We start from the raw sequence: 72,089 nt of genomic DNA on the forward strand, positions 1-72,089 counted from the left end.
TGAAAAACAGCTTCTTCCCCCGCTGGAAGGCATTTCACACACTCCTGCACCACATTTCAAACACCGCAAGGTTTAATAAAAAATATTGTCTGTTTGTATATCCCATATTCTACAGTGTGGATTCTTCATCCTCTATAACGTTTGTGCTCTATTAAACTTGTATTATTATTGTTTGCTTGTTATTACCTATTTGTTGTTACAACCCTGTGAGTGGGAGGATTTAAACAGAATTTTATTGTATCGCAATATGTAATGACAATAAACAAACAAACAAACAAACAAATAAATAATGAAAAGTTTATGAGCTTCATTTGTATTTAAACACTTTGTCAAATATGATTTCTTATTTCCTTTAACGGCTCCTCCAGTTTTTGTTTTGATAATTGTGTTGCTGAATGTAAAAAATAGTTTTTTTTTTCATGTAAGAGGACTTGACACATCTTACAACATACAATTCCTCCTCCGTCTACCTCTATAAATACTTAAACTTTTTACATTCTTGTAAACTGATTCATGTAAGTACTCCGTTTTAGCTCCATTTATAAAACTCTTCTAGTAGAAGAGCTGTAGAAGATCAAAATGGCCTTGATATGCACATGCATTTTTTCATTGTGGTTCGAACACAGACTTTTTTTTTTTTTTGAGATTAACACTCCCCTCTAATTTGAACCAACTTCTCTTTCCATGAACACAGTTTGTATAATTTGTGGCATGAGGTTGCATCAGGCTTTGCACATGAGTTCATTTAAAGACTAGAGGTCACTCTGCTGTCTATTGATAACTTCATACTTAATACTGACTGCTTCCTTGTGCTTCTTAACTGAAGACTACCCATTGTCTAAACCGCTTTGTCTTTAATCAAGTCCTCACATTATCAGTCGTCCATATCAGTGAGAAACGAAATCAGAGCCAGGGAGGTATTCATCAGCAGAGATGGAAAACAATTTTTAAATCTGTGTTTCCTCATTTCTGTGTTGACTATTACAGAGGCTTTACTTACATGTAGGAACATGACACTGTTTCAACATAGAGTCTGTACATCATCATGATTATTTCTCAGACTTAGATAAATGGATAGCTGACAGATTTTCTATTTTTGCCCTATTTGTTCTCCTCTTCATCCAACTTAGGTCACCAGTCCATCACAGGACAAACACAGAGAGACAGATAACCACACATAGGACAGTTTACAGTTGACAATTAACATCAAATTCATGTTTTAAAACTGTGGGAGGAAACTGGACCTTGAAAAGACAAGATAATAGTCCTTTATTTGTCACACAATTAGGGAAATTTGCATTGTTGCAGCAAACAAATGTGAACAACGATAATAACTATGAAAAACAATATAGGAGACTCAAAGTGTTTTTTGTTTGTCTAATTGTGTTTTGTTTTGTCTCAAGAAATATAACTAATATAAGCATATATAACGGCTTTGTAGGCCTCTTGGACGTTACAATCAATTTGTTTGTTTCTCATTTTCTGTTTCCTTTAAATATTGAATGGAAAATTATTAACTTTGAAAGGACTTTAAAAAGGACTTTGTTCTGTATTGTACTATAAGCTTTCGTTCTGTAATGTATTGCATTTCACATTGATACATAAATAAACAAGCTAATAATTATGGTATGATTTTACATTCTTGCATGATAACGTTGTTAGTGATTTGAAATATAGCATAAATGCTGATACCCAGAGAAAACCCTCAAATACTCAGGAAGAACACGCAAACTCAGCAAACAAAAGCAGACTCTCCCCTTTAAGATGACGTGAGAGTGCTCGCCACTTACAACCACTGTGTCATTTTGCTGCCTTTCTTTGCCACCACACATTTTAAGCTTAAAGTCAGATTATTAGGTAAATCACGGTTTGGTTTTGAGTTAAGGAATTAACTGTATATCAGTAAAATGCACCCGAGAGGCACTAAAGCGCGCGCGCGTGTGTGTGTCAGGGTTCATGTAGTGGCCATGATAAAATTTCGTCAGTACTACTGTCACAGCAGTGTGCCAGGAAATGATGGAGGAAAAATTCTGTGTGTGCGCGCGCGCGTGTGTGTGTGTGTGTGTGTGTGTGTGTGTGTGTGTGTGTGTGTGTGTGTGTGTGTGTGTGTGTGTGTGTGTGTGTGTGTGTGTGTGTGTGTGTGAGACAGTGGGATTACTGAGTGGAGGGCAGGCCCTTGTCGTCACTCGGCTCATGTATAATTAATGAGGAGGCAGCGTCCAGGGCGAAACTGGCTGCTTCTGGTTTCCAGGCATAAATACAAAGCGGAACCGGTCTGAGGGAAAGAAACGGCACAAAGGAAAGCGGAGCTTTTTCAAAACTGAAGACCAAGAGAGTCAGGTAAACAGCTCCTCTGTTAGAAACAGGCAGAGAAGGAATGGCATTGATCGCTCCGCGGCCGCTCGGTGATGTTGTGATTAGAACCAAAACAAACGGCTGTTATTTATTAGCGCACATCGCAGGGATACTCTGACAGAGCGCAATATCTACTGGAGTTGTTGTGTGGCTACACGTATTATCAAATGTCACATAGTTGTTTTTGTTGATAAAAACGATGAGCCGAAAGGAGCCCGTGTGTCTGTGTGTGCGCGCGCGCGCGTGCGTGCGTGAGTGAGTGCGTGTGTGCGTGTGTATTGGATTTAACGGGACAAACTGATCCGGACCACAATATTACTATTACATTTACCTTAATACGTCCAAGGCTTTGTTTTGTTGCCTCCACGTGTTTTTATATAATTTTTTTTTTTTTTTTATACCCAAAGACAATTCCTGAGAGTGAGTAAAGTTTGCTTTGTTCGAAAGCCGCTTTGACATCACGGTTTCTACGTGGCAGTGAGCGACTACACAGCTGTTCACGTCAAACTGTAAACTGCTTTGTTTCCACTGCTCCTGCCTCTGTCATCTGATGCTCAAACTTTCACTTGTTTCCTCTGTTGTTTTGCTTTTTTCAAATACAAGGAAAGTTTTTTTCTTTAAATCACATGTATTTTAATATTTTGATACTGAAAGCTCAGCAAAGATCAGGATTGTTCACAGAAAAAAGCTCGTTTCTGTTTCTTTGGTCTATGCTTTCGAATACACTGATAATGTCATTGAAGAACAAATTGTTACTTCTTCATCTCTCAACAAAGTGGTTGGAATGCTGGAGATCCTAACAGCTAAAAATCATTTTAAAGGCATAATGCATAATATCATTTCAACCTTAATGGTGCCCTTTCTGCTGTGGTAAGGGTTTTAACTTGTGGTATCTTCACCTGAAGTCACCTTTAGAGCAAGTCAGAGCAACTTGCCCTATGGCCTGCAATACTTGTTTGTACCACAAAACTGTGGGCGACTTAAAGAAGCCACTGAAACAATAGGTTACACAAGGGCGAAACTTTTGGCTACTCCACCCACCCACTGGATTTAACTTGGACCCCTGTGACTGCCACCCATAAAAGAAAAGCCAGAACTCTGTCAGCCAGGCAAAGGACAGAATGGCTCAAAAGCGACTTGACACTGGGTTGTACAATAGTATGACTTGGATTGTTCAAAGTGCCCAAAGGTGCACGGGAGGCTGTTCACCTTGATGGCAACTTGTGAGAAAAGAGTATTTTCTTCTTTGCTGTATAAAAATCTCAGTATATTTCAAAAAAGACATAAGATCCAGCTTTTCTTTCGTTAGTACAGCGAAGTCGCCGAACTTGAATTCTTCTATCGAGCCATTCCAGTAAGGATAGTACCTGAGTCATGAACCCGTGGAGACACAATGAAGTCTCATGCTGTGTATTGGAAATAAATTAGTTTCTGTTTCACTGCACAACAAACACTATAAAAGTGATAAGACACAATATCTTGCTTGCATTTCATGTTCATGGATGCTGACACTGACTTCCCTTCATATTAATCTATTCCGTAAAGGTTGCTTGTATCCTGGGTTGTGCAAAATTTATATGAAGTCCTGTGAAGCTGATTCAACCATTGCGTCTTGATTAAGCAAACAAAACCACTTGTTTGGTGATCATTTGGCCACAGTTAGGATTGTTGTTGTCACAGTTGGTGGTGTGAAGCGGTCAGACTAAAAGCTGAAAGCAGGAGAGGAAACATTGACCACTACAAAATGTTGTTCTGACTACTCCGTGGAGCCTGTTAAAGCCATGTTGATTAAGAATTGTTGCATTTTGGAGACGCCAAGCATCTCGGAACAATCTTATACTTCAGTTGAGCAACCTGCACAAGAGCACAGCGGTGTGTCTGTCCATGTGGTGCTTCCACTACATCATCCCAGTTTGGGAAAATTAGAGCTCGGAGAGAAGTGGGGAATGTTTAACCGTTGGCACGAAGCACTCAAGCTGCACTTCAAGTTTTTTCATGTGGGAATATAGAAGTGTTTTTCTATGCTCGTACTCACACGGGGCTGGATAGAGGAAATGCAGACGGGAGTGTGGACACAGCTGGAAGGAGACGTGTCCTCAGTCAAAGGAGGGAAGGAAAGGGGAGCTGGGAAGGATGCGAGAACGAGGAGCTCGGTTACGGTTGTGTCAGACATTCTTTCTCAAGTCGACTGGCTCTTCGCTTGTGAGGTCCACCAGCAGAGACTCTGTACTGTAGATTGTAGATTTCTAGGTCAATGGCAGCCCCCACTCTCCTCCCTCTCTTTCTCCCTTCACCCCACCCATGGCTGCCTCTCCACCCCACATATTAATCTGCAGTGGTGGCATAAAGTGTGGAGTGGTGACATGTGGTGGCTAAATTAACCAACTGTGGAATTACAAGCAACCAAGGAGAGATGCACAATCTGTCAGAGAGTCTAATGTGTTAGAGTGATCAAACGCTTTAATCAAATTCATCATTCCTCAGCAATGACAAGGAGACAACGTTTTTGGTTTGTTAGCTTGTCTATGGAGAATAAGAGGCTTGAACTCAGAAAGTCAACAACATATTTGAGGCCATTCGTATCGCAGAAAAGTAAGGCTCCTTGCTGTGGTGGCGCTGTTTATATTTTCACAAAATAAGCTGAGTTTGGTGATGAAATGGGCTTTATTTTTTTTAGGTCAGGTCAGCATTAAAAGCGTAATTCTGTGTGGAAGGACATGTGAAGCTTTGATCCGGAGTTTTCCACATGATGGGACAAGAAGGCATTACAGTTGAAATGATTTAGAGTCAGCATTATTTCCCAGAGAAAAAAACACAGGATGAAGTTATACAATCTGTACATCGTGTACATCGTGTACCTTAATATTGTACACCCCTGAGAGTGAAATGTAAATACAGGTCTGGTAACATGTCAGTGGGAGTAGGTGGTGTGAAGCGGTAAGACTGAAAGCTGAAAGATGGAGAGACAACACAGATTACTACAAAATGTTGTTCTGACTACCCCATGTAGCCTGGTAAATCCATGTTGATTCAGAATTGTTGCATATTGTGGGTATCAGAGTTGTTTTTTCTTCTTGTACTTATGGGAGTGTGCAGAGGCCTTAAATTCCCCTCTTTGAGATTTTTCAGACTAAAGTCAGAATGAGGTCAGACTTGTAGTTGAAAGAGCAGGTTTACAAAATCTTTGATGAAGGCAGGAAGATTTATTTCATCGAAACTGTATAAGACATCAGATTTCATCATCGACATATCAAAGTTTCAACACACACACGAAGAGTCATTTGTGAAAATATCTTTTCAACATGATTGTGAAACTCTACAGACTTGGATGACTCGTGGTGGCCTAGAAGTTAGAGAAGCACAATTGGGATCAAGAGTTTGCATGTTTGAATCCCACAACTGACAGGTCCTGAGCAAGACATTACGGCGTAATATGATGTAATGTGGCCGCTGCCTCGTCCTAGAAATATAATGGGTCAAAGTGGGGGCTGGGCGGGGGAATTCCCCCAAGGGGATTGATAAAGAATGATTAGTTTAGACTGTTATTAGCTTCATGTGGAAAATTGGGCAATTGAAAACTTCCTTTTTCTTTTCAAGTTAGATAGATAATGCTTTATTGTCATTCAACACATACGCCCATAGGCGCATACAAGAACGAAATGTTCCTCTGACAATGTTTTTAGATCACGACAGTCCATGTTTGGCCCTCAGGTCTTTCATGGAAGGAAGAGATGTCCCAATGATCTTCTCTGCAGACCTCACCACTCTCTGGAGGCCCTTCCAGTCTGCAGCTGAGCAGCTGCCGCACCACAGAGAGATGCCGTTGGTCAGTCCACTCTCTGTGGTGCGTCGATAGAAAGTGGTGAGGATGCTGCCGGGCAGATGACTCCTCATCCTGCGAAGGAAGTGCAAACGCTGCTGCTCTGTCAGAGACAAGGTGTTCAGGGACCAGGAGAGATTGTTGGTTTAAGCGCACTACCAGGAACTTTGCGCTTTCCACCACCTCCACTGCCGTGTTGTTAATGATCAGTAGGGAGTGGCAGAGTGAGCTCCTCCTGAAGTCAACAGTGAGTTCTTGTGTTTTGTTTAATCAAATCAATATTATCTTGTAGAAAAAAATAGCTGCTTATTGTGTATAATAGATGCTTTTGTTTGTCATCTGAGGTGGATGGCTGTAAAAAATAAGTCACCATTTTAATCTAAACTACTAACATTTTGAGGAAAAACTTTAAACAACTACGATACCAAATGTGATATTGCCCAGTAAACAACACCAATATCTACACTGAACAAAAACATAAATGCAACACTTTTGTTTTTGCTCCCATTTTTTCATGAGCTGAACTCAAAGAGCCAAGACTTTTCCTTTGCCGAGATAATCCATCCCACCTCATGGGTGTGGCATATCAAGATGCTGAGTAGACAGCATGAATATTACACAGGTGTGCCTTAGGGTGGCCACAATGAAAGGCCACTCTGAAATGGGCAGTTTTGTATTTAACAAACTAGATAAAAGCTGAAAAAGAAACAGACTTGCTTGTTACTTAACCAACCAACATGTGCCAACAAACAAGTACAGAAAGACCCCTTTTACATCTTTAACTAACATTTTTAGCTTATTAGTTTATCAATATAATATTGTTCCAGAAATAAATACAGAGGAGCAGCACCACCCTTCACTGTTCTTTGAAGTCCAATAATGAGTCCATTCATGTTGATGTTGTGTTTTAACTTCAGACTTTGAGAATACAACTGATTACTCTGTGTACAGAGAGTTTAAATGCATAAATCCTTCATGGCTACGATTAACTTCAGAGAAAAAGACAGAAGTGGAACTGAGGCTGGGTTTCATTTGGTACCACAAGGATGCAGCTCAGTAAGTCGCAATGTGTTTACATCTGCAGAATGAAGCTCCATGTGAGTCAGAACATTCATTTCTCAAGGCAATGTATATGAATGAGTGACGGTTATACATTTTGTCATACTCATTAGAATCATAGTGCTTTATTTTAAAAAGAGTAAGTAAAGTGTTAAACATTCAGAGGAACTGGGCTTGTGTTTCAGTCGATGTTCTGACAAGTTGAAGAAAATTTTTTAACACTGATCAATTCATAGGAAAATCTGGCATTGCTGCTAAACAGTCTTGCTCATTGATGAACAAGATCGCACTCGACATCTGAAAACAGCCCACAAACTCCTAGACAGCACATCTGTGTTGGAATATTATAACTTTTCCTGTTATGACAGTTTCCCACATTTCAAACGATGGTCCCCTCAGTAAATTGTGTCCGACCCACATACAGGATAAAGGTTGTTCAGTCGGGTGAGATGTCACGTGTCGACCAGTGCAGATTAGTACGTTCATCTCTCCTCTTGAGCTGGAGGTCAGAGGTCATCTCCAACTCTGGCAGGGTTTAAACAGTAGGTTATTCAGATTTACAGAAAGCTTTGTGTGCGACATCCATGTTGACGTCACAGTTTCTTACGTACTGATTTTCTGTTGAAGTGCTGGTTTGTGGTTTCCTCCCTGACAAGCTGCTTGCTGAACACTTTCCTGAATGCCAAAGTTTAAATAAAGTTCAAAACATCAGTTAAGGGAAATTTGTTTTGTGACAGTAATCTGGATTTGTAGAATTTATACGCTTCACTTTTGTCCATATAACCACATAGTTTTTCATTTACAGAGTGCTGCTCTTGTTTGACACAATTTAAGATTCATTAAATCATATCTGCAACATGACCTCAATCTGAGGTAAACGTCATGTGTATTTTCTGCATAGTATAACGGGTATTGCCATCTCTTTGGCGTTGCTGTGGTAACAAAGCCGCGCGTACGTGCATGTGTGTGCATGAATTGTGTAACAGCAGTATCTGGGTTACCTCAAAACAGTTGATACAGTTGCTCATGCATGTTGGTATATAGGGGAAAACGTGTTAAAAGGCAATAGGATTACTGTGACCCTGATGTTTTCTATCAATATACTACAAATACAACTACTACATGATGTTGGTGCTCAATAAATGTCTCTATTGGGTTAACAGAAATGTGCTCTGTTCAAACTCCCACTTTGTTATTGTCACACACAGCTGTCCATACATTCACTGCAAGCAGTTTTGTCAGTAACAAGATCTCCCGTGTTTTCAAATGCTGGTGTCACCAAGCAGTATCAGTATAATTAAAGAGTCTGTGATAGGGATGTTGTTTTTTTTATTGTGTGTGTGTGTATAGTCTGTTCTCTGTTGGAAATAACAGGGCTGTCTCTGGTCCTCTAATTTGCTCCCATGCTCAATAAACAGTGATACACAGCAAGTAGAGAGAACAATGTAAACATGCCATGGAAAACAGAGAGACTATATTAAGTTAATCACACTTCTAAAAACGGCAGTAACTATAGGTCATTTCAGAGTTGATACCAATGAGCTGCACTTAGCTATAAAAGAGGTTTTTGTGGATGGCACTTAATTAGCAACACAAAAGACAGGAGGACTCCAGAGAGCTTCACTTGCACTGCAGGTGCACTGGTATAAGGGGAACCTTTTTTTTTTTAAACAGTTTAATTTTGTGGGTCAAAGCAACAGTGGTTTGCTTTGTGGCTCCCTCGGAAGTCTTGTATGCACAAGAGTGTTCTTAACTTGCGTGCAATACACCATGTACAAAGGATTAACTTGACAAACATTTATTGAATAAATGTTTTGAGATATAGTGACATTTTAACAGTGCTCCTGGAAGTAAGGTTAATAATAAGATGAAAACATCCACCTGGATTATAATAAAAGATTGTATGCATGGGGTCCTGTTTGATGTGCAGCGCAGCGCGACACACTAAACCAGTCGAGGTTTAATTCAAAAGCATATTTCTGCATAGGTATACTCTCCCATCAAATTTGAGAGGGGTAGTTTAACTATCAAACCTTTTCAATTTCTTTCAGTCACTTTGTTGCAGCTTGCTCTAACTGAGGTCTTTTCTTCACTTCTTCCTCAGACTTCATCGAAGAGGAGCTTGGACGGCATGCAAAGTTGTGAAATTTCATCAGACAGCACTGATGATCCTCTTAGTAGCGGCCTTCGTATTCATCGGCAGCCTCGAATAGTAGTGATCGGTGCCGGCTTGGCTGGCCTTTCTGCAACTAAGGTCCTACTGGAAAACGGCTTCAGGGATGTCACTGTCCTAGAGGCGTCGGACCACGTCGGAGGGAGAGTTCAGAGTGTTCAGCACGGTGAGGCCGTCTTTCTCTCCTCTTTTACCTTGAACTTCTCTCTTCCCATAAAGAGGAATAATTGTGTCTACAAGACATGCGTTCGTGCATGCTTGCAGATTTTCTTATCTAAATCGCCTGAGCAGCAGACTTTGTTACAGAGAAATCAATCTCCCTCAGACTTCCATCCTGATAAATGCTTTTTATCAGCAAGACCAATCAAGTGGAGGAAGAGCACGTGTTTGTGGTTTTGTACACATTAAGAACATGCTCATTTGGCTCGGTTAAATCTAAACCTATATTCCTGGACTAACTGTTACGTAAATGCATGTTTTCATGCTTGTTACATAATTGTACAACGTAAAGTCTGTTTTCATTATATAAATCAGACGATACAGTATGTATGTATTCTAAAACAATACAGTATGCAATGGTATTATTCTAAAATTAATCTTAAGTTAATGCTATTTCAGTTGACTTCTTTTATTGCTGTATTTCAACCTGCTTTTTAAATTTCCTTTTATTTATGTTTTTTCGCCAATCTCACATGGACCTCTGCCACTTCTGTTTTGTAGGAAGAACTACTTTGGAACTCGGAGCCACCTGGATCCATGGCGCCAGTGGGAACCCAGTGTACCACCTGGCTGAGGATAACGGGCTGCTCGAGCACACCACAGGCGGCGAGCGGAATGTGGAGCGCATCAGCCTGTACACCACGAACGGTGTGGCTCACTACCAGACCAACAATGGGAAGAGGATCCCCAAGGACCTGGTGGAGGAGTTCAGTGACCTGTACAACGAGGTGAGGGGACACATGTGCACAAACCCGCGAGGTGATGCACACATAAGTTCAGTTTTTCTGCTCAAAAGCACACCGGTGCAACACCAGAGCATCCAAATTGAATTATGTCACATAATGGGGACATCAAGCACATTGCTTTCTCACTGTAATGTCAGACATTCTTAAGACTGTTAGTTTTGCAGAGTTAAACTTACAATGAAGGTACAAAGGTCTCCACGGAAGCTGAATGTCTCAGAGAAATGTGAATAAAGCGATTCACACCAGTGTAGTACACTCTCACCTCATGGTGAGAATATCCGAGGTCCGAGTCCAGGTGGAGCTTGGGGGTGTTTCTGGATGGAGTTTTAATGTTCTCCCTGTGCATGCATCCAAAACATTCATTTGAAGCCAATTGGTGTTTTTAAATGTGTGAATGTTTGTCTGGGGACCTGTCTAGGGTGTACCTTGACTCAGACCATAGTCAGCTGGGACTAACTCCAGTCCACACAACCCTGAATTACACTAACGGGTAGGAAAGATGCACACGTCGTGCAGCCATTAATAAATGCAAGACTATTCATTATACTGTCTACCAATGAGTAATGAGAGTTTTCCAATCATTTGTCTGCATAAGGGATCAGAAAAGTTCATCTGTATATTAGTGGAACCAGATATGATGCTCCAACTAAATCTAAATACCATCTGGTGAAGTTTTCTCTGACATAACCTATGTAGATTTTAGTTTTTAACTTTATTTTAAAGCATGAATGCACACAATACTCTGTGTTGGTAATAGTTGTGATTCTGCAGGCCAAGAGAACAACTACCATCTTAACTTATGCTCCACGTTATGAAACACGCAACATTGTACCTTTACTGATTCTTGTGCAACTTGTTCTGAGAGCAGGAATCTGTTGTTTGAAGTCCAACTTCAGTTATTTCACCAAGATTCACCTCTCTTTGGTTTAATGGTTTCACTTGTCATGTTGATGCATAACTGGCCTGTCATGACGCTTGGTGATCATTTGCTGGAACACAAAGTAAATGATCAACTTAATAAGGATACAGTCCGACATGCTGTTGAATCTTGGCCGTGACGCAATATATGCAGCTTGAGTTCTGTTAGGTTGTGTAAATGCTTTACTAGATGAGGAGTCTGAATCCCTCTCTACGGGTCTGGGTCAGACCTACAAAATTAACTAAATAAAGGATGTGACAGGTGTTTTTATTTAGCAGGTCTTTGTTGTCTTGTACAATAGATGAATCAATAAGATATCCTCTTACATTTAACAAGCTCCTTGTGTGTTCGTATCTTTGTGAAAATACCATTATATCAATTCCGGAAACACATTTACCTGAACAAAATAGCTATTGTATAATGAATAAAAGTCTGGCATCGTCCAACACAACTGTTGTCTGTACAAACTATGAAACAATATCAAGAGTCATTCAACTGGATAAGTAAAGTATGATCTGCCCTAAAGTAATCCACCATGAACCGAACCAAACTGGTTTTCTTCTTCTTCCCGTTTTCACCATTGTCTGCTTTTTTTTTTCCTTCCTCCTTCTTCTCCCCACCAATGACCCTTTCCAATGTTGCTCTTCTTTAGGTGTACGAGCTGACTCAGGAGTTCTTCCAGAACGGGAAGCCAGTTTGTGCTGAGAGCCAGAACAGTGTTGGCGTTTTCACTCGAGACGTGGTGTGCAAGAGGATCATGTTGGATCCTGATGATTGTGAGAGCACCAAGAAGCTCAAACTGTCCATGCTTCAACAGTACCTCAAGGTGTGTGTGTGTGTGTGCGTGTGTAAGTGCAGTTTTTGCACTCAGACATGTGTGAAAACCATTACACCCACCTACTGATATATATTAAATAAGAATTAAGTCTAAAGTTCAGAAAATGTGACTTTACAAACATTGATCTCATCTGATCAATTGTCCTACTATAATTACAATCGTCCAGCAGCAATTTGTTGAGGATTTCAAACAGTGTCGTGGTGCATTGTACTACTTGCTACTATGATCAGTGTGAAACTATGATTAAATTCAGGTTTGGGCTTTTGGATATATCAAGATCGAAGCAATTTGTTTGTGTCGGATCTAATTGTAACAGCAGCCTTTACCTGTAAAAACACAAGTCATCACTGTAGCTCATAAGTCTTTTATCATTTAAATAAATTAGGCATGGTATGTTTCTCCTAATACTACCACGCACACTAATACACAAATCAAATTTCTTAAGTCACTCGTCCACACCTGGTATACTAAAGTGTTCCATCCATTCATCCATCTTCTCTACACCAACACTATGTTGTAAAAAGTAACATACAAGAAGGAGGTACCATCGTGTTAACTGAATGTTGGCCATATTGAACCTGGTAATGTTAATGCGACCTGTAGTTATGTAGATGATATGTTATGATACGCAGCCTGGTTCAATGGCGTTATTGACATGCTGACGTTTCATTGGCTTGGATCTCTGTGTTCTCATTTTTCAGGTGGAAAGTTGTGAAAGCAGTTCTCCCAGTATGGACGAAGTGTCTCTGAGTGAGTTCGGAGAGTGGACAGAAATCCCCGGTGCACATTATGTCATTCCTAAAGGCTTCATGAAGATTGTGGAGCTCCTAGCCCGGGACATCCCCACCAAAACCATCTGCCTGAGCAAACCAGTCCGCTGCATCCACTGGAACTACTCGGCCCAGCATCAGGAGGCGAACGCCAGGAGCAGCGACATGCAACAGGACAACAACCACAACAGAAACAACCACGGCTGCCAACCTCACGAACACCCTCTGATCCTGGGTCACCCCATCTGCTTGGAGTGCGAGGACGAGGAGTGGATCACGGCTGACCACGTGATCGTGACGACCTCTCTGGGCGTGCTGAAGGAGAATCATGAGGCCATGTTCTCCCCCACATTGCCCAGGGACAAGGTGTTCGCCATTGAGAAGCTGGGCATCAGCACCACCGATAAGATATTCTTGGAGTACGAAGAGCCCTTTTGGACCCCAGAGTGCAACAGCATCCACTTCGTGTGGGAGGACGAGGCTCAGCTGGAACCCCTGGCCTACCCCGAGGAGCTGTGGTACAAGAAGATCTGCAGCTTTGACGTCCTCCATCCGCCAGAGCGCTACGGTTACATGCTGAGCGGCTGGATCTGCGGGCAGGAGGCGCTGCACATGGAGCGCTGCGATGATGAAACAGTCGCCGAAATCTGCACTGAGCTGCTGAGGCGCTTTACAGGTCAGAGCATGTATACAGAAGCAAAGATGCTTTATTGTCTTGTCAGGGAAACTAGTTAAAACCTAGACAGCATACATAATCTATATCAACACAACTGTGTTGATACACTGCTGATATCTAATCTGGTAATGAAAACTGAACATACTATTACCTATTATTACTATTTTAAAGATTCTATTTATATAGTCTTGATTTTTGTATCATTTTACAGAAAAGAACCAACAAATGAACTTCCTTTCATCAGTCAGAGAAAACTAGTACTGACAATATCCTTGGAGTCTGTCAGCTTAGTGACTCATACAGACTGTGACTCGGGTCGGGTCTTTGTGTTTTATAGAAAGGATGTGACATAAGCTCTTCAGCTGTGACGTGGTCTGCCTTTTCAGGGGGGAAAAGGTTGTGAGATAAAACAGCCAAATGACTCAGGTCTGTTTTTATTTGGTCCCATCCACAAATGAAACACTGCAAAAAAAAGAGTCACGTGTCAGATGATATAGAAAGTCCGCTCCTTTACCACACACACACACACACACACACACACACACACACACACACACACACACACACACACACACACACACACACACACACACACACACACACACACACACACACACACACACACACACACACACACACACACACACACACACACACACACACACACACACACACACACTTGTGTTTGAACTTGTTGACTTATTGATGGAAGAACTTATCAAAATATATCGCCAACTCCTCCCAATATTTTACACCCGATAATCGATATTCATGAAGGTAAAAGCTCTAAAATAGATTGTGTTTGATATTTTACCCTGTAGATCGGGCCAAAAATTAGCGCTAAAGCGAGGGCTTGATCAATTGGTTGATGTTTGGCTCGAGATTAGCGTGACAGAATAGTCTCCGATTATCATTCTACCGCTTCAGAAATAGGTCACAGTAACGGCACAGCGACTTTCCCTTTATCATCAGGTCAGTGGACTTCGTGTAGCCGCAGAATGTAAATTACACAGAGAAACTCAACATGCATGTCTCATTGAAGTCAGTGAGGTTAAATCCCTTCAGCTGTTGCTTAATTACATATAGACTCACTGGCGTCTCTCCGATCTTTAGTGGGACACGTGTTGATTAATGGTGGCAGATCACACGCCCCAACAAACTGCTTTCACTGACAGCCGTCACAATCTCAAGTTGAACTGGTTTCTCTAATGATTCAGCTGCCGCAGTACTGATCTGGAGATGCCATCTTGCTCCAGAAACAACGGGTCCTGATGACTCGGAAGTACGAAACTAACTAAAGACGTTTTTTGGTTTCAGTGAAACTTCACCCTGGTAAATATTTAAGTCCTTCTCTTCAGAAATAAACTGTAATAACTTTGATCCTCTATCTTGAAGAGGAAGTCTAAGTTTTCTCACTGCCTGCCCTCTTTTCAAAATCCTGAAGCCATTAGACGGGTTCCACTGTTTGGAATGCTGACACTCTGGAAAAAGAGCTGCTACCATGGCTGTAAATAGCCTTTTTTGTTTATACACCACACTCTCTGTGAGTGTCATTGTTTTCAAGCAGCATGTATGTACTGACACTTTTCCCGGTCCATACATCCACAGGTAAACCTGACATTCCTAAACCTCGTCGCATCCTACGCTCTTCATGGGGCAGTAACCCGTACATCCGAGGCTCCTACTCCTTCACCAGGGTGGGATCCAGCGGTGCAGACTGTGAGAGGCTGGCCATGCCGCTGCCTTATGCCAACTGCACCAAGGCTCAAGTAAGTACACAGCAACAAATTAGTTTTCTATTCATACGCCTCACAAGTTGCAAACCCGGAGTCTAAAAATATTGACATCAAGTTCACCTTTGCTTGGTTAAATGTAGTAATTTGGGGCTTTTTTCGCTTATTTAGACACATGATGTGCACTGGAAAGTGTTGCTGACAAGTTTATAAATAAATACTGTGGAACTAACCAAGTTTGTTTTGATATATGTATCGGACTACACCCTAGCCAAAATATATGAGAAGTCTCTTTCTACATGTTTTTATTTACTTAAAAGATTTCGAAAAGAATTCAATGAAAATAATGTTTCTAAGTCAAAACATTTATTTTCCTCATTCAATATTGACTTTTAGTATGTTAGTATTGCAAAAAAAGTAAAAACTGGTCTATATTTTCCCCAAGTATTTTGATTTTAATTTCTGTTTAAAAACCTTTTACCAAATATCACTAGTTTCATCTTTAGGTGCTTTTAATAATAACAGTTGAATCATTATTCTGGTAAATAAAGTGGGATTTACCCACAGCACCTCTCTGGCTGTACTCTCACTGTCTGTACATGTTTGTTTGCCTCCACTGGGAGTGATTGAGGTCAGAGCAGCAGTGTCATCTACACTGTGTGTCAGGAAGGTTATGAATGTGGATTCTTGGCCAGAAGTCTAGACCTCGAAACCTGATGCATTGTGGGTGACGGAGAGAAAGGGTGTGGGGGTGGGAGGCTGTGAGCACTCACTTGACACTGCAGAAGGAACAGTGTGACCTGTCCACTGACGTCCTGAACTGAAACAAGAGGCCCCCGGAAAAACTGCTGCAGCTTGTACCCGCGGAGTGCTAACAAGGCAATTGCAAATAGAAAACGGCGCTGCGGGTGGAGTCCATAAATATGCCACAATGACACTGAGGGGTCTTGATTTGAATCCGCTTTTGCTCACTCCGATCTCTCCTCCTTCCCCCTTCTGCCTCAGCCCCTACAGGTCCTGTTTGCTGGAGAAGCGACCCACAGAAAATACTATTCCACTGCCCATGGTGCGTTGTTGTCAGGACAGAGAGAGGCCACTCGCCTGACAGAGATGTACCGGGACTTGCACAGGGCACAAACCATAAAGCCTAATATATAAGAATATAACAAACCTCTGACTAGTGAAAAACATGTACAAAACTGTTGAGTTGGTCGTTTTTTTTTTTTATCTTGGTGATTAAGTTATACTTTAAGTTGATAGCTTGGGCATTATGACACTGATAACAAATAAGTATTGTTCATATTGTACTGTAGCTTTGAATCAATTCTTTTGGGGATGTACTGTTCAAGGATTGCCAATGGTGCTGTCATTACTTGTCTTTATCATTCAGTTTTTTTTAATCAGTAATTTAATGTTTTTTAATAACAGAATCTTTAATTTCACTTGTTTTTGTAAGTGCCTTCTGTACGTAATGCCATGTGGTTTCAGAGATACTAAACACAAATCAAGAGGGTTTAACAAAATAAATATCTAATCAAATGATTTTCTTTTTTGCAATTCATTAATATCTTATATACACATTTGGTAGATGTCAAATATGTCATTTCTTTTTTTGGTCTAGGAAAGTACAGCCATATGCAAAAGCTGTTTCTGTACAATTTTCATTTTGGGGACGAGTAACATTAATGAGAGGAAACCGAAAGCGGGAGTATGTGGAAAGAGAAGACTGCAGAGCCGCTGCATAATACTGCACCAGATGGAGTCAGAACAGACCTCAACCCAGCCGTCACGTCTGTTGAACAACATTATCAACCCTCTTCATCAGTGAGAGGCAAAGAAGTATTAATCTGTGATAGAAATAAAAGAAAACAAGTTTTAAATCTGGATTTTTTTTTTCCTGTTTTGTGTTAATCTATGCAATTCCAAACTACTTCAAAGTTATTGATTAAAAATGTTTTATTGAGTCACATGTTTAACACTTGAGGACTTGCAGGGACATTGGACCCGACTGAAGATAATATAAACGGACGCCTTGGAAAACCCAAAACTCCAAAATGTTGAATTATAAAGACAGCCAAACCTCACCAGGAAAAATGTGGCTTCAAAGTTTAATGGAACAGATGCAATGACTGAAAACTGTCTGATTCTTGGTTTATTCTTTGGTGATTTGTTGATAATGGTTAAAATCAAAGGCAGCAGGGCAATCAATCAATAATTGAATGTATCTGCTCTCTTGAGTTTTAGTGACTGAGTGCAATAGATTCTTCAGCTGCTGGTTATTGTCATGGTTTGCTGAGATTTCTGCTGAGAAAACACTGTTAGATAAGTTTGACTCTACTATATCAATGTAATGTTTCCATTTAATTGGTTTAAAAAAACAAAAACACGATCATGACAGTCCTTCAGCTGCGGTGACATATTTTTACTTTATGCCTGTTTTAAACCCTTTAAAATCACTATTTACAGTGAGCTTTTGATGCCGTCTCAGAGCCTAGTCCAAGTTGATTGCCTCTACATTGGACTGTCAGAAAAAAGATAGAGTCCAGGTTCATGACAGGAGAGGAAAACCAGGTTTGTACCTATTGAGGATCAATATCTGACTGTATATATACAGCAGTGATTTTACAAGATTCAAAACGGACATCAATTAGGAAGATCAACACAACGCTCTGTTAGGGGCTAAATCGTGGTCATCTGATTGGATTAAGACTTAATACAACTTTATAATGATATAACGTTGCTTTAGCTGAGTTAAACCATTTATTAACAATGTCTTATATAACCATCAAACTTTGCTTTGAGATGATAATTCCAGACTATCTGGGCAAATGAAAAAATATGTATAGACCAACCTACAGCTCATTTTTACAGGAAATTACTTAGAGTGTTGAATGTGGGTAGCTATATAGCTCAAACACTAAAACTTCCTTTTCACAGTTTAAGGCAAAGTAACTTGACATATGAAAAAACAAATGCTTCACTAATATTAATATCTCTTGTAAAAACCACGCTTGAACTAATTATACAAAGTCAATACATACATCTTTGCCATGATGCATGACAGACAGACAGACAGACAGACAGACAGACAGACAGACAGACAGACAGACAGACAGACAGACAGACAGACAGACAGACAGACAGACAGACAGACAGACAGACAGACAGACAGACAGACAGACAGACAGACAGACAGACAGACAGACAGACAGACAGACAGACAGACACCATGACTCCATGACTGCATGACTGCATGACTGCATGACTGCATCTGTTGGATTATCAGAGGTGAAGCGAGTGAGAGGCTTAACCCTTTAGTATATGGAACAAGTTGTTAACTATTCATACTATAGTCACTTTTCAATTGATGCTGAGAAGGACAAAAAGATCGAGGAAGTGTTGTGTGATAATGTTTCTTGCTTTCAGTTTTTATAATTTCTTCTTAACTGACATGGGACAAAAATAATATAACATGACCACATTTTGACATGAAGCCAAATAAACTGGACACCCGTTGCACCTTTGAGGGTATTCTTCAACACTGAAGAAGTCCTGAGCATTGTTCCACGTCTCGCATACCTCACTGGAATGATGCGCTATCCACACGGCTCGATCACGACCATTTGTTGGTGTCTACAGTCATTTGAGATGAACCAACACGTTTCAAAAACACTCCCACAGCAGCCAGCGCCATTAATCAGGTATAGCTGCAGGACAGCTCTTTGTTGTTTGATAGTCTGAGCCGAGGTCCTCCAGAAGCAGGAGGGGAAAAAAATAAAAAGCGTCTGAGCTTTCGGAAGTAGCAAGAATTAAACTAGGAGTTTAAAGGTCTGAAAGACATTAGCATGTATGTGATTATATTGTCAAGTATCGGGATGATACTTGGGATGAATAAACAACAGAGGATCTGAAGTTTCTGTCAATAGGTTTTAGGGTTTGTGTTTCCAAATCATAGCGCTATTTCTCTTATCGAACCCAATTTGAATGAGAAGCAATTTTACCTCGTTTGTCACATATGTGTGCAGTTCCCAGAAGCAGCTTCTCGCAACTTTGTGGTATTTAATGTGGTTTTTTTTTTTTTAGCCTTTCTTACTTGTTCTCTACTAACTACTGGCCTTTTGCCACCAGATATGATGTAATGGCCAAAATTTATAACATTTTCTTCAGAAGTATGGGTCCATCTGATGTGGTAATTATTTTGAAGTGAATGCAGTGGTGCTCGAAAACATTAAGTTAATCAATCTTGTGTGATTATAAATATTGCTAACAATACATTTGCAATATATCACGCAGCTCCAGTCAGTACCAGTCGAAGGTCAGTCAGATTTAATGAGAGAACACGGTCTCATTAAATCAAGTTGAAAAAAACAACACGATCCTGAGACCCAAATGACCTTATTTTGCTGTGTACATATACGATGTCAATAAGCCAAAGTTACAAGAAAGAAATCTCACACAGATTATTCAGCCAGAGTTCAATCACTGATCCCTCTACCATGAAACTGCCAGTATAAACACAATCTGCATTTGAACTCTCGCATTGCGAAAGTTACACCAGCAGCCTATAATTCACAGATATTTTCAAGAACAGAGACACTTAAAGGCAACATATTTTGATTTGAGGATCGAGAACGTGTACCATACGTGCAGTTTGAACCCTGACAGAAAACAGCTGAAGAGCCGCCTAATGACAAAATGATCTAAATCCAAATACCCAGCAAGGACACCGAACCGGGAGATCTTCTGTGCATCGGGTTTGTTGCCAGATTTAAAAATGAAGAAGCACCAGATGGTGGATGAGAGGGAACACAAGACCCAAGATCCAAACTTCCAAGGAGGTAACGTGCCAATACTGACACACATCGAGAGCCAACAAAGTTCTTATCTTTCAGACACTCGTACACCAGTTCCTTTTAAGAAACAGATTCCTCAATGTTATCTATGAAACTGTTGAGGAAAATAAAGCCTCCGCACACATTCGTGCTCATGTTCCGCCCACACGGGTGCTCTCACTTTCTGTGTCTGATTGGACTTTTTCTCAGACTGCGTGGGCTCATAAAGACTGATTGATTGAAGTATCCGCCAGTCTCCTGTTAATTGCTCTATTTAAGGTGCAGGTCGCACAAAAAGATGCCTTCACTCAGGGCTCTGAACACATCAGTACAACGCGCAAAAGTGTCGAAATCGGGCCGACAATATAACTTGGAACGCTGAGAAAAAGGCTCCAAATATTTCAGGGAATAATGGATTTTAAAAAAACATTATTTTTAACAGGGGAGAGGTATATCTAAAAATGGGCTGTAGTATTATGCAGTATACGGTATACTGACTGGGACAGGCTATCAACCAGTTAAGCATGTATTTAGAAAAAAAGAAAAAGCAAAGGCAGGGTAGAACCTTGGCAGGTCACTATATGATAAACACAGAGAGACAAGAATCCCCATATATCCTAAATGCATGTTTGTGTAATTTGGGAGGAAACAGGGAAACTTGCACATGAGAAGAGAGATCATGCGAACTCATAGAAAGGCCCCAAGTTTTTCTCTGGGGATAGCCTTGCTAGGAGGTAAGTGTTCGAACTACTACTCCACTGTGCCGCCCTCAGGAATTGTGCCATTAAAAGGAAATAAATTGAAAAGCTGAACATAAGAGAGTTGATTCCCAGCAGTCAATACATTTCAAAATAAGTTTCAGTCAACTTGATGCAGTGTTGAGACATGATTTTATATATGAGGTCCAACACAGATTATCTAAAGTTGCCTGAGGCGATGGATCTGCTCTAGTGGTCCTAACTATTTTAAATGTTTTGTCGAGGGGTGCACAATCTGATATCTGGTGTCTCGCCTGAGTGACAAACCAGTGTTCAACATAGCATGAGCTGTTCTCCACTCTCACAGGTTATCATTTGCTTTTTGTGATTAAAGGTAAATAAAAAAGGAGAAAAAAAAAGACCTTGGGTTTCATGTCTGAGGACTGTGTGTGATGGTCACTATCATCAGTGTTGTCTCTAGATGTCACATCTGTGGTTTAAGCATTTTGCACTGGTTGGCTGATCACTTTCTGAAATCTTACAATTAGTCCAAAGTGACAAAAAATTAAGTAATTGTACTTAGTTGTGATATTTTTATCTCAGGATATAAATGACTGAATTGAACATTAATCTGCACACTTTTTACTTTGTCTCCCTACATTTGAAAACAAATGTATTTTCTGCTCAAAACATTTTAAAAAGTGGCTTTATTTAGGCATTTATTTGAAAGCTATGGATTGTAACTCAGAGTTAAAGGGAAATAAACAAATCAGCTTAGAGTTATTGACACTGAAGCGGCAAAAGTTCACAATCTTACATTTATCAGTCAAATGTCTAATCAAAGCAAAATTAAGTTCAATATCATGATGCAAGCAAAACAGTGACCTGACTGTGCAAGTAAAGTATTGCAATAGTGAAAGTTAAGAGTGTGCACATGTGCTTACTTGTAAACGGCAATACCAACAGAAAAAAGTTCAAAAGGTCTTAAAGAGGAAAAAGTACCATTACTTAATAGTAAAAAACTAAACAATGTTCCCTTATTACCTTTGTACTTGAATACATTTCAGAACCTGTACATTTTCTTTTGTAAAGAAGTTGAATTTGTTGTTTACTTTCTCATGTTGCATGGTAGTTTAACCGTTGCCTCATGGGGACAGCAGTGGGTTGGAATCTGGGCCCTGGCCAAATTTGCATGTTCTCCCTGTGTGCATTTTCCTTCCCGTCACGGACACCGATTCCCTTCCACAGTCGAAAAACATGCATTGCGTTGGGATGCATTGGGATGGACTCTCATCTAACTTGTAGTAAAAAGGTTCAAGAAGGTCGAAAAAATCCTCTGTGGGATTTGTTCGACTGCTTTGGATTTGTGAAGCTCAAACTGTTCTTACATACAAAGCTGTGAAATCAGCTGGACTGAGAGGATTGCTGTGTGCCGAGAGAGTGTGTGCAAGGCTGTAAGACTAAAACCTTGTTTTCTGTGGGCAGTGTACTCAGCGTACTCACCCTCCTCCTCCTCCTCCTCCATTCAGACAGTAAGAAAGCACAGAGGGAAACGTAGGGGACAAAGTTCTGGCAGGGATCCCGTTCCAGCAGGGAAACACGTGAGGCCGAAGAGGACTAACCATTGAGCTGCAGCAGCGTTTCCTGGAGCTCGTGTCCTGCATATTTTAAACAGCTCTCTGCTCCAAAACACCACAGTCTGCGTGTCCTTTACAGACTCAAACAGGTCTTGCTCAGATTACACTGCATTTGGCTCCATCCATCAACCCTGCCCGGCCTCACCGCATGATGCTGCCACCACCATGCTTCACAGTGGCGGTGATGTGTTCAGGGTGCCATGCGGTGCTGGTGTTCCACCACACATAGCATGTTGCACTTAATCAAAAATGTTCAATCTTGGTTTTATCCGACCGGAGCAGCTTCCTTCACATTTGCCATTTTCCCCAACATGACGTGTGGCAAACTGCAAACAGGATTTCTTATGGCTTTTTATGACAATGGCTTTGTTATTGCCACTCTCGGGATATTTTTATGTTGATAACTTATCCCTGCTTTAAACTCCACAGCTTTATCCCTGACCTGTCTGGTGTGTTCCTTAGTCTTCATGATGCTGTTTGTTCGCAAATGTCCTCGAATGAACGCCTGAGGCCTTCGTAGAACAGCTGGATTTATACCGAGATTAGATTGCACACAGGTGGACGCCGTTTGCTTAATGGGTGACTTCTGAAGACACTTGGATTGACTGGTTTTTATTTAGGGGGTAACAGAGTAAAGGGGGCGGAATGCTTTTGCATGTCACTCTACAAAAGTGGATCTTTAAGAAAAATTTGAAAACCATTTATTATTTTCCTTCCACTTCACAATTATATGGCACCTTGTGTTGGTCTTTCACATAGAATCAAATTAAAATACATTCACATTAGTAACCCCCCTCCCTCCCAAAAAAAAAACTAAACAAAAAAAAACCCAAGCACGTACAATTTAAAGCAATTTTATTGATGACAACAAATGAGTGAAAATGAGTAGTAAAACATTTCCATCTATTGCAGTCATCGTAGAAGGTCGATCATCTTTTGGGAAGGTGTTAGTCGGCAACAGATTTCATTTTGTCGCAGGAGCAAAATGGATGAAGTTCATGGACTTGACCGTTGATGGCAGTCAAAAACAGAGAGTACAAAGACAAACTGTACACTTAATTGCCCAGTTAAGTGTTGAGGTAATGTATAAAATACTGTTCGGATGAATGGGCAGAGTACAATCATTCAGACATAAAATATGTTCATATAGGTACATAAATGCTCAGACAATGTTTTTCTATTGCACACTATGACTCATTGTAACAGCAACAGAGGACAATTGATCTGAAACGAAATGGTATCATGGAATAAACGAGAATGAGGAAGCACCTTGATTCACAGGCGATGCTTCAGACTTTAAATCAACAACCTTGTCAGATAAACTACTCGGAGGCGCACACAGTGAAGATATGAGCCAAAAAAAATATATACTTGGCACCTCTAATCTGCAGCTCCAGAGCTTCAAATGCTCTGTAACACCCTCAGCAGGTCAATGTGCTTTAGAAAGCAAAAATACTGTCGGTACAAGTGCAACATTTACAGAGTAATGCAAAAGTAAAACGACAAATGCAGAATGCTGGGTCTAAGGTCATTCTTGGCAACCTAAAAAGCACTTGAAAGCAGTTGAATCAGTTTTAACTTCCCAACTGATGATATGAGACATGGCGGAAGAGGAAGGAGGCAAACTGTACGTTGGTTCGTTCGTAGAAGTTCGTAAGTTATCACCAAAATCCTCTTCCCATCAAACCCAACATCAAAGTGACGAGTTTTTCTTTCTTTCTTTTTTTTTAAATGCCAGAAGACGTCAGCAGGCCTCTTACGGATAAAAAAACCCAGCATCGTTTCCGACTGAACCGACGACCTGCGGGCCTTGTCAAAGTGTTGAGGAACAAAAGTGCATCATATTTTGTGAAATACTTAGAAATAGCTCAACATTAAAAACAACACTCTTAATATAATAAACATCTGAAATATCTTTTTTTTTCTCCTTTTTTTTTAATATCTCACTAGTGCAACAACAGACTTGTTCAAATAAAGAGAAACGGTATTAACCTGCAGGCAATCAAAGCTTTTTAAACATCTAATAATTTTCTTGCCACAGTAGCAGAACAGTTAAGAAGGCAACTTAATGATTGATGCGTGAACACAAACATGCCAACATTATACACATCGCTCTTTTTTTTTTTTAAAGAAATAAATAATTGAAGTATCATCTTTATCCTCTTCTTAAATAATTTCCATCTCTATATGACTCTGATGCACATTTAATATAAAGTATCTAATACACAACTGCAATTTCAACACTACTGTTATACATAATATAGTTCTCTATGTTTATCTTTCATTCAACTTTGGAGATAAAATGCTTACAGAATGAAGACCTGTAAACGTCACCTTTTCCACTCGTAACTATATGACCTTAATATTGTAGAACATCAAATGTTGGTCATTTTATTTCTTGCTTTTCCTTACTCTTTTTTTTTTTTTTTTTTTAAACAAACGTTATGTACAGAGTAGCTGATAACGAAGGCAGGATTGTCTAAAACTGAAAATCAACAAGTGCTTGGTGTTTTTTTTCTCTTATTGTGTCAGAAAAGTTTTTACACGTTTCCCCTCAAACATTTCCTCCAATTATAACCGAGCGAACAAACAGTACCAGTGTAGAATAATATTAATAATATAATGCGATACTGGAAGAACATGAGGATATGGACATCCATGACCGGCCGTTCTCACGCATTTACCTGACACATCATCACTATACGATGCTGTTTACACGGCTCCCCGTAAAGATTGATTACGATGCAGAGACCAAAGCGGCAGCTTTTGTTTTTCAGCCCACAAGGCAAACACCTCACCCTGCTGCACGTTTCGCCCACTGGCGAGAAGATCTGTGGTGCAGGCTTCTGGTCTGGCGACAAGTTGTGCAAGGTAAGCAACCTACTTAGGTCTGTCCCAAAAGCTTGAATGATTGCATTCTGCCTGTCATACATTTGATTTTCAAACCTGTTTCAACGCTTTGTGCCTATTTGTGAGCGGATAATGAGAGCTCTGTTATCAAGGGGTGCTTCAGCAATTCAGTATTGCACTTTCGTAAAGCTGTGAAGTTCGTCAGAGAGACAATTAAAAATCAACGCAGCAGAGAAAATCCTGACGTTTGGTCCATAGTGAGGGTTAGGTTCGAACAATGCCTCTCCATGAATATGTTTGGCCCTGTATGCCTGAAAACCCCCCACACATTTTCTCAACTCACACCAACGACTTCTAACTTTTAATCACAAATGTGATGAAGGCTGAGATAGCCAACGGATCACAAAGGGTGTTTTCTCAGACTTGACGAAGCTCCTCTGGGGACACACAACAGGTCAAGTCCCCATCTTGAGAAGCTGAGAGGTGCTGTGTGTGAGTTACAAACTGATCTGTATAAAATCAATAGGATTCAGTGCAGAAGCGTGCACAGCAAGTGACACTACTGTACATATTGCTACTCATACAGTCAACTGAACTGTAGCCAAATCAGTTACCTAATTTGAAGGTGATGCTGAGGACCTGATCCCTTGGTATTGAGCTCTGCAAAACAGTTATGGTGATACTTGTTCCGTGCAGCAAAAGGGTACAAGTGTCATGTCTCACCAGCTGGCCGTCAGCCATGTAGCTGCATGGAAACACCAGCAGAGGGAGGCAGAGGATGTCAGCGAAGGAATATAAATTAGGATCGTACAAGAGCTTAACCGTGGCCAGCTCTCTAAATAGAATTGGCACTGTTTAGTAGGTATGAAACTCAGATGATATACAAACACTACAACACCTTTACACACCCGAAGACTTTGTTCTATATGGAACACAACACCTTATGGTCAGTAAGAGTTAATCACACACAAGTGCAGCCTCAATGATGTGATTAACTTTTGACTGAAGAGAATGAATATCTGCCTCACGTGGTCCCTCCATCCTCCTTAATGGCACATCGGAGAAAATGCTCACTGCAATGAGGACACACACGGTCACAAATGGCACCTGTAACAACCGGTCCAACTGTGTGACACACGAAAAGGTCTGCTGATACAACAATGATCCCAAAAACACTGAATCCAAATTATTGTTGGGAGTAATTGTCCATACGAGTAAGCAGGAAGTGGTATAAGAGACATGAATGCATCGCAGCCAATGCAGAAGACTGTCATGGTTTGTGTGTTACAGGGGGTTGATGTAGGGAGGCTGTCCTTGCTCTTTCCTCAGTGCCGGGAGAAGATGCAGCACAATATGTGTCCAAAGAGGAAGCAGTAAGAGTTCAAAGCTGCTCAATGTTCGGCCTTGAGGTACAACAGTGCAGGACAGGCTGGACCAAATACAGCGAGTCAATCTTTTATCAGTCTATTTAGGCATTTGCTCATCTGCACGCACACCAACACAAAGCTCCTGCTGACTGTCGGTTAAAACACATATATTCTGAGCCGCCTGTTTATGCACTTCTGTAGAAGGTTTGTATTCTCGCACGTAAGCTGTTGGCGTTGAAGGTAGTCCGAGGTCTGCATGTCGATGCAGAAGGTTGAATTACACGCTGTCACTTGGATCCAGGCAGTTCGAGAAATGCATCTGACTCTCCGCGGCAACACAAACCAGTTTAAAGGTGCAACCAAAATATAACCAACCGAAAAAAAGAGGACTGGTCTGTACTTGAGGTCTGACCATTAATATGGAGATATACTGTATATTTCAAATTTCATCGGAGTTTGTACTTGTTTTGGATTTGTACTTCTGAGATATACACACCAGGCCTGGATCCTAGTCCCATATTGTCACCTTCTTGGAGCTGCTGATGCAGTCAATCCCATGAAGTGGGCTCAGAACAGCAGGGTCTTTTTTTGATCAATGGGAGCCCTGATGACGCCTCTCTAACTCCTCTTGCACAAAAGACGTTAGCAGAGACTGTCCGCTTTCACATGGAGGATTTTGGAGAAGCCGGGTCGCTTCTTCAGAGCCTGAAAGGTGAAAAACAAGGACCGATATCAGGATACCCACATGAGCTTTGCTGCTTATCCAACAAATGCATATTCCTCACAAACGTAGCACCAGGGGAAATAAAGTTAATGTTGAGTTAATATCGTTTGCAACTGTGTCGGCCAACTATTTGCGCCACAATCAGTTGTGTGCAGGCAGGGGTGGAAGTAAAATCCAAGGGCATTGATGAAATGAGAGCAAAAAAAAAGGAGAAAGATTAAACATTATTCAGAATTTCAGTGTTTGTTATCCTCAACCATCGGCCATTACATTCACACAATCAAATCTGTAATGACTGAAATAATAACCGAAGCGTAGCTTGGGTTTGATGTTAATGAAAGGAATTCTCACAAACCCAAAGCCCGACTTTGATGGAAAATCTCAAGTTTGTTGAATTTAGTTTGTTAGCAGTGGTTTGTGCTCCTTTGTTTTGTGCACGTTGTTGGTTCAGGCCACTTTATTTTTCACATGGAAAGATTTGTTAAATAATCACATTTATTTTCAAAAGATGAGAAATGCTGCAAAGCTTCATTAATCCACCTGTGATTTTGGGCAATTTTTTTTATCTGTTTTAGACACGTGTTCAGAAAGTATCTAAAACAAATCAAATAATGGCAGAATAAAATGCAGTCAAAATGGTTCAATCAATGTGAAGGTGCGAGAGTTTCCAAAAGCAATAAAAATGCTGATGAGCTTCAAAGTAAAATTTTGAATTAATGAGAATTTGAAGCTGACCAGCTGTACTGTCTTTCTGGAATTACTTATAGAATAGAATAGAATAGAATAGAATAGAATAGAATAGAATAGTTAAGGGATTGAGGGGGTTAAGGGGTGTTGTTATCCTGGGTTGGTGAAGCCATATAAATATAAGAGAATCTTGTTCATGATGTGGGCTGGCACCCTTTGGCTAAATGATAATAATCAACACGTGACGTGGGTTTGTTTGTTTGTTTGTTTGTTTGTTTCCCCCTTGAAAATGGATGTTTTTTATCTTTGGTTTTCAAAACGTAAAGTTGAAGATACGACCTGTAAAATTCACCAATCAGTGGGTTGTGGCTGTTCTTGTGTTCCTGAAGCTGCCAGTCAAGCTGTAAGATGTTTAAGTGTGATTATAGGATGTGATTCAGAGAAACTGTTACCTGCAGCTTGTTGACCATCTCATCAAACAATTTTCTTGCTTCCGGGCTGTTGGGATCTTCAAAGTAGTCTTCGATTCCAATCTGGACCACGATGGACTTGAGGTTACGACAAACACCTGCGAGATTGGAGGGAAGAATCAAGGAAGAGCCAATTTTTAAATTTGGTTTGAAAAGTCATTAAAATACAATAACAGTTGTGCAGTTTTATTTGAAATGTTTTGTTTTTGTTGTTTAGAATTTTTCAAAGTCACTGTAACTGAATGAAGAAAATAACCGCAGCAGTGGAACAGCCGCTTTCAATATCAGGTTACTGATGAATTTCTCAAATGAGGGAATCGGCCCTACGAGGATTACTTTAAAGTACAACAGGAGATACACAAGATTGAACATTTTAACTTCTTAAGTAAAATAAAATCATACATGCATAATACATACAATTATAATAGCCTACCAAAATGTACTCAATTGGAAGGTATGATGTAAATGTAGATTCAGGAAACCACATTTTACTCTCATTCGTCAAACTTTCAATGCAATCGTAAACAAACAAAATCAATTGTGAAGGCACACTCAGTTCATCATTAACTTGAGATTCATTGTGGGACGATTTAAAATGACAAACGTGGTGTTTCATTAAGTCCTGCATTGAAAAATTCTGAGAACCAGTGTCCCACTGCCTTGTGAGAAGACGGTTTTAAACTCACTGTTGAAGTGAAGCAGGGCTTTTGGGGTGACCGGTGTGGAAGTGAGCACCAGCATCTCCAGGCCCTTCAGTCCTTCCCTGCAGACCTCTGCTGCCACCTCCTGGTTGATTTCACTCACGTGGTCTAACTCCAAAACCTGCAGGCGCATGCAGTTCCTCGCTGTACAGGCGGAGAAGAAAAGGAGGGGAAATATATCGCAGAGGCTACTCAAGGACATTTAGGCTTGTTTGTATTCAAAGTGGCTGCAGCTGGAATGCAGGCCTAAAAACTGAATGCAAGAATATAGTTGTTTTAATGAAGAGAAAAAAAACTGCTAAAAATGTAATAAATAAAGTAAAAAATCACTGTCACTTTCTTGATGTGGCACATCAGAATGTGTGCGACCACAATGATTGTGATTTAATACTGTAGCTGAAATTCTGAAAAAATGAATATTCCATGAAGAATATTTACCCAGAGAGGCCAGACCCTGAATCCCGCATCCAGCTCCACCCACACCGAGAGCGCGGAGGTGAGGCCAGCATCTTCCAATAGTTTGCAGACATCGGTTACTGAAGCGAGCAGGTTGTTGGCTTCAAGACACAAACATTCAGAGAAATCTATTTATTTGAGCCGTAAAACAACGCCTGAAGAAATACTGTAGGTTTGTCTGTGCATTACCATGGGTGCAGTGGAGCCACCTGTAGGGAAATGATGTCTCTACATCCAGCTCCAAGAGCCCAGATCACCTCCTGGCCCACTGGGTCTGTGGCACTCCTTCAAAACGACACATTAGAGGACTGAGTGCATTTCTGAGGTGAGTGGAACGTAACATAAAACATTTGGGGTTTGGTGGAGAGCTTGAGATGAAGTTTTTTATTTATTTTTTTCGTAAAGATGTAGGTGGTTGGCCTACCTGTAGGTGACAGCCTGAAGGGCTCGGCAGTAGCAGCTGGCCAGCCAGAGGGAGCGATCAGTCAGCAGGTTGGGGCAGTGTGAAATCTTCAGAATCAGCAGGTTGCTTCCTGTGGCCTTTAACAACGCCTCCAGACCCTCCTCCAGACAGCCACTTAGATGGAAATGCAAGCGAAGGTCAACATAAAAACACAGACAGAAAAAGTAATTCTGATGTTGCTCAGCACTTCCAGTCTACCTGCACTTCATTTTTTTCAGACATGGCAAAAAAAAAAATAATATTTTTTTTAAATCCTACAATATTCCCAGCAATATATGCAAGTATCAGCATGTCTCTACAGGACCTGGACAACTTCATTTATTCCCCTTCACATTAGAAACAAAACACTAAAATGAAAAACACATGCACATCTTCCGGTTTAATCAAGCATCTGCCAGGAAATGAAAACTGATATTTCACATGCTGACTGTAACTAAACAGCACAGAAATGACAGAATTCATCACTGCACTTCCTTCTGTTGGCATCGTCTCAGCAATCCATGTTTGAGGAAGGCAACATGCTTATTGAAGCCAAAATAGTAACTTGTACAGCAATAGAAGAGACGAGTCAATAGTTTGTAAAGTACAGTGTGCAGCTGCAGCACTTGGCCTGCCTCTCTCTCTCTCTCTCTCTCTGTTGTTCTGCTGCATGTGTTTCTCACCGTGTGCTTTTAAGGTAGTCATCCTTGGTTTCCTTCTTGCCTCTCTGTCTGGGTTTGAGGTTTTGCAGGATGAGTGAGTGCGTCTGTGTGCACCACTGAGACAATGTGCTCAGAAACTAGGACCAAAAACAAAAAAAGATCAACTTCATACTCCTTGACTTGATCACAGGTGTTAATATCCACACCGGTGACACTCAACCTCAAGCTGGGGGTCCACATCTTGCCGTGAACTACGCACCTTGGAAGAAATGCGAGCGTTTTCCAGCAGCACTCTGGTCCACACCGCTGGGTGGCGAGCCACAAACTTCCAGTTGCGGCAGACCTCGGCGGCTCTCAGCAAAGTTTTAGTGTCCAGGTAGGTGAAGATGCAGAAGAGGGCCGCGCGAATCTTCAGGATCTCCGGACTGATCACCTCGTTTGATTTAGACGGGCTCTTTTCATGGCGGCAGGGTTTACTGTAGATACCTTCAGACCGATCTGTGTAAAGAAAAGATTCAGCGAAAGGAGAAGAAGCAGGTTTTATCCGAACAAATACTGTAGAGGAAAAGATTCTTCCTATATGAAGGTATCCCACATACAATAAGATAACGCACTGTCCTACTTGTGTGGCCTCGACCGCTGCACAATCAAAGAGAACCAGTGGTAACTAAGGATACGACGGTATGTTCTCAACTTACTGGATATTGGAAAGAGAAGTAAAAAAAAAAAAAAAAAAAGATCCTTTTGCAATGAGGCTGTTTCTTTTCTTGAAGCTAACAACTTGCCATCAACAGGGAGAATGTCATGCTCCTCTGAATCGGCTCTGCTGCCAGTTTCAGCCGGCTCTCTCGATGCTTTGTGGATAATTCACGTTCACATAATACTTTTTGAACTTTCCTTCACCTGTCTATTTCACTTTTATGTCATTTTAAATCTGTCAAATATGAAATGCACTGAAAGATGGATACATAAAGAAGTAACAGATAATTCAGAGGACCCAAAAACATGCATTGAAGGTTCATGGGTATTATGTAATGTCGAGTGTCATAATGAACTGGTCACCTGTCTAAGTTGCCTTCCATAATTTGCATAAACCAGCATACAGGATGGGTGCAGGCTGCAATAAACACCAGAATCAAGAATCCAGTCAATCTACTCAGTAACCTCAAGCTCCCAGTGTTACGACTGGTCAACAGCTATTCTGTCACATGGTGGCGCCAGACCTCAACAAAACGACGACAGAAATTACATAATTTTTTTACTTCTTTCTGCTGCTATCTATTGCCTGATACCATGTGTCCAATCCAGGCCGGGCTTATTCCTCCCAGCAAGATTGCTCTGAGATGACTCATTTCATCTTTGGCCTTGGAAGGCGTCTGCTTGAAACCATCAGGGCTATGAACCATTGCTTACACTTTCACTCTCTCTTCCTCTCTTTTTCTATCCATCACGCACACACACATACACACAAACACACACACACACACACCGCCTACGCTCAAGATTTCCAAATGAACTAAAAAAGCCAGGCTGTGTGTTGCACGCTGAGAAAAAAGCTGTGGTCATGCAGATACATACCATATAAAACCTGGCAGAGACTCCCCCAATAAGGAGAACAACGTCAGAGCAGAGGAATGCCAGGAACATGTTGAGCCTTACGTGGAGGAGAGCGTTTCACTTAATGGGGCAGTCGTAAGCCATTCAGATGTGAATTTGTCACAGATCTTTGGCCCAGTTACGCTCCCTCCAGGACCACCCCGGGTCCACCTTGTATTTATATACCCAACAGCAGGTGGAATAAAAGCAGCGCTGCAGCAGCAAGTTCCAAAAGTTGACAGAGACATGCATAACCTGCGGTGGATCTGAATTGTGCTCAACACAAAGCTTCATTTTTGAAGAGGAATTAAGGCAATAACAAAGAAGAAACACTGAGCTGCAACACTTAGAGCAATGCGGGACTAGATTTTGAACACCAGCCATAATAATAGTAGCAAACTATCTTTTGGAAAATGACTTGAGTCGCTTCTGAAATCTCTGCCACAGAGCTGGCTTTTATTTGTCTACAATTCATCTACTACAGATACCTTTAATGTGTGAGGTGGTCCTCCCCTGGGGGGGCCAGAGAGCTACGGGGAGGTGCAACAGAAAGTCAATTTGGGGAAATTTATTTAAATGTCTATTTTTCTGAATGAATTTTTTTGTAAGAGCAACTGAGAAGAATTAAAATAGTAAAATAGCCTTTAGTGCACAACCAAAGTGGATCAACAATTAGGGCCCATAGTTCTCAAAATCTGTTAACAATCATATCTTGCAATGTAAAACAAAATTGCTGACAAATTAGAGCCTTCAACCATCAGTTACTGAGATAAAGTTGTGGGGGGCACACATTGTGGTTCAAGTGTGGCGGTGCTTCTCCTGCCCCACTTTGTTAACCCCTGATATACCGGTATGTCTGTCTTTAAAAGACATGCAGCAGAGTTGAGGCGTCTTCTCTCCATTAGCTCATGGGTGAGTTTGGAAAAAACAATTTTTTTGGTTAGTGAGACATGTCAAACATTATTACATTATTACAGCAAATACGAGTCAGATCCACATTCATCGCTTCCTCTATGGTCATTTTGTAAGCCCTTTATTCTGTGAACTCTTGCTCTGATATGTCTGAGCAGCTGGCTGGATATTAGACTGCAGAGAGAGCATGTGCGATACATGATGGGGATTTCTAAGAATAACCAGTTCTAGTGCTCTTAACAGCTTCCCAGAGAGCCCTTACTTGTGTTGGGGCGGTACGCCGCCCTGCTGTGGTGAGAATAGGGTGCGGCAGACTGCTGGACCTCAGCCACAGCTCTCCTCTCTTGTTCCCACATCTCCACTTCAGATTCGGTGGTTCGGGATCCAACATCAGACACGTCACCCTCCTCGCCTTCGGTGCTGTTCCTGTAAGGTCGCCGCTGCCAGTTCTGGATTGCCTGTTTGCGAAGACCCCAGTTTCTCGACGCACATCCGGGGGAGCGTTCGTAGCCTGCCTCGCCCAGCCGGCACTGCATGTGATAGTACTGGGCTTCGGGACAGTCCTCCATGGGATGCATCTCAACGCTGTCGCTGTCGTAACCGCCAGAGCCCTGTGACATGGACTTCACCCTCCCAGATGCTCTGCAGGAAAGTAGAAGGCAGTCTACTATAAATATACAATAGTTGTAAGGATAACGAAATACTTGAATGCCCCATGACAACATGAACTGCAGGCTGAATAATGACCACAGAGCTCCAATAAACAGAGGCACTACCAGAATCTTCAGGGGAATGTGTCTGTTGGCTTTCTGTTATTGAGATAAATAAAAATAGCTCAACCTTGTGTTTGTTTATTCAACGTGAAGCCACAGTTTGCAGCTCTGACTCATTTACATATAAATACCTCTGTGAAGTTGTCAGGTTGTGGTCTGAAAGGAGATAGTTTGACCAAACCAATCTTGTAAGTTTGCAGGAAACCAGTAGAAACAAGAAGACAAGAAAAATAATACGTACTGCTTGGTAAACACGACATCTATGATAATTCTCTCCGTGTTTCAGTGGGTTAAACTGAGGAGTTATAATGTGTAGATTAGTAATATTGAGAGGTACAAATTGGTGGTTCTCCTTAACATTTATGAAATATTAGATTTGGTTGTGGTAAATGATACTTTGGTTTGCAAAGACACATGCAGAGGTCACTGAAAACTAGACAGTCATAGATAGAATAGACAGAAACTGTCTAACTGATGTAGATTCTAATTTAAGTTCAATGATCTATTTGTACTCTCACATTGCTAAACAATGATGTTTCTGACAGACAGTGCTTGATCACAATTGCTACATACTTCTTAAAAAATAAAGGAGGTACTAATAACTGAAAATAAGACGTGATAGAAAATAAATTCTTATTATATCACATTTAATTGTTATAAATGCGCACATTGTTTTACTGTGGTGGAGTTGCTGTGAAACATTAGTTGAGCTCTGATGAAGGATTCGCTCAATAACTTGAGCTGAAGATACATCAGTTATTAATACATTTTGGTATCTTAAAGTATTCCTTTAGGAGAATGCACTTATGAGAAATCATAAAAAAAGAAAACAAATCTATAAAGTAGTGACAAGAAGGAACAAGAAACAAGGCAACCTTGTTAACCTTTTTTAATCAACATATCTAACAACTTCATATTCACAATGTCAGCCTCAGATCTTATTTAGTGCAAAATTAATGTTTTGTCTCAATTTTCTTTTACTTTTGTGTTGGTATCTAATTTAGACGGTAAAGACGATCGTTGGTCCACTGCCACAAAACCCCTGGCATGAAACAGGTGCATTTCAGAGGACTCCTGGTAAAAATCAACTTCTATACATGCATGAACTGATACAGTACTTAAAATAACCTCACAGCTCACATGAGAACAGAGCAGTTACAAAAACCAGCCTCTTAAAAGTAGGGCATTTTTCTCAGATTCCTCTCTCTCTCTCTCTCTCTCTCTCTCTCTCTCTCTCTCTCTCTCTCTCTCTCTCTCTCTCCTCTCTCTCTCTCTCTCTCACTGCTGTCTCCTCATTTTCCTTGTGTTATAAAGCATTTGTGTGCATTAAAACGAACAAGAATCAGGTGATACTTTTGTCAGGTGAAGATGAGGTTTAAATGCGTGTGGTGCCGAAAAATACCAGTTCATATCTTGTAAAAATCAGAGCGGTGATGTCTGTTTACGGCTCAGGAAGTGCCAGCTGAAGACAAATCAGGAAGTCACCGCCGTCTAATGAGTTCCAGGTAAACACTAATATGGGCGATATGCCTCATTGTTTTGTCAACATTGAATCGGCATAATGTGCAACACGCAAGGTGATGTGTGCTCAACCGCTATCACATAACAAGGAGACAGTTCCCACTTCATTGAGCGCTTGGCAACGGAGTGGAGGAAACGTTTCCTTCGAACGAGAAGAAACCTGATCTCAGAGCGCATCCACGAGGCAAATTAGCATCCGAGTGTAAATATAAAGCTACTCAATAATCGCTGGGAAAAACACAACAACTTGCCTCCTTGTACTGTGTTGTTTACGAACACTTGAATCAATATGAACAGACTAACACAGAGAGTATAAGATTTTATGTCCTGAAAGCATTGTTCTCATCTGAGTATGGTATGAAAAATGGGACTGCCAGCCACTCACACTCACAGTGATGGATTATACTTACAAATTGAGATTTTTCCTTGAACTTTCTTTAAATTTTTTTTGTAAAATGTTTGAAATCAATGAGGGTAAAGTATATACAGTATATGTATTTATTGCGTTGATTTTTCATAATCTTCTTTGAAACAGTGTGGTGAAGGTCTGCAGAGAGATTTAAGAAGCTCAAAGTCTCTGTGCACCTGATAAGATTGAGATAGAGCGAGGAGCTCAGCCTTCCAGGAGAGACTCAAAGTCGAGCCGCTGCTCCTCCACATTGAGAGGAGGCAGTTGAGATGGTTCAGCCATCTGATTAGGACGCCCCCTGGTCGTCTCCCATTTGAGGTTTAACAGGGACGTCCGACTCAGAGGAGGCTCCGAGGTCGATCCAGGACTCACCGGAGAGACTATATCTCAGATTTGGTCTGGGAGAAGCTTGGGCTCCCCCCAGAAGAGGCCAAAGGTGGAAGAAGTTATGGGCGTACAGAGATGTCGGGGCTCCCTTGCCGTCTATACTGCAACAACGACCCCATACAGACGAAGTGGGAACGAAGATGGATGGAAATGCTAAAAGAGCCATTGAGTTTGAAATGTTGCCAGAAAAATTGTGCATGAAGTGAAATTAAGATCATTTTCCATGAAGTCAATGCCAATAAATTACTGTTGCTATTTCAGAAGATGGCTTCTCCTACAACTAGAGGCAAAACGTCTATTAATAACTATAGACAGGAGCGGTGAAAAGTTATTTTTGGGTCTGTATATAGGTATACGTATGTTATGTATGTGTGTGTGTGTGATTTAGCGGGGAAGGCCTGACAGGTTCGGTTTGACGTCACAGTAGGAAACACATTCACATACCAACTGGGGATGACTGGGGTGTTAGTCAGAGATTATGGCACGACCATGTGGCTGAAAACTCCAACCGAGACCCAGAAATACTTCAATGGCGCCTCAGTAGTGAGACATCCCACCTGCATCTGAGCTGAGTGCTGCTTCAAAGTGAGAGTCTCTGACTAAAACTAGGATCTATTCCATCACATAGCACTGTGCCTCATACTTTAGACATAAAACACCAAAACTTGTATGGAAATGCCAGAAACCTGAACAACTTAACAATTCAATGTCTCTTACTTTAAGCTCAGAAATACCACAAAAAGCACCTCACAAATACTTTAAGTTTGAGGTGCGGCGTTTAGCCAGCGTGGTTAAGTCAAATTCCCCAAAATATACAACTGATGAAGACAAAACTGAAATAAAAACTTAAGAAGACTAAATAAAGTTGACTTAAGAAGATGTACCAAAAGAACCATTTGGCAGTTTTGTTTCACAAATGACTTTAACAGAGAAATAAAACTCTGATTTCACTGATCATTTTCACACAAAATTTCTGTTTTACCTGTAGCTCTGACAAAACGTGCTCATCCATTAGAAGCAGAATTTATGATGTATACGTTTTTTTTTTTTTAATTAATGGCCTGCGCCCCTGTCCCGTCTAGTTTTAGATGTGTCGCTGCCAACAAATTTAAAAAAAATCTGATCCATTTTTCATGGAATTGTCTTAAAAAACACATTTGATGTATTGTTATTTTACATTGTATAGCTTGTACCAACATCTTTGGAAACGAGATACACTGTAAAGAATACAGGAAATAACTAACATATTTTAAAGTGTAGTACAGTGACCTGTTTTAACAGTTTTCCTTGTTTTTTTTTTGTTTTTTTTTTTTAAAGTAAATGTTATAGTCTCCACTGTGGGAACAAACATTTAAGCTCAGATCTAACTGCTCTCCAAAGGCCACGGCCAGCGAGTGCAGTGGACGTGGTTTGAAGCTCGGGGGCTCCATCTCAACAACGCTAAGATTGGATTTCACTACAGGTGCCCTGCTTCGCTAAGAAAAATGAGCTCCACTACTTTCACCGACAGCCAGGAGCTATGGGATGTCCTGATGGACCAAGAAACAAGAGAACCAACACATATTTCACAGTTATCTGATGATATAGCTGAGAAATACAGATTCTTAATTACACTGCATTTGAGTGGGTATATAAAATCTTGGATATCCTCATGAAGCCCCGGCGAGCAGCTGTGTGGTGGTGACTTACCCTGTGCTGGGGGAGGAACGTCTCTCTGACACCTGGTACATTCCCCTCGTGCTCCCAGAGAGGCTGGAGTTTCTCTGGACGGACAAAAGCAGACAAAAAAAACATGTTAAGAGAGTCTCACCGTTTTCATTTTGCTTCTCGCTGAGGCGTCACATAGAAATGTGGTAGCTTGAAGTCATTGATTTTTCTTTTCTTTCTTTGTTGTAGGCAGAGTACAGGGTAAAGAAAGCAGAGCTTTCAGCAATCAGCTTCCTCTCATGTGAAACAAACTTCCGGTGTCCGTTCAAGGCAGTGATATTGTCTCTACATCTCAGATCAGGCTCAGGACTATTTTCTTAGTAAAGCTGTTATAGTTCAAACTGCTGACCGACATAATTTCATAAGCTGAGCTTTCTCCTCTCTTTACTCTTGTCGTCACTGCATTTCATCAATAACACGACTCTCTCTGGTCGTCTGTGCTCTCTGGACTCTGGACTTTCATACTAAGCTCTTTGGCTGTGGAGCTACAAGTTCTTCATCAACGCTTCTTGCTTCTATCAGCTTGTGCTTTGCTGATTATGCCGCTGATTGTTGCTGGTTACCCTGTTCTCTCTTCTTTTAACTACCTGTAATGCAAACCAGAGGTTTCTTTTAGATGCAGGTGAGGTATTTTCTCTCCATGGGTTTCCTATTCCAGCTCCTCATAATTTGTTCAAGATTGTCAGGTTTTGATCATTAGGAGCTGTGAGATAAATATGTTGTGTGTTTTAAAAATAAGTAAATGTGCACTGAACTCAAAAACACACCTTTTCCACATATTGTTAAATCATTCTACAAATAAAGCCTACATCTGGACTATTATAGTACTAGGGTTAAAAGTATACATATTTTATGAAAGTCAAAATATGATGAAGGCATTACACTACATCAAACTCCTGCCACAGTAAGTTAGTACAAGCAATAAAACAACTTCTAAAGACTTGTGGTTTAATAGAGTCCCAAAGGAAAGACAGTAAAATCATGTTTTTCAGTTATCAGTCTTCAAAACACACTTCTGGCTCAGGCAGGCCAGATTTTCATCAAACAGAATACAATCAATACAAAGTCAACAACACTCCCCCTCTTGCATTTAGAACTGTTTATAAACTGTTGATGTGTTGGTGATGAGGTTTCATCTTAAGTCAGTTTCCAGCTTACAAAATGTGCACAACATTTTTTAAAGCATCTGAGTGAATGACCCAGGAAAAATCTGCCAACAAATATGAATCCACCAAACACACCAAATTTCCAGTTTTCATTTATTTTCATGTAGTTTATGTGGACTAATGTTTGCGAGAAACAAAATCCTCCTGTGTTTGTTATTTTATAATATTTTCTATTGTAACATCCTGATAGACTGAGGCCAACAGAACTAACAAGCATTATTGCACTGTTGTCACAAACATATAAACGGACCACCATTAGTCTTGGAAGTAAATCCAAAGACACTATTCATGAGGTCAGCCATTTATACCTGCTCCATCCGAGTTCAGGTCACATATTTATTATTCTCCATTTATCAATCATGCAAACAAACCTACACACCTACGGCAGCTTCAGAGCCGAGATTTAATCAACAAGCGTGTCTCTCTATTGTGTTGCAGGAGACACGGTAATAACCACTTTCCCACTGTGCCGAAACGGCAGGAGAAATCTTACACATGAGGCGTATTACAGAATCAAACATGGGACTTCTTTCTGTGAGGTGAAAGTACTAACTTCTACATCACTGTGTCACCCACTGACATCACTTAAAACTTAAAACACTTTACAGGAAAAGTGTTGCTTGATAAACTGTCATGGGCTGACTGATATTAAAAACCTCTTGTGTGAAAGATTTTTTTTTTTACATTTAAAAAAACAAAACAATGATTGAATGAAACACTCGAGAAATTTCAAACAGGAGGTATCAGCAATGTGGAAGAGGGAAAGATTGCATATAACTATGGAAATTTCAATTCTATAAATAGTTCATGAAGCTTGGCCACAATAGATTTAATGAAACAATTTCATGGAAGTCACTAAATTCATGAGGAATAACAAACTGATGATTGAAAAAAATATATATAAATCCTCCGTCATATCAGTGCTGTTGGAGTCAACATATCGAATGGAGTGGAGTGACAGGTCATTCAGTACTTCCATCAATGCTCCGAGAAAGATACTCAGTTTTCCCCCCTACACTCTAAAATATTTGGTTGTATCTCTGGCAGCAGGTGATAGTTATTAAATGTTTTTGGTTGTAGGTGTGCAATCTCTCACTCTCTGCAATGTCCTCCCAGTCACTCTTTCACACACCACTCAAAGCTGCCTGTGCACTGAAGTGTGCACGGTGTGTGTGTGTGTGTGTGTGTGTGTGTGTGTGTGTGTGTGTGTGTGTGTGTGTGTGTGTGTAAAGTGGTGCCAGGTGGAACTCTGTGTACCAGACCAGCAACATGCCACTGAGGGAAAATGAGCACAAACACAGACACGGTCCCTGCCTCTCCCCTCTGCTTTACTCACACAGCTTGTTTCTGGCCTGCTGCCAGGGAAAGTGGACCACTAAGAAAATAGGTAAACAGCATTTGTGGCTCTTGTTCCTGGACAGACTGCAGTGAAGACAGAGCGGGACACATCCATGAGAACTGGAGATGATAAAACACTCATCAGAAGGTAAATCTGGTGGCAGATGCGTCTCTAGTTTTCTGCTCTTTTGTCTACGTCACGCCAAATATTTGCAAAATACAAACTATCAATTTGAGCTCATTCGAGCTGATTTATCCTGAATAACAAGTGCAATGCAACCTAAAGTGATTCAGAAACAAGTTATCCGTGTCGTTCTCTCACTGTCAGTCCCAAAATACCTCTGTAGCTCTCCATCCTGTCTCCTAGGAGATAAGGGCGACCTCCTCATTCTGTGCATGAACGATGTGGAGTCAGACAGTGAAGGTGCGTGGTTGGTTGTGTGACATCTCTGGGCTTCCCTTGACGGTGACACAAGGTGCCAAGCAGTGTGTGACTCTGCACTTGTACTTGTCACGTCGATTATTCACAGTTTTTTAATATGGTACAATCATGCAGTCATGAAAGTGACAGACGTTTAGATCCAAATGGAGGGTGTTTAATTTTAGAGACATTTGGGGGTCAATCACAGGCCAGATGGCGCTCTAACCGAGCTTAAAAGAGAAGACTGTGTATTTATTTTAGGTCACTTTAATATTCACCCACTGCAACATCCCAAAATATATTATTTACTGTACATATGCAGGCTGGGAGCAGGTTAAATGAAAGGTTCAACACCAAATCAATCAATCAATCAATCAATCAATCAATCAATCAATCAATCAATCAATCAATCAATCAATCTATCTATCTATCTATCTATCTATCTATCTATCTATCTATCTATCTATCTATCTATCTATCTATCTATCTATCTATCATATACATGACATCCTGTTCTAAAAACGATCTATTTTCATTTTAGCTTTGTCTTCCACTTTCTCCTTTTTTATATTATGTTCCCCGATGAAAAGTTGTAAAATCATTCGAAAGTAGGCATCTTGGGAAAAGCCTCAAAACCTTTCTCCCACAAAAGCACAGGAATGTTGACTTGCCGTCGCTGCCAGTGACTGTATATGAACGCATCGCATTAGCGAGCCGAGGCTATCCGCCAGTATCTCCGCGCTCAGCGACGGCGATCTAAGCAAAAGATATTTACTCAGGATCACTCAAATAACAAAGCTGCGAATTTTTGTCAGGCAGATCTGTAGTACCTCGCATCAGATTAAAACTCATGCTGAAACCTTGAGCTCCAGCAAGAACTGGTTTCCATGGCAGCATGCACATTTGTGCAATGTGAAGCAGGTCACCTTTTTTTCTAGAAGTGTTGGATAATAATTTGAATAAGTGACATTTTAAGAACAGAAGCTGCCTGCTTGCGGGGCTTTTTTTTTTCTTTTCTTTTTTTTTTTTCATAATTATTGTGTAATAAGGCAGATCAAAGGAGAAAACTAGTACAGTTCAAGTATTGGACGCACAGACAGAAGAGCTGAACTGCAGTTTCCGCAGTAGTAAGATGTCTTTTTATGAGAGTACACTGTGGTCAGGGAGAACTCTGCAGCAGCTCCGATGCTGAATGCTAAACAGGCGGGGATCAAGTGGTGTGTGTCACCTTGTGAACACGAGTCCCACGTTTATAATCCTTTGGAAAGAAGGCATCACTCGATCACAATACAATCTCACACACACTGTTCATGACAGCAGAATATATGTACAGTAGATAAATCTCAGCCCACAGTGAGAATCTGTCCCTTGGTATAAATGATAAAAAAAATCAATAATACCAAATTCTGTTTTGGGAAGGCCTTTTCACAATTCCAATACCACAATAGTGGTTGAAAAAATATTGATTATATAATTTTGTGTTCTCCACTGGTCCAAGATTATTGGCTGATTGATAGTGAAACGTTACACTGGCATTTCACAATGAGGATTCTTATCAACTCAATTACAGAGCGCCAATAACAACACAAGTCTGCTCAAGGAAAGCAGGATGTACACAAAAACAAATTGACTACTGCTTCTTTTAAAACACGTATAAGAACCTTTATGAAACCTTATTGGCTGAATGATAGATTTATCTGCTGACCTACTTTTTGGCAAAATAATTGAAACTACCAGCTCACTGCATGCAGAAGATAAAACATTTAGGAAGTTAAAGGAGTGTATTAAGCCATAATAAAAGTTGTTGATTTATTTTAGATTTCCGATCATTTTAGGATCTTTGTCTTCATCAAAACTTTTGTTTTGTTTACAAAGAAAAAAATTGCCGGATCCATCCCAGGCATACGTGTGTATACAACACTGTAGGCCTCTACATGAAATTGCAGTAAAAAAAGGTCACTATAAATCCTGCAGACTACATTTTGTTGGCTTAAAGCAGATAGAAATGTTCTCCTTTTATTCTGTTTTAATGAACAGAGAAAATTAAGACGAGAAAATCAAAATGAATTTGTATCGTTTCATTTACAGTTTCGCCATCTTTCCTGTGATGATCTAATCACTCATATAGGGCGACACTGGGAGCCATGAACACGGTCAATGATTGTAATTCACCATTAAACGTGATATTATACGTCGGTTAAGTGTCGTTCAGAATAAAGTGCAGTGAACAGCCTTTCCTCTCTGAACTGTTTTCCAGCCCATTACTTTAAGATGTAATCCTACCTATGTACTACACAGAAATTAGACGGCTTATATTTCAAACAAATCTTTAATTATGTGTAGGTTGCTTTTGCGGGGTTTTTTGGTTAAAGGTCAGTCCTACGCTTCACTTCAAGTAGGATTGAGCTGCTTGACACTGTTGTGGTTAATTCTTAACTTTTCAAATCAAGTTCACCTCCTCGGAGCATTTCAAAGTGGAATACTCAGATGTTTCAAAAATGAAAGCCTCAACTTCAAACATGGAGCGAACCAGAAGGTCCTCGTCATCGTACGTCAGCGCTTGACCTCGCATATGCTCATTTGGCTCGACAGAAACAAAACACTGCAGCAAGCAAGAGTACAGTCTAGTAAAACTAACATTACTGACCATGGTTTTGAACCAATCCTGCAATTTATCAAGTCAGTGTTTGGAATCAAAACATTTAATAATGTGTCAGAACAATTCCAGGAGCAGTTTCCAATTTCTCTCCATCCATAAATCCTCTATGTTTTTTAATCCAACTAACAGCTCACAAAGCAAAACGTGTCTCTGCAACATTAAATAAAAGTCACGTTGACAACAGTGACACATGGCTACCCCAGCTGCGTATGTCAACATTTTTGCATGCTTCAAACACAACTCTAAAACCAAATTTCTGCATTTCTGTTATGCCACTTCCTCAGCTTACTTGACACGGTGATGCTCTTCCACATTTTGCCATTGACTATTATAAATGAAACCAGAGACTCCTCAGATTTTATGAAGGTACGTATGAGGAAACAAGGACCTTCCTGATGCGAGGAGACAATCATCACGTCATGCCACCTTTTTTATTAACTGTCTTATATAGTCTCACATATATTTTTATTTCAGGATATTTGTTGCTATTTGAGGAAAGTTCAAATAAATCTTTTTAGCTATGAGGCAAAATGGACTTCTTGCGCCATATAATTGTGGAAATGAAGAATCACATGACATTATGGGACCTGTTGAAGATCCGTGATGTTTAAAAACAATACAGAGTTTCTGTCATGAATAGTAGATGACTGCTTCATTAACGCAGGTAAAATATGTCACAAAAACAGGCTTAATATGATATAAACTAGACAAAATGATGCAAAAAGCAAATTGAAAACGTGCTCTTCACAGTCATCATTACTATACATCCCTATGTATCCAAGTGTCTCTACCTGGCGTCCGTTGCCCTTCGACGCCTGCAGGCTGCAGCGCCCCAGGCTGCCGTTTGGTGTGGTGCCACAGCTGCTGATGATCTGCAGCTGTTTTTCAGCGCGGTCGGCTCGGTCCAGGAGCTCCTCGATAAACTGCTGCAAGCGCACCTTAGCGTTGGCTTCGCGTGCCGCCGTCTCCTGGAGGAACTGGTCAATCTGGGCGACCTCCCTGTGGACAGAGCCGGAGTGAAACGGCATTAAATGGGACACTGGAGGGTTCACTCTGATTTACAAACCAGATTTTCAAGGGTTCAGACAGCAGATCTGCAGAAAGTTTTCCTAAGGCATTAAGTGTTTTATATATTAGATTATTCGATCTTGAACACATTGTACTCATTTGACTGCAGAACGTTTTCACACACACACACACACACACACACACACACACACACACACACACACACACACACACACACACACACACACACACACACACACACACACACACACACACACACACACACACACACACACACACACACACACTAGCTGTCCTGCTCTATATGCATGAAAGCGATTCACATTGAGGGCTGGTGACAAGAGATATTTACACAATACGAACACAAAAAGTAAGAGGGAGAGCGTATATAGAGAGAGAGCGAGACAGGGTGAGAAAGCCGCTGGATATTTATACTGCAGACACAGCAGGGCCAAGTTCCCGTCATTTCAAAGGACAGTACGTTACCCAGACACAGAGGCAAACAACCCAGGAATTCACAGATTCCCGAGCACTGTGGCAGTCTGCTCACCCTGTATTTTCTTCATCGCTCTGCAGCAAGTCTGTTACCACGTCTGCAAATTATGAATGAATCATTACAAATGCGCCCTGCCTGCCAATAAAAAAAATTTAAAAATCCCAAATGGTAAAATATAATTAGATATATCATATTAATTTAGATTTGATTATGATTTACATAAATGAGCGCCATTGTGTGATTAGACTTGGTCGAAGTCCAACTCAGCCTCAGTGAACAACCGGTATAATATCAGAGGAGAATCAAACACAAATTCACCCAGATGTACATAAATTTCACCCCAGTTACTTCATCTCTCTCTACAAACAGCTCAGCTGATATCTTTTAAACGTGCAGTGACTGATTTTTTTGGAGGGGCAGCGGAGACCAGCTGCGTCTCTTTGAGCATCGACTTATCTTCAGCTTTAACAGACCATGGCTCCATTAGTATGAGAATTGCGTTGCACTTTCCTCTGAAGATTTCCTTGAAAAACAATGTCTGCGGTGTGTGGTCGTAAGAATGGAAGTAGACAAATAATGAGATGAAGTTTTTTTTTTTCATGAGGCTGCAGACTTAAGAGTTTAAGATTGTATAGGTTCATTGTTGTGAACAACCTCTTTTCTTTTCCACACTCATACTAATGAATCTGTCTGTTTCCGTTTTCAGTTTGTTGTTCCTGAAAGAAGAATGACTCAGACTGCAATTCGCTGTCATTTTAATACAGACTGTTCTTGTATATAGGCCTGAGGGTGGAGTAGTGGTTGGCGCTCTCAACCTTGGTTCAAGTCACAAAACATGCGTGATTATAAACCAAATTTGAACATTTTGATTTGTGATTGCATATTATGCCTGGTGATGTGAAACAAATGCCTTCAAGACTCTTAAAGACTGACATCCACGGTTCATTCCTTTTTCTTCTTATATTCCAGCTTAAACGGATATCTACTGCTTCTACTGTCAAAACACTGCAGCCAGCAGAGCCTAAGAAGGTACATAAACAGCCTGACCTTGAGAAGGCTAAAGGGCCCACAACACAAATAGCTCAGTCCATTACTGCAGCCCAGTAAAAAAAGCATGCGATCTCAGCCCCTTCAGCTTAAATTTGTTTCATTCATTAGGTTGATTACTCTTTCTGATGTCAAACGTACACTCCTAACAACCATCCTGAGCTCTCGGAGCAAAACAGCAACAACACGCTTAACAAGTTTCCGCGCAATGGGGACATTCAGAAATAAAAATAGTTTGCTTTTTGGCACAGTTTCGTTTTTTTTATTATCTTCAGGCGAAGATTACAAAAGTATGATTCCAGAATTAGTCACAGTGGATGACTGCTAGGCAGAAATGAAAGTGATCGCACATCCGTGAGTTGATAATTTGTGCGTGACAAAATTTAAAATGTGTAAATCAATCATGTATATGATGATTAAGAATGAGAACATAATTCAGGCAAACTGAGACCCGAAAATCTGGTGCAGACCGACTCAAATGTCCCTACTACTGATAATGATGCTCTTCTTTGTAGGAACCTACAAAAAATATATATATATATCAAATCCATGCATGCTTGTTTTAAAGATATAAACTGAGGTACAAGCTGTGGATTGGCTGACTGAGAGGAACTGCAAACTACAAAACTAAAGAGGTAGAAAACAAAATGAACAAAATAAATAAATAATTGATATCATAGGGAAAAGTAGAAAAGATTGTTATAAGATACTATATGATAACAAAAATAACACCAAATGATCATAGACTTTACACAACGGCGTCATTGAAAACAGATATACAGTGTGTAACCTGATGAAATTTGTAACATGAACAATGTGGGAAAGATTTAAATATTAAAACATAAATATAAGTCAGACTGAAAATCAACAGCTAAAAATTAAAGGTTAAAAATGATAATATTGTAAAAAGTTTTAGTTTTTTTTGTTTAAAAGGTATGTTACTGTTGGGTTATAATGTCACTGCAATAGGTGACCCTGAGAGGGATATAACAAGACAGATGGAATAATAACAGACAGTTTTAAACAGGATTTATTGCCTTTTCTGTTAGAAGAGCTGCCAAAAGTGATTTATATACTGTAATGATAATATAGTGAGCTTAAATCTTTTAATATGTAGCGGCGAAATGAAAGTGAGTAAAGTCTGTGCTCTCCGTGAATAAACTTTTATATAATAAGCAGCAGTTTCATTATTAGAAGAAGAAATGTATTAATTTGCAACCTGATCTTTCATCTGTAAAACACTTAAATGGCTGTGAAACTTTTGTGTTTTTCTTTATCTTGTTGAGTGAATCTCTGGATGTGAGGTCAGCTCATTAGACGTCCTACTGAATCAAAAAATAGGTCCTTATCTCTCCTAAAAAGACTTCTGTCCTTTTATTTGCTTCACTATCCAATACTCTGTTTCCTGTTTATCTTGATGAGTTACATAGAACACGGTCTTGGTCGTACAGATTGAATTACTTTGCCAGAAGGAAGGGAGTGAACCAACAGTGACAACACAATTATTGAAGTCCTTTTTGTAGAATACCAGATTAGCTTCATATCTAATCAGATTTACATGTTACGGTCTCCTGTCAAATCAAACCTTTTAAATGGAATCTTCATAGGGAGAAACATTGCATCCATCACTTTCATTGAAAAAATAAATAAATAATGCAGCAGGACATTTTTAATGCTGATGTCAAATTAGCATTCTTTATAACCGTGCTTTCAGAATGTGTAAGCCGTTTGACTTGATTCCACTCTAAGTATCCAAGCATCGCCGGGTGAATCTACGTGACACCATTTCCCGATAACACTCGCAGGAACAATGCAAGACATTGAACAGATGGTGTTGTAGATACTGGGCCTGTTGCTGTCTGTCACTGTATGAGGAACAATGATTCAGGAGAAGCTGAGAGCAGCGAGACAAAAGACGGCTACAAAGAAACAACTGCACATCGACTGATCCTGCGTCAGAGCCACAAACAGAGACAGCGTTTCTGGTTCCGACTCTCTCTGAGAGACATACAGTCTTGAAAGCCATACAAAGTACCGTCTACGATAGGAAAGGCCAAGCTGAGTCAAAATGTGCGCCACCATGAGGTCATGAAGAGGAAAACCGCCTCTGTAGATTTTCTCACTGAATCATCCTGCTGATGATTCTCATTTCATGATCTCGAAGCAGGGGGGTACGTTTGCTCTCGTCGTGTGGGTCACCGAACAATGAAAACAACGACCGGGTACAGTTTTGTTTCGGCCTCCACTCGCGGGGCACAGAGCTATTGGCGGACTTCTAGAAATAGTCATTGTCAAGCTGCAAGCGGAATTAGGTCAATTGTGTTTTGGCAGCTTAATTTCAAAGCATCTGTAATTTGTCGTGATTAATTATTCAACTGTATCAGAGTTTTATCCCCCCCCCCACTCGCTCCCGGTATAAAGAAGAAATACAACAGGCATGCCAGGCAAAGCACTCAACGGACAGAACGTCACTCCTCAAGTCCCAATGGAAAAGGACGTCAATCCGGTGAACATGAAAGACAGTGGAGGATCGGCAGGAAGGATGCAAAAAAATCAGGCATTTTACCAGAAGTATAAGCATCGGGGAGAATCGGGAGAAGGAAAACACACACTGTGTTGATACAATTGCAGTCCTGTGGAAGCGGAAAGCACCGGAGGTTTGACAGATGACCGGAGGGAAATGAGATGTGGCCGCTTCCTGTTGTCAATCCTAATTTAAAGACACGCTCTCCTCGCGCTCACAGTGAGACACACACCTCCAGAATAACGGCTCAAGGTGACAAACATGCTCCAGGCCGCCATTTTCCCACCTCGATGCTCGCAGGTTGTTGGGTTTTAGGCAAAAAAAACACATGGTAACAACACTATCCACATGACACATGTGTCCCTATAGCAACAAGGCTATGGTTTCTTTTATCTGGGTTTCCATCTCACGTCACACTCAAGTTAAACCTTCGGTAACATTGAGGAAATCACTGATGTAAAACTGCTTGTGTTCTTTCTGAAAGTGTTGTTCAATCACAGTTCAATTTTAGCGCAGCTAAAAACTTCTGCAGCCATCTGCACAGTATTTATCTGGTTCTAAGACACAGTCAGCGACTCAATGGAGAACATAATGAATCATTTAAAATCTGTGAAGCCGGATGCCTCCCACTGGAGATGGTGGATACCGAAATAAAACTGATAAGAGTCTGAAAGTGAATGATCATGTTCCTTTGTGGATTCTGGGTGTGGAAAGTAAGCACCTGCTTGAAAAAGGGGAACTACGTGCACTATGTCTAACGTCAACTGAAAAAAGCCCGCCAAATAAATATGAGAGGGAAGAGACTGGTAAGGTCTAGAAAGCAAGAGGGGAGAAGAGGGAACGCATATGTGAGACAGGACAGGAGCAATGGAGCTACTCAGTGACACTGCCGGTCAGAAAACAAATCTCGGGAGCACAAAGTTACTTAACACTTCATGAAAGAGGTAGAAACCTTGACTCTGGAGTCCTCCTGGCTCTAGTGTTGTGGAGGACTGTGGAGGCCGAGAGCAAGGTCAATTCGTACCAGAGCAGCTTCAGGAGAATAGAAAAAAGTCAGTCTGAGTGGTGGTGGGATATTAGTTAGAAAGAAAGAGAGACCGTCTCAGTCAGAGTTGACCTCAAAATGATTCCAGTAACAGGTTTGCGTGTCGTAGACGTACAGGGAACACGTTAAGTTAACATTAAAACCAAATATAAAACATTGCGCAAAACCAAGACATAAAACAAAGGAAGCCCAATCAAAAGAAGCACAATGACGATGCAATAAAATGTATGATGATGAATTCCAGATTGTTGTATATTTAGCATCCATATGTCCCGAGGAAGAGTGATTTGTTAGTCGTAAGATGAATTCTTTTATTGACTGAGCTTTTGCCCGAAGATCGCAGGTCAAACATGTGACGGGCTGGACGAGAGGAGTGGTTCCTCTGAGGAATCCAGGCGGCGTATGAGGGCAGCTGATGATCTTCTGGGTCGTGTGTGTGACCGTTTGCACATCTTTCTTGAGACACAGCTGAGCTCTCTGTGATAGAGTGTGTAGGAATATTGTTGATCGTGGAGCAGGAGGAAAACAATGAATTAAAAAAGTATAGGTTGAGACTGCTGGAAGACGTTTTGCAACTGGTCAAAGTCGTGTGTCCTAGAACAAACAGATGTTCTGCATTTTGCTGCATTTCGTCATGAGGAAGACTTCAACATAGCATGCATTTATATTGCTGTCTTCTTGTTTCGTTATACTCTAAACTATATAAAACTCAACTTTTTATGCATCAGTTTTTGCAAAAATTACATGTTGAATATTTTAAATTCAATCTCAAGCAGAGTTTTGTGCCGGGTAGAACCAACACAAATAGGCTTCAAAGTTCTCCGCAGATATTCAGTGCCACTACGAACACACAAAGAAGTAACGAATAGCCATGTTTGATTCTCTCCACGAGGTAACAGCCATAACAAATAGTGCCGTATAGCAAAGACATCCAGCTGTAACAGGCATGAATAATAAGGCATGATCTTCTGAAGGATTGCGTTTAAATGTTAATTATAATCCCTGGTCAGCCTCCTTTCACAGTTGTCATCATCTCTGGCCATTAATTCAAAATTAAGCCTCATTAATATTTAAGAGCAGGGATGATTGACTGGACAGAAAGGATGAGGAAGACAAGACGGTCGTATGAATACAAGCCTCCACTGCTTTAACAAAGGACAGCTGCTTGTGTGTCGCTCTGTTTTGACACCTGGATCAAACAGTGGGTTTCCTGGTGAGACACATTCAGTGGGCTACATTGTGTCGTCATGACATAATGTCACACATTTGTATGCATTACCCACAAGCACGCGGGGAATTAAGGCAGCACAGGGGGATGTGTGGAGAACATGGAGGGTGAGGAGGGGTGGAGATGTGAGACCAGCGTGGATGAAAGGATGAGAGAAAGAGGGCGATGAATGAGACGCAGACTGAAATATGCTGGAAAAATGGATATATACATATTTGATTGGTTTTCTGAGCAACTACTAATCCCTGTCTTTGCTCAGATCAATATTGGAATATAAATATTTTATTGTGGGTTGACCAGTTGTCTCAAAATCTAACGTCCCGCACAAATCACAGATGGCTGCGTCACCCGGCAGCAAGGTGATGATGTAGAACATTTCAAATGCGATTCATTATGCTGCCTTTTTCAAAATAGAGGGGATGAATATGTCTTCACATAATTGCTGTAAAGCAGAAGTTTCTGGAAAAAAGGAAAACAGAACAGGATGGAATAGTGCAGTAGTGATGCTGTTATAGATAGTTTCCAATGTCAATTATTCTTTCACTGAAAATGTGAGTTGACGATTTGGAAACTATCTTTTGCTTTTTTTGCTGAAAAAGGACTTTGATCCTTAGTAAATGCCAAAAGTGCATCAGTATACCCTCCTACAGTAACCTACTTTATCCAATGTTTGTGTTGAATAAGTTCTGACTAAAGAGAGGGAGCAGGAGCCTGTCCCCGCTGACACTGAGTGAAAGGCAGCAGAGCACACCCCGGACAAGGCCTTCACATGGCAAACACACACAGGGGGAAAGACAGTCACCCACGCACACTCCAACTAAATGGTAAATTCAAAGCTGCATATCAACCAAACAAGCATGTGTTTCGGTTGTGGGAAGTCGTGGAAAATGGAGGAAAAACCTATGCCTGCAAAGGGAAAACATGCAAACTCCACACTCGGTTTTGGACAGAACCTATGATATACAACAAATAGCACCACTGATTCATCTTAACAAAAACAAAGAACAGCATCATCTCAATATCCGATTTCCTCTAAACTGATAAATTCAAAGTGCTTTATTCTCTGCTGCTCTACTTCGTCATCCATCTTGAGTCCTATCAAACTGTGTTACTTCAACCTTTCATGTCAGTCCAGACAAAATGAGAGGAACAGAGAAAACATGTCCTTTGAAAGACCGGCCGCAAATCCTGCATGTTACTTCCTCTTGAAATCTCCTCACCCGTCCTCAAGGACACACATGTCAATTTCTTCCATCTAATACTGGACACGGACGGCTCTGCTCGTAAATCCCGCCGCAACCGAGGCCAAATATTCACCGCAAGCGATCACACAGTCGCTGCAGTCTGGCCTGTCTGTCAGGCAGAACCTCTTCAGGTTTGCTGGTTGGAAGCCAACATCGTATCACTGCTGGAAACATGGAAACATGAATACACACACACACACACACACACACACACACACACACACACACACACACACACACACACACACACACACACACACACACACACACACACACACACACACACACACACACACACACACACACACACACACACACACACGGATACCTGGTGCTTATTTCTCCCAATGATGGCAACACTTCAGCTCCATCATACACTGCACATCGTAGTCAAGTTTTATTTAGTGAGCTGATACTAGTGAAGAGATCACAGATCAGATATTGAGGCACATGGAAAAACATTGCAAATATAAAAGTACTTCACAGTGCCTTTAGGTCATTAGAACTGCAAAGTTCTAATGGCCTAAAGGCTTTCGTGTCATCCATCCTTCAGTGTTGGGGTAGAAGCTACTGTTTTCCCACTACACTACACTACACTACACTTCCACCCCTCAATGATTTAATACTTCTGTCCTGATGAAATGCAAACCACTTTAGATTTTATTCATCATAGACGTGCCAGCTGTCAAACTGTTCACTGTCCAAAGAGTCCACACCACTAAGAGCGCTGCACATCACATTCCTACTTTGATTCCTTTTCATTAGAGGGCCTTCAGAAGCCCCGCCATGTTTCTCTGTCTCCCACACTGCTGGTAATGAGACGAGCTCTCTTTTTTGCCCTGACAGCTTCACTTTGCAAACAGGCTTGCAGCTCAGTGAACGGCGCCGCACGTTTTCTAAAGGAAGGCACAGTGACGGGAAATAGAGAGATTCCTCCATGTTGTGTTGTGTCTCGAGAGTCGACATGTTTCTAATGCTGCACAAGGCACTACTTCTTCATCTTAGCTGCAGGTGCAAGTAAATCCTCTGGGTTGAGGCCTACTGCAGCTACAGTGAGCGTGTGGCATATCACGCTGAATCTAACCTGAATCTACTCTACTCTTATTGTTTTTTCTGTGCAGAAAAACAGACACAAAAGGCTTAGCTATGCAGTAAGACAACCCCCCCTCCTTGAACGGCAATCAAGGAGCACTGCCCTCACACAGTAGCATAGTCCTGAACTGATGGCTTTCATAAACATCCATCCATCATTCATTCTGCTCTATCCAATGTACGGTCACCGTGGTGCCGGAGCTGAGCCTATAGTCAGAGTGCACCTTGAATACATCACCAGTCCATCATAGGACAAACACAGACAGACAGCCACTCACATCCACAGTGAGGAGCATTTCAGAGACGTCAATTCACCTCAAATGCATGTTTATGGGAGGATGCTGGAGTACCAAGAGAAAACCCTGGCACACAAGGGAGAACAAGCAACCTCCATGTAGAACATCCTCCAACCTGGAGGGTTATCTCGCTATGAGGCGAGAGTGATAACCACTAAACCGTCATCTTATTAGATAGAGAAACCCGAGATGTCACCACTTTGAAACTTGCAGTTTGGTCAGTTTGTATAACTGACTGTTTCTGTTCAATATATCATAACAGAAATGAATAATTTATTTCGGATTTGTAAGCCTGATTTAAACAAACTAATAGAATATAAATGTACCTGCACATTTAGTGCAGACAAAGTTTAATGCAAATACTGTAAAGCAAAAACAGTGAGTTCTGCCTTTTTACTTTAGTCCTGCAAAAAGTCAAGTCAAGTCAGCTTTATTTATATAGCACTTTGAAACAGCTACGACTGAAGCCAAAGTGCTTCACATAATAGACTAGTAATAATTACAATAAAAGAGTAAGCAATGAAACAATAAAATACAGTAAAACAAACAATAAAATTGGCAACAATAAAACCAGGCAGAGTCTCACACATGGTTAAAAACCAGGGAATAAAAATGGGTCTTAAGATTGGTTTTAAAAGTGGACAGTGAAGGGGATTGTCTGACTGGCAGTGGTAGGTCATTCCTGCAACAGAAAAAGCTCTATCCCCCAACAAAAGCCCTGACAGCGAGGCCGTTGATTATTTCCTTGGCTGCCTGTGTAATGAACCCCAAATTAAACCGCAATAACAAACATTACAAACAAGTTAATTGCAATCACTATTAAATGCAATCGCTCCAAAGTTATCTTCTGTAACAACAGTGATATTAGAACCGTTTATCGTCTGGCAAATAAATACACCTGATAGTATGTTATCAAGCAATTCTAAATGGTTGGAAAGATCTCAACAGTATTGTAACACGATCTTGTGACGGACACAAAATGAAGCTGTTTTCTAAAGTGAGTGAGTCTGTAACCGGCGGCGATAACAGTCGCACCATGTCTCACTTCTCCTCAGGCTCCAGTTTCTGCTGATTACAGCTGCTCTCATTTATTCCAGCTGCTATTAAAACACTTAACAGCCATGCTCCAGGGACTCTGCTATTCATTCAGTTTTGACTGTTACGGTGTAGTGCGATGTTTATCATTGTGTATTTCCAGTGTGTCCAGGGTATGGAGGATGTTGTTTTCGAGTGTGTATTGTTTGTGAATGAAATCTTTCCGCAAGCTAAACGGCACGATGAGGCGGTGACGAGGGCTGAGCTGAACTGAACAGCTGCACCCGAGGTGTTTTGCACACTTTTCATATTTGCTTACGGGGTTTTGAAGAACGGGAGGAATGATCAGGTTGGTGTCATTTTTATGCACGCCACTGCGAGCAGCATAAGACATTTAGTGGGAGGTTTTTTTTTCTCTCTCTCTCTCTCTCTCTCTCTCTCTCTCTCTCTCTCTCTCTCTCTCTCTCTCTCTCTCTTCATGTTGCTTAGCAACGCACAGTTAGGTGACTCGCATTTTTAGCATTTGACACCACTGATGTGAAACATGATGAATGCAGCTTTGACAGAGTCTCACACGAGCCTTTAAAATGCTGAAAGAAGCATGTTCTCGCTATTCTTAAGGGGCCTTTGTGTCTATCATTGTTTTACTTGAATATACAGCATGTGCACCAATCAGCTGCAACATTATGACCACAGACAGGTGAAGTGAAGAAGAATGATTATCTCTTTTGTGTGTATATATATATATATATATATGGTGGAGGCTCGGGAGTGAAAGCCGGAAGGTGTCGTTCAATCCAACAGACAAGCGACTGTCGCTTATAAGGAAAAAAAATCTGGTTCTGACAGAAAGATGCATCACAGTGTGTTATGTATGTGGGTGCAAAAAAGGGGGATTTCCCAATAATAGGCAGGTGGTCAGAGATTTTAGTGCATCTTAACGTATTTTGAGTGCCATATTTCATGTTGAGATTTACGACATCAACTCGATTCTGCTCGCATAAAAAAACTTGATCTCAGTGTTACTTCCTGGTAAACAAAAGGTCTAATAAATTCACTGGAATATTTTGAAACTCAAAACACTGCAAGAGAAACTCAGGCAAGGACGTTTTAGACACTAAGTTGCTTCATGTCTGCTTAACTTCTGCTTAGTCATCAGTGCTGTGGCACATTCACCGACTGTGATGCTCTTTTTCCACCTCAGACCTACTCTGTGTTTTAGAGTCTGAAAGAGCTCACTGTTTGAGTGCCAGCTCCTCCTCTAAGAGTCAGACACACTAGAAGTGTGTGTGTGTGTGTGTGTGTGTGTGTGTGTGTGTGTGTGTGTGTGTGTGTGTGTGTGTGTGTGTGTGTGTGTGTGTGTGTGTATGTGTGTGTGCTAAGCTCAGGATTTTAAGACTACAGTATGACCTTCTCAGTCTGATGATGTCAGGTCGTACAGTTAACTCAATGAACACTGTTTTTACTCAAAAATTTAGCTGTTTATATCACAAGGCTAAAAAAAACAAAATAAATAGAACATATTTTAATCCAAAGTAACACTGGTTAAAGTACATTAAAAATTGATGAGTCAGAGAAGGATACAGGGTCCAGTGGCAGGATCAACTCAGGCCGCACCGTGTGTCGCAAACGTATCGTTTTCATGACATCAACATGGGCAATAATCATATTACAAAAGACTCACTAGACTGCGATTAATTATCGTTCATGCACTGTGCATTCACGCTCTGCAAATTTACTGTGGAAGAAAAGTGAGATTAATCATGATTAATTGACAAAAGTTGTGTTAATAACACATTTTTAATAAAGGTCTAATTGGCAGCCCTATTCATTTCATGCCTGATGGCCACAGAGTAAAAGTCAAAAGCATAATAAAATTAGGGAAAAACTAATAAAAAGAATAAAGTTGAAAAATTGTTCCGCTTCTAAAATGCTGAAAGTGGAAACTGTCAATGCATGAGATGAGAAAAAAAAGTAGTACAGTAGGAGTTGGTGTGAATTAAGGGGAAAAAGAAAGAGCAATGTTATTTGAAATAAAATAAATATCAAATAACATTATCGACTTATTTGTAGTTAACATGAGTCGGATCATTATTGTGATACATACTGCATGTCCATCTGATATCAGGCAGCCCTATAATCCCCATAAGTAAAGATAAGCCTGTTCTTCTTCTTGAACACAACTAACTTAAGTAACTTTTATTGCATTTTACCTTCGTGGTTCAGAAAGATTCAGGATTTGATGAGAAAAGCTGAAAATGTTGCAGGAATCAGATTTTTTTTTTTTTGAACTGTTTGCCTGAAACATCCAAACATTGCCTCAAGTGATCTGCTGAACATCGTGAGTTAACAGTGTCTTTTGCCAAATCTGCATTCACTGTGTTTTTACTGTGGCTAAAATCCACATATAATATATTACTCAGTTTGATTTATGTTTATCTTTATGTATTTCACTTCAACTGATAAATACGAACACACACAGATACACAGGTGTTGTTGACGTCCAACGTGACACTGCTTTATCTGGGATACACAATAAATATCAATCCAGAAAATGAATCCGGGCAATTGTGACCCCTCAACCCAAGTGACCCCTAATAGATGGACCATAACCCGAAGCATTGCTGTGCTGAGTGCTTATATTTGTGGTTTGAACAGCTTTTACAATGTCAATCTTATTGATTCATATATTAGTTAGTTTAATGAAGATAATACATGAAAAATATTTCTTGGAGCCTCTTCCTGGCATGAAAAATGTTCGGGGGCTTCTTTCAATTCATTGAATTCTGATGTTTTCAGAGCCTTTTTGCGACATCTGTTTAAACTAAAATAACAAGATGGCAAAGGGGTGAACAAATTAGCAAAATATAATGGATGCGGATGCAATATCTTTATTTATTGCATTTCATTTTAACGTTGACTTTCCTTCACCAAAACGCAATGTTTTCAATTTCACCCTTAAGGTTGTCGGACGTCTGTCTGTGGAATGCACAATCGAACATCCTGGGATTAATTTCAATAAAAAAAATCCCTGAAAATCTGAAAAAAATAAATCCTGGTTTTACTCACTCTTTGTGCCACGCTGTGGGACCGCTCCAAATCGTGTTCAACTCGCTTCACAAATGCCGCGATTTACATCCAAGTCCTCTGTCTATTTACAGCAGCTTCACTTTGGACTGGGTAGCAGTGTGGCAGCTTGACGGAGGGACTGGCAGGATGCTGCGAGAACAACGAGACATCTCTGCTGCCGGCCCAGCTGCTCCCATCGAGCAGCTGACCTGCCCTGGAGGACGCTGGTGTACAGCGACGGCAGCAGGAACAGATGTAAACCACATCTGCTGACGGAGGATTACACCATTAGCAGAGAGGTGGAGGTGAAGTAGAGGAGGAATGATAATGTGCTTCAGATGAAGAGCAGTGTTAAGCAGCCAGCACGTAGTCGGGAGTTGAATGAGCTCCAGAAATTGCCCTCACAGAACACTTTCCAGCTGGGCAACTGTCTCAGACCTAAGTTGTCGAAAAAAGACAATCCTGACATTCAGACTCTTCTCTCGGCTTTGAGGGTTTGAACTTCTCTCTCACAGCTCCTCATTTCTAACAAACAAACAAAAAAACTATTTCTGGAACAGTTCTCGCAAACGAGCGAGTGAAACTGCTGTGAAAGTTTTCTAACAAAGATATTCAGAAAAAATTCACAGTGATCCCGCTCTTCTGTTTGAAACACTTCTGATATCCAACACATGAAATTGGTTAAAGCTCTTTCGTTTAACCAGAAATTATTCCTCAGTGGCTGTTTGGTTTACGGTCATGAACCGGGAAATTATTGTTATTATGACCCTCGGTCTTGTCTTTTCATTCAGTGTATCACACACCAATAACCATCACTTCTTGCCCAGAAAAATTATTTTAAGGCATCTAAGAAAGAGATAGAAAAAACAGGCAGGCGATTGGTCCCTTTGAAACAACCATCTCCTCATTGGATTCATCAGCTGCCGAAAGCCAGTTTAACATATTACCTGGTCCCCTCTCTTCTCCATTCACAAAGCCGCCCTGTGAGTGTTTTAGAAGTCAAGCTCTGCTTCTTTCAATGAACTGATTGAGTAGAAATTCTATTTGTCAACAAAATTAATCCAGATGATTTATTCATTAGTCACTTGTAAATAGAGCACAAGTCATCTCAGCAATGATAACTGAGCAGTGGTTTTAAAGCAGCTAAAAGAAGAAGGGCACCCTTTTGCTGTTGTTATTTCTTTGGGTTTTATACTGTTATTACATTTCAGTCTAGAGAGAAACTTAAGATGTTTTTCTGTTTTGTTTTGTTTGGGTCAATTTTCCTGGTCTGGAGATAATAAAATTGTTGTTTTGAAATTGAGTACTGTACATTGTAATACATGGATGGATACCTGGTGGTAAGGGTCGCAACACTGAGCAGACATTGTTCCTCCGTGACGACCAGGGACTACTACAATCCCACCTTTATGGAAACAGACATGTAGCAGACACACCTGGCAACTGCCTGTAAAATAGTAACAGCGACAGCACCAAAGCTCTTTCATATAATCATGAAACACCACACATTACTATACATCCGTGTGTCCGTCCATCCATCCATCCATCCATCCATCCATCCATCCATCCATCCATCCATCCATCCTCTTTCTCTTTGTTTTCCAATCATAAGGATGAAAATGTGATCTCCCACCTGCTCCCACTGGAAGACGGGCATCTTGCATGGCAGCATTCACCACTGTTTAGTGGATGGGTGAATATGACGAACAATATAAAGCGCTTTAGTTTTGCTGACACATTGAAATAAGCACCGAAGGTCACAATGGCAATACTGAGAGCAAACAATTCCACACATCCCTCGCATCTTCCTCCAAATCTTTTGGGGTGGACTCTAAGCCACTTCTATACCAAACCAGAGATATAATCTCTGCAGCAGGTCCTGGGTAGACTTCTCTTCCTCCAAGTTAGAGGGGATCTTTATCAGATGCCCCAACCACCTCACCTGTCTCCTCTCAATGCAGAGGAGTGGCAGCTCCACTTTGAGTCTCTCCTGAGCTCCTCACTTTATCACAAAGAGAAAGGCTCACCATCGTCTGAGGAAACTCAATGCTTGATATATCAAACTATACTGTATTGTATAGTCGACGTGCATTTAATTTAAACAAGCGGGGGAAAAAATCCAGTATTTATCTCTAAATATGTCAATCAACCTGAGACTATAGAACAAGTTTTTAAAGACTCAGCAATATTTGATTGTTTTGATGGTATGTTACGCATTCCTATGCTATGCTTATGGTATGAGGACTGGAGACACCAGTGTACATAAGCACACCCTGCCTAGAAAGTCCATCCATTCATACATCTTCTGGAGTGCTTTATCCAACTTAGAGTCCCAGGATGCTGGATTCCAGGTGATTATAGTGGAAGGCAGGGGGCACAGCGTACAGGTCATCAATTACCCTAAAAAGATATGTTTTTAGACTTGACTGAAGCTGAAATACCTGGAGAAAAAAACCCAAGCAAGCACAGGCTGAACATGCAAACCCCACATGGAAACCCCGGGAACTCAGAAGCGAACCGGGGATTTCTCACAATGCCACCCGCCACATCACCACGCGGCTCCTTAGACTGTTTTTACTTCATATTAAATTAACTTAGCTCTATCAGACATTATTAAATCTGTTGAGCAGCTCGAGTTTAAAGAGCAAGTGCATCTCACTTACTGCTGTTTGTGGTTCAGCTCAGCCTCCTTGTTCACCAGGTCCTGCTTGAGGTTGGCTAGCATTTCCACGGAGACGTCCACCTGCCGAGAAAGCTCTGTGGCCTTGTCCTCCAGGTCTTGTTTCTCCTGGCTCAGCCGCTCGCTGTCCAGCTTGGCCCGCTCCAGCTCGGAGCTCTTCCTCTCCAGCTCTGCCTGAAGACGGCCCACACGAGCCGCTATTTTCTGTTCCACCTACAAAACAACCACAATCATGAGCTAAATGGTATTTTATTACTTTAAAAAAAAAAAAAAAAACATAACTAAACTTGCACAAGAGACGGTTCTCTCTGGAACAGTAAATAACACATTAACCAACAAAGAATTGTCTGAAAACATGTGATGTTTGATATCCATGTCTAAAAGCAATCACTTGGACAAAATGTCCTTATCTGAATGTGAAAACACTTTTTTCCTGCACATTTCTGCAATGAAATGTGATTCACGTCAACACCCTCATCATAAACCTGTGAATCTGCCAGATCAGATATTTTTGTAATAGTGGTCTAGAAGTTAATTAAATGTTTTCAGTGTAGAAGCCTAATTGGAAATGTGACCGCTGACTCTACGATTCCAGAGTTTACATCATGAATCACTGACATGACGGTGGAAGGTGAAATGAAATCACAAATATACACTGAATTGGCTTCAACGCAAGAATAATGCTGCTCAAGTGATTAGTAAGAATCAGTGTGGTGTTGAAATAAGCTCATTTAACATTCCCACTGTTGCTGAGCTGACGATGCTCATCAAGTAAAGTATTGCCGGTCGTTTTCTTACAACCTAAAGACAAATGCAGATGTTCATTTCCTTGAGTCCTTCTAGAGTCTAAAAAAACTGTCACCAGAATTCAGGGCTCCCCAGAGTCAAAAACAACATAAATATTTGGCAAATCAAGACGTTTGTGCATCTGTTAACTCCAGTGAAACTATTTACCTCCTCAGACAGCTTCTCCAGCCGCTCGTCCAGCTCCAACCTTTCAAACGCCCGAGCCTTCAGTCTGGCCAGGCCTTCCTCGTAGGCTGCTTCCACAGCACTGGCAGCTACATTTGCTGCCACAGCTACAGCTGTACTGGGGTTTCCATGAGGACTCGGGTCTGTGGATGTCATGGCTTTCTTCATGAAAATCTCCCCCAGGGGAAACTCCACATTAGGAATATACCGTGCTGCAGAGTTGGAGTTAGCCGGGGTCAGACTCAGGTCATCGGCACAAGGAAGCTCGCGGCAGGGGAAGCGGCGCTCCTTCAGAGCTGAGGGTCGGAGTGGCTCAAAGGGGTCGTTATTGTTGGCAGGCGTGAGGAGAGCCCCCTCGGCCACTAGGGGCAGCAGAGCAGCGGCGTCACACACACTGTTGGACTTCGAGAGGACGTAGAGGGTCTCGTACGTGTGGTTGTACTCCAGGTGAGCGCGCAACGACGACAGGCTTCGGAAGCGCTTGTGCTCCCCGCAGCGAGGACAGCGGTAAGGCAGGTCCAGAGAGGCCATTCCGTGCAGTAACTGCCGGAGGAGAGGAGGGGGCGCTCACGCAGCGCGACGGCGGCGCCAGTGTCGGGGCACGGAGGGTGAGCACCTGACAGATCCTCTCATGGTGAGAAGGGGACGGCTAGGGCAAGTCAGCAGGAGCGAGAGATCCCCTGAGGCGTGGAGCTGCGAAGTCAGTCATATGACCACACTGAGAAGCAACATCATTTCACTTCATCGCCATGGCGTCCAGGCCTCAGGTCCTGGAGAGATGGACACAACATAAGTTAGGTTTAAAGGGATTTGGACAAGTGTAGTTTTGACATTAGGCAAACTGAAAACAAAAGTGTTTAGATTGTTGAATTATTAATATCAAATTTGAGTTCATTAAAAGTATGACAATTATGTTGCAAGCTTTGATCATTTATTAGTCATGGCTAGTGTAAAAGAACCAGAAGAAGAACATCTCACAAGAATGTTATTTCCAATTTTCTGTGACACATATATAAACCACTAACTAGAGACACAGGTATCAAAAACTTTGCCTGATGAACCCCAAAATAAGCACTGTATTCATAAATTGCCTTTAAAGTCACAATATGACTAATTTGTGTTTGATAAACAATAAGCAGAATAAACAAGAGTCACAATTTCATCTTAAATAGAATTTCCTAATGTGCTGCTGGAAAATGTCCCAAAGTCAGTAAGTTGTCAATCCTGCTCCAGCCCATTCAGTGTTGCAGTACAACTGTGAACCACAAGATGGTGTATTGAGTCACTCAAAGAGGCAACAGACAAAAAAAGTTGACGCAACATTGGTGTAATCTCTGAGTTATACTGCACAGTGGTGTCGTCTATGTGATGAGCAGCTACACACACTTTACCTACTGGAGCTAATCTGAACTACTGCATCTGGATGTTAAATCAAATATAAAGTGTAATTGCAATGTGAAACAATGCAATTTGCTAATGGCAAAAGTTTCAGTTTAAAAAATATATAAATTCCTCTTCCCTTTCTGCCACCACTTGCTATGCAAATAGAAACACAGCCTTAATCTTTGAGTGGCAAAACGTTGCAACCAATAGTGTTGCTAACTAACCAATCAGCCGCCATATCGCAAACTACATGCTGATTCAATCACCAACAAACTGCAGGCAAAACGAAGTGAGAAGGCAATGCTGATGATTTTATAAATATACATCAGTCCACAACGTCCAACAACAGTGACATCTATACCGTATTCATATGAGCGTGAGGCTCCCTGTGTCTTCATATCCAGTAGTCAGAGAAACATAATGCTCCACTGTAAGTGTGGTGTGTGGTCTCATTTCAAATTTGGTCTGGACCAAATGTGCACTTTGGGCCACGATAACCAGTGTGAAATTGTCACCCTCAAAAAAGCTCTAAGTGGATTTAATAAAGTCTGCTGCAAAATGTTTTTATATGGTAGTTTTCAGTCCTCTCAGTGTTTTAATCTAATTTGTTGAATATTTAATGTAGCTTTTTGAGTGTTTGTTTTAAAGGCAGGAGTGTTTACTTAAGGGTGAGTGCCTGTCTGTTTATATTAACGTTTTCCAATTATGTGCATCATAATATTTGCTGTGACTACTTTTACTGTCAATTCAAAAAAGTATTAATTACAATTTTCTGGGAAAAAATAGTTCTCATCATCTGCAATAGTAAATAGCATATAAGCATTACTGTGAGCAAGAAACTTGAAATTTACTGGATATGAGCACACTGCAATGTACTTGAGATCAAGGTCAACTTTAAAAGAATTCATTAATAGTGAGTCAAATTGCAATCGCAATATCTGTTGGAAAAGATTCTATTTTGATCTGCTCAGGTTTAGCAACTACTGGCAAAAAAACATGCCCTCTTAATCATAAAGTATAGAAATTGCTTTGACAAAAAGCAGCGACAACAAACAGACCAAACAACACAAAGCTAAGCTGACTAAATCAAAATATACCAAAGCCAGAGCAGCAAGATAACGAAAATATAATCTCTTCATCTTCAACAGTATACCGCCCCATTCAGTTGAGGGTCGTGGGGCATAAACATGTAAAGAGTAGAGCGTAAACATTACAGAGTTCCTGAAAAGAATAACTGAATAAAAAAATACACTATTAAGAAATCAAAAGAAGGAAAATTAAATTCAAGCCTATTGAAGTGGATCTTAAAAAGTGACGTCAAAAACGTCTTGGAAATCTCCATTTTCAGCTTCTACCCACAAAATCGCCCAAAACAAAGTCCAGGTACTTCCTAAAATATTGCCCAAATTATTGCATAAATACATTTTCTTTGAACCTGTTAATGACACCACAGAAAAATGATGTTTGTCTGTTGAAGAATCCAGACAAACGATCACACAGCTCAGTTTTACTCATATCTTCACAGTCCTTTACAGAGCAGAGACCGCAGCCTCGTCTACCTCCACTCTCCGAGTAGGATTAACGAGCTGCAAGTTTAGTGGTCAAGAAATATGAAACCTTTACTATGCTAAGGGTTAAAAAGCAAACTCCCACACAGTACCCTGAAGTACTCAGAGGAAGACGTGGGGAGGAGTAGAGAAAATGGAAATGGATCCATTAGTGAGAGTGCTTGTTAGTGCCAATGTCCTTTTCCTGGCTTAAGTCGAAGAGGTCAGACTGGATAATGTTAAGTCCTTTACAAAGGGATCTGGTAACCCACCTCCAGGAAGAAAAAAGTGCTATCTTTTATCTGAGTCACGTGCTCAACGTGCAGCCTTCTGCAACTGGCCTCGAGGTTAGAGAGACGGACTCGTGATCGGAAGTTTGCGGGCTCCATCCTCACAGCTGAGAGGTCGCCACTGTTGCTCCCTGAGTGAGACCCTTGACCCTCATCAGCTTCTGGTGGCGTCGCAATGTGACCGACCACATTCTAAGCAAAGCATCCCAATAAATTGCACTCATAAAAATATTGTCTTGAAGAATCACTATACTGTATATGCGACTTACATGTGAGCACACTGCATTGTGTTTCATCAAATAATCTTTTATATTTAACATTGCGGTGAGATGAAAATTCAGCATTACAGCCTCTATTGATTACTCTGTACCAGGTTCCCTACAGATCCATGTTCTCATTAAGTCAGTCTCAGGCACTAGTGCACTGACAGTGAATACCTGAACAGTAGATCTCTGAGCGCTGAACACATGGAAAAAGTGCCTTTAGCAGGGTGAGGGATCGTCATGGTACTCCTGATGCAAAACACCGAAAACAGAACCACGCTAACATTGTGGCACGCTGACAAAAGGTTTAAAGATTCTGAATATTCCGCAGGCACTATTTTTTCTTATATTATTCAGTTAAGAATGTGATTTGAGCTTTTGTGTATAGTTATAGTATAAGGGAAAAGTCCCGATAGAACCGATCCTGTTATTGCAACAATAAATTGAAGCAGACAACTAACGTTCAGGCAGATGCAGTAAAAGAGTCCAGAAGCTCTTTTCAGATGCAAAAGAGAGGAGATAGTAAAAAGGCAGAGTGATTTGTATCTGTATATCACTGTTACAAGTTGGCTCATAAGGCTCAACTAAACATTTGGTTTAATGTCGACATGCCAATAAACACACTATTCAGATTATTTCAAAGGCGCCACGTGTAAAATGTTGTGTTATATACTTAGACCTCGTTCTCCCATTTCGAGCATCTATGGTAGCACTGTCAAACATAAAGTCCATGCTCCAGATTGGACCATCAGACAGGTTTTGGTCTGACATAGGGTTAGATTATAAGGCAAAGAGAAAATTCTCATTGAAAGTAAATCCTATTAAATTTCATGCGTATGTCTCGTACGTAACATCACCGCGTAATGCCTCATGCACGGGGTTGATTCATGTTAGACGTATCAACATCACATTGCAAAGTAGTATGAACATAATGTCATATTATTGCATAGCTAAGTGTTTGGATTTTTTATTTTTTTTAAACTGTGATCAACTTCACAAGTAGTAGTTTAAAAAAACAAACTTGCAGAGCTTGGCTGCTGTACAACACAGTTTCCACCAAATAGTATGTCCACATGGTCTGCATAACTACTGCAGCTGATGTAGTGGAGCATGCACGGTCTGCATTTCATGATGGGCCCATTTGGACTCGTACAGCTGAGTAGGGACTGGAGCTCGAAGCAGAACAGACTCTCGGAATTTGTCCCCCCACCATCAGCAGCAGTTATTAATGAGCGAGGCGGTAGGCACCACGGGTGTAATCGCAAATCACAGATGCAGACTGTTCCTCACAGTGGGCTCATACACTGGAAATCCCCAGAAGTCACGGAGACTGTTATTAGACGTCTGGTGAGGCTGGATCAGGGAGTGTACTGGCAAGTTGTGCCCACTTATTAAAGAAAGAGGATTTTACAGACATAGTCACTACACTGCAGACAGCAGGCATGCCCATCTGCTAGAAATTACTCAGTGAGGCATTGAAATAGCCAGGAAATAGAAGGAAGTGAGGCTGTTCGGTGGCCACATGTCACATCCTGCCACTGAGGCTCCACTGAAACATTCCTGAGGACTGCTACGAATGCTTTATTGAGAGGAGCACAGGCTGCTCGGCATACAAGTACAGAAAACTCAAGATTTCTTGGAAGATTTTAAACAAGAACGCAAAGAGCGATAGAGAATTAAAACAAAAACATAGTCCTTTCTTTGATCTGATAGAGCAATTTTAAAACAAATTTGACAACTAATCTGACAAACAACCATAAGTCATTATTCTTACAAGCCTGGTGATCCAAACGGCCTCCACCATTCAGAGAGTTTCCCTCGGACACCCACTTGACAGACTGTGTGGCCGCACAGTCATCAGATCTACAAGTGGTGATATAAAACTGAATAGAAGCAGGGAAAATGCTCAATGAGTCATTCTTTTTCCTGCGCCGATCACATGCACATCACTACAATCTCATGTTTTGTGCAAACAGCCGGAATTCTACATGCAAACACTAATGGATCCAACACACCAATCCCCAATCTACAGAGATCCCTTTCTGTTTCAGCAAAAATAGACTTATGATAAACTATAATATGATAACTTGTTGTTTTACTTTAAGTGTTCGAGACTAATGCGATTATCCGGAGCGTCAATGTTATCCAAATAATGTCTTTCAAAGACATCTTTCTTGGAAACAATAACCATCTCATTTTCATTGTTTTCCAAACCCGTGCGCATTTCCAGACGGTCAGACAGGGCAATAAAATCAGTCCAGACATAGACCTACAACAAACCGAGCGAGGGCTTCAGATTGACTGCAGTTCTGTACAACAAGGTCATGAGTGAAAGTGATGTTATCTGGGCTAAATGGCTCTTTATCTATTGCTGTTTATATCCAGGCAGTAACCTGAAATCAAGGGTGGGTGTGTCGGGGGCGTTTAAAGTGACGGCCTGTCAGCACTTCTACAGTCTGTTTTCATCACAACATGAACAGTTTCTGACATGAGGTTGGAGGCCGAATGTGGAGCGATTCAAAAGGAAAGGGACAGAAAAGATAAATTGAGGTGATCTTAAAGTACAAAATGAGAAGTGTGAAAACCTGAAAAAGTAAAGAAAACCAAAGAATCTGATTAATAAAAAAGTTGTTTGGCAAATATAAAAATGTCTGATTGCCAGGAGCAGAAAACAATCATGGTTCAGTGAATAATTCCGGATTTGTGAACATTTCAGCTATAACAGTGACAGTGTTTAGTAAGTTACTGGACCGGAGAAATCAGTTACAGTTACTCTTCTTCATAAGCAAAATTGTAGCTGAGTTACTTTGCTTGGTACTGCAAAATGAGAGTGACCAGGTGTTTAGGAAAGTAGGTTTTGTGTTACGCTGAAATACCTCCATGTTTCTTTTTATGGTTATATTGCTTTAGTGTTGCTCTCACACGCTCCCTGAGCTGTCAGCACTTAGTGGGTCAGACTCATTAAGTTCAGCTGAAGTTAGATCAGTTCTTTCGGGGACTGAGCGTCTTTGCCTGATGGTGTCATGGTTACCACTCTCAATTCAGAGTCAAAATATTTCCGGTTCCAGTCAAGCTTGAGGGTCTTTCAATGTGGAGTTGACATTTTTTTTCCCCTCACAGTCCAAAAACATGTAATTCTCAAAAGCCATTAGGTGCGAATGTGAGTGTGTGTGATTGTCTCTCTCACTGTCTTTGTCCTGTAATGGATTGGCAACCTATCCAGAACGTACCCAGGGTCAGCTGGGATCAGGTCCAAACATACGTTGGATAAAGTGGTAAAGAAGATATGTGAACTGATGAATGATACTAAGAACTATTCACAAAAAGAAGAAGAGAGAACCTCTACAATGAGGAGAGACTTAATATAGAACTGCTCCACCTTCAAATTGAGAGCAGCCAGTAAAGGAGGTTCATCCAGAGTCATTACGTACTTTATATCCGGGAGGTATTATATCTCTCGGCTTTGTATGGCAGCAGATATAGGGTGGATCCCATCTTCATGAATGTAATAATATACAGAATAATATACAGAAATCCACAGGCAGTTCAGGACAGTAGGTGTATTACCTACTGTTGAGTCTCTAGTGCACATGTACTGTATAAGGACACACACGAGCAAACACAATTCACAAATTTCCACTGATGGTGGCAGCAACGTCTCAAGAAGTACAGCAAAGCGTGAACACAGGCAGCACCTTCAAAATGACAGTAATCTGTGCGTGGGCGAAAGGCACACCATAAAGAGCTTTGAAAATCACTGTATGAATGCACTCCATTTCCCATCTGATTACATACACCAACAAGTACTAATCAAGCATGAATAGGCTCTAAATAATGCTTTTCAGGTAGCCTAGACATATATTCATAACTGGCTGATATGTAGTCAGTGGCATTACTAATGTACTTCATGTGCATTCCGTCTTTAGGTTTCAAAGTTGAAGGTAATGTCACACAGCTGGAAATTCTTCTAACAATAAAGTCAATATAAACAGGTTTCTCAAGCAGCTCTTATCAACGGAGGTTTGAGTATCACAGTGATACTGGAAATTCAAGTGTAATTTGAATACCCATGAGTACAGGGCGCACGTGCTATTCTTTCTGCTTCCCTGAAGATTATTCTTATACATATTTCCCTGCACTACACCGCCCTCTAGTGTCCACAGGTAATGTGACAGTAACAAAGGCTGTGAGTAGGAGCGACGTTATATTAATTGCTACCATTACTTTTGTATTACAATAGTAATTTGACCCTGGAAGTCAATGTTCTACTCCACTATAATAATACTAAAGAAGAAAGAAAAAAATATTATTTATATTTAGGATTTCCATATGAATGTTTGTGTTGAATTTGGATCGAGGGGTCCGTTTCTTCATTTAACTCAAACAAAGAACTTGGATGATGGAAATGAAAAATGACACACTGGTGAAAACAAACTTAATAAGGTATTTAAGTTTATGACTGTTTTGTTATGCACCAATTTAACTATAAAAGTTGAAACTTTTTTTTCCACCTGAAGCAATTAAAAACATTGATAAATGGCAACCAATCGAAATTTAAATTATGGAAATATCTTTTATGGGGTATTTGAGATGTGTAAATATTAGTTATGAGACGGGTTGACAGAAAATAAAAATCATATCAGTGCATCTGTTATGTGTAGGTGAGACAGCTGAGGCTGCTTGCAGCACAATCCTTAAACTCTGCACCACATGAATAAAACATTAGCTGGCTCCAAAGCAACACAGATTACATGGCTCAGCTCTGAAGGATGAACACCAAATGTTCAAACTGGCCTGACTTTGTTAATAGTTTAATAAAATAAATCACCACTGAAAAGCAAAGTGTCACTCTGTTTGACACAGTCTTTGTTCAGCAGACCGTCTCTGGAGCTCTATCACACAGTCACCCAGGTGAGATTTATTTCTGTGTGCCTGTGCTCTCTGATAAAGATTTGTTTTGCTCGGAGGTGTGAGGAGGGGAGTTACTCAGGGTGTATCACAACCATCATGCCAGTCCTCTGCACAGCTTTCAGCCAGAGATGCTGCAGCACTAAACTCCACTGCCAGATAGCGGCACGCTACAGTACAGAATACCAGAGGTGCCAAGCTTTTATGAGAGGTGTGACACGAGCATCGTCCCACGCTTTAACAACGGAGCTGTTATCCCTGCTGGCATTCCTCATGTAGAAGAGGTGACCCTCCCACTGTCACTTCATTATTTTACCATGACAAACCTTATTATCCAAGAAAGCAAACTGATAACACCATGACAAAATGATGACAGCTTGCTCTGCATGCAAACCAATAGTATCCAGCACTTTGAACCCCAAAGACAGCACGGTTTCAGACAGAGAGCTGACATGAGTGAGAAGCCTTCAGAGCTCTGGACAGGCCACCTTACAGACTCCTTTAGAGGAGAGGCTTCCCTCCGCTTTCTGGGCTACATATCCGTGTCGAAGTGTGTTAGCCCTGAGTAAGCCACGGGAGTCCAATGACATGACAGTCACACAGCCTCGGGCCGCACACCTGACAGCAAAGGGCAAAGCCAGTCCTCACAATGAAGGAAATTCAGTGCATCCACTATTATGCTGACGGACACCCTTTTGAGGACACTTCCAACCCTGTGTGAAGGTATTACTCAGACACGCCTTTGAACATGTGGTAATATATACTCAAACTCATCCCGCAATCTTTTTTTTTTATAAATATGTATATTCAAGATTGAGACTCAAGAGATTCAAGGTCACATGGAAACATTCACACCTCTGACCAATGTAACACGCCTTAATAATTTATTCTATATCAGTTTAGATTGGCCATATTATGCAAAATTCACTTTCTAATGGTTTGCCAACAGTTATATGCGTCCCCATACCTGGGAATGACGCCCCAGAAGTGAAGAAAATCTGTCATCTCTCTCCCTGGCTTGTTTAAATTTTTATAATGTGTGTGCTCCAATGAGTGAATCAGAATTTAAACCCTCTATAGTACCATCGGGGGTTTAGCCAATCCCAATCAGCGTAGGCTCCTCCCTTTGACCATCCCACAATCAGGCAGCTCTGCTCTGGCACGTGGAACCACGAGAGGAAGTACTTCCTCCTCCTCCCAAGATGGGCATGTCTGGGCAGAGCCAGTCCAGCTCACAGTGACACAGCAGATTCTGAATGCAGCTCATATGATCCAATATTCAAATGTTGTAAAATCAAGTAAAAGCTGGATTTGGGGCAATAAACTTTGAATATAATGTTTTTTGGACCAATGAGACTTGAAATCTGTGTAACATGACCTCTTTAAACAAGTAGCGATTTATAACAATTATATATGTATCGCTCTTTGAGAAAACAGTCCACATCAGGCTCAGGTCATAGTAATTCTTTCATCTGACAAAGTTTGAATTGAGACACTGCTTGAGAGCGTGATTAGTCTTGACAAGCCGCCCAGCCTTGTCAGTTGGTCCTTGTGCGCGAAAGGAACAGAGGTATAACCCGTAACTGCTGCTCTGCTCAACTTCACCAAGAGTTATCTGAAGTTTCTGCAATGTGTTTGCTGTCAGGTCTGCAACTTTACTCTTCTGGTTCAGTCCTATCACTCAAATGTCAGACAGGCGTCTACAGCAGTAAGAAGAGGAAGGAAGAGAAAATCACAGTAAGGCCCTGCTTGGTGTCAACAGTAGCAACTCCCAGGGGAGCATGAGGAGCAATTTAGCAAACAAGAAGCTACATATTTAATTCTGACATCGGATTGAAGGAATAGAGAGAGACAGGTGACTGGCTCTAAATCAAATCTAATTCTACCTCGTAACTATCATCGTGTGGTTGCTGTATTTCACAACTATGTTGAAGTGCCACCAAATGACCACAAACACCTGTTATTGCAATTTGAATGAGCTCATCCTTAGAGCACACAAAATGATTGAGGGGTGAACTAACTAACAATTGCACCTTCCGGAATCCAGAAGCGCAAAGCTGAATGTAAAAATGCCTCTGATAAGTGATACAAACCCATCAGCAGCAGGATGCACTCAAATACAGCTGCTCAATTTGATTTAATACTGTTAAAGTATACAAAGAAGCCAATCAAATAGAACTTTTATACCACATAGAATTGAGGCGTTGACAAGATTATT

The 72,089-nt window shown here is 40.9% G+C and overlaps 3 protein-coding genes across 5 annotated transcripts in view; 1 reads left to right on the top strand and 2 right to left on the bottom strand.

Annotated features, from left to right (window-relative positions):
- The first annotated feature begins 2,227 nt into the window (after positions 1-2,227).
- smox (spermine oxidase) lies at positions 2,228-17,192 on the top strand. 3 transcript variants are annotated; one of them, XR_013935332.1, is made up of 8 exons: positions 2,228-2,340; positions 9,339-9,573; positions 10,128-10,354; positions 11,944-12,117; positions 12,831-13,575; positions 14,793-14,907; positions 15,184-15,344; positions 16,314-16,844. XR_013935332.1 is itself a non-coding variant. In XM_080463043.1 (8 exons), exons 2-8 carry the CDS (start codon positions 9,366-9,368, stop codon positions 16,986-16,988), a joined length of 1,635 nt encoding a protein of 544 aa, XP_080319169.1. In that variant the 5' UTR covers positions 2,230-2,340; positions 9,339-9,365; the 3' UTR covers positions 16,989-17,192. The 3 variants fall into 3 exon arrangements, 2 of the variants coding, with proteins under 2 accessions (XP_080319169.1, XP_080319168.1); XM_080463043.1 differs by lacking the exon at positions 14,793-14,907 and adding an exon at positions 16,930-17,192 and having other exon boundaries at positions 2,230-2,340; positions 16,314-16,374; XM_080463042.1 differs by lacking the exon at positions 14,793-14,907 and having other exon boundaries at positions 2,255-2,340; positions 16,314-16,849.
- Positions 17,193-24,908: 7,716 nt separating this feature from the next.
- Positions 24,909-33,962, bottom strand: LOC308109834 (F-box only protein 41-like; the record flags this gene model as incomplete). The annotated part of the gene is made up of 9 exons (XM_080463641.1): positions 24,909-27,397; positions 28,556-28,671; positions 29,260-29,418; positions 29,713-29,831; positions 29,920-30,015; positions 30,155-30,307; positions 30,856-30,971; positions 31,094-31,332; positions 33,605-33,962. 9 exons carry the CDS (start codon positions 33,960-33,962, stop codon positions 27,335-27,337), a joined length of 1,419 nt encoding a protein of 472 aa, XP_080319767.1. The 3' UTR covers positions 24,909-27,334.
- A 25,119-nt stretch (positions 33,963-59,081) lies between these two features.
- Positions 59,082-72,089, bottom strand: part of LOC308109845 (F-box only protein 41-like) — an 18,773-nt gene continuing 5,765 nt past the window's right edge. Inside the window, exons 2-3 of the mRNA XM_080463652.1 lie at positions 61,463-62,250; positions 59,082-60,721 (exon numbers count right to left, since the gene is read on the bottom strand). Of these exons, the coding sequence (XP_080319778.1) occupies positions 60,488-60,721; positions 61,463-62,011 (783 nt within the window). The 5' untranslated portion in view covers positions 62,012-62,250 and the 3' untranslated portion in view covers positions 59,082-60,487. The remainder of the gene's footprint in view (positions 60,722-61,462; positions 62,251-72,089) is intronic.

Source organism: Lipophrys pholis, assembly GCF_963383615.2.
Source record: "Lipophrys pholis genome assembly, chromosome: 5".
Lineage (NCBI taxonomy): Eukaryota > Metazoa > Chordata > Actinopteri > Blenniiformes > Blenniidae > Lipophrys > Lipophrys pholis.

Bases quoted from the DNA above. Each gene is read 5' to 3' on its own strand.
- smox (XM_080463042.1), top strand. From the start codon at position 9,366: ATGCAAAGTTGTGAAATTTCATCAGACAGCACTGATGATCCTCTTAGT. The intron at 12,118-12,830 runs GTGTGTGTGTGT...CTCATTTTTCAG, and splicing joins TGCTTCAACAGTACCTCAAG to GTGGAAAGTTGTGAAAGCAG. The intron at 15,345-16,313 runs GTAAGTACACAG...CTTCTGCCTCAG, and splicing joins CCAACTGCACCAAGGCTCAA to CCCCTACAGGTCCTGTTTGC.